Source organism: Lontra canadensis, unplaced genomic scaffold, assembly GCF_010015895.1.
Source record: "Lontra canadensis isolate GAN:19392208 unplaced genomic scaffold, GSC_riverotter_1.0 scaffold138, whole genome shotgun sequence".
Taxonomy (NCBI): domain Eukaryota; kingdom Metazoa; phylum Chordata; class Mammalia; order Carnivora; family Mustelidae; genus Lontra; species Lontra canadensis.
This window is the reverse complement of record NW_022631132.1, coordinates 3,640,660-3,691,435: the sequence shown is the minus strand read 5'-3', so window position 1 is coordinate 3,691,435 and position 50,776 is coordinate 3,640,660. Positions and strand designations below refer to the sequence as shown.

Below are 50,776 nucleotides of genomic sequence, written 5' to 3'. Positions count from 1 at the left end.
CATTAGAGAGAGAGCATGAACGGGGGGAGGGCTCGATCCCAGGACCCTGACCCGAGCCCAAGGCGCACACTTCACTGACTTAAGCCACCCAGGTGCCCGATTTCAAAAGATCATCCAAAAAAGGCAAGCAGACACCAAGAAAAGAGGAGCCTACCCACAGCATGGGGGTAAACGGGAACGGGGCAAGAGCGGGGCAGCAGCCATCCCAGTGCCCCAGCAGAGGGAGAGGGGCGCACGCAGCAGTGAGCAGTTGGGCGCGAGCGCAGTGTGCTTGCCGGCGATGCGGCCCGGGCGCCCAGGGCCCGCAGCAGCGAGCCGGGAACCCTACGTGATCCAGCCTTGGGAGGCCCTGGGCTTTCACTCCCAAATGGGGAGACCCAGGAAGGATCTGAGCCAAATCTCCCCATCTTCCTTTGAATCGCTTCAACAGCTGCACCACTGCACGGAGTCCGCGTGGGCGTCAGTCAGGGGGACGGGCGACAAGACGGGAACTGGAGATGGGACTGAAGTCATCCGGGGAAGAAACAGGGGGCCGATTTGCCCCTGGAGGCCTCCCTACCGCCACCTTGACAACTGAGCCTCCGAGGCGGTCTCTTCTGTGAGACGTGCGTAAAAGTAACACACACAAAGCGCCTGGCGCCCCACGTGACACAGGAGCTGGCTGTGACCCGTGACAGTGCTGGTCTGACTCCTGAAACCCCTGGCTACTTTCCGAACTGCTCTTGGAGGTTCCTGTGCCCTTAAAACTGCAAAGAAATGCTTGATCGCTACTTCCTACTTAAAAGTCCTCAAGGGCCACCTGTTACAGTGTAGACAAACCCTGCTGCCCAGCCTCCGGCCCCACCACGCTACACACACATGCACACACACACACAACCTTCCCTGTCTTCCCCAGTACCTGGCACCCAGAGGGCACTCAGTGTGTTTCTAGAATCTCCAATGCAGGAAAGGACATGAACTGATTTAGAGCAGTAGGCCATTTTGCACATGGAATTCAAATGGGGACCTACCGCTGTTTACAGGCATGACACATACAGGAGTCACACACAAGCATTCACAACAGGGGGAACACGCAGAAGGTTTGGCACACACGAATTTTCCAGATCTTTAAGCACCCACATTGCCTTGGATGGTAAGATCCCATGTTTCCGTATCTCCCGAAATGAAGCAATTGAAATTTCACTTTCCTTCCCTCATGAACATTCCTAGGACATGAGGCTATGATGAAAGCGCAGCCCCGAGGGTTACAGACGTGGGACAACTGTGACCAGCTGCTCCCAGGCTAAATGACTAAAGGGTCCCAGGAGGCTTTAGCACTTTTTTTTTTTTGCTTTTTAGTACTTTTCCTCTCCCCTGACACTGTTATTCCAGAAATTACTGCTGCTCCCGGCGGCGTGCCCCTTCTGTCGTCCCATAGATGGACTACGTTTCACCTGCTGCAAGCTGGTGAAGGAAATAAAATGACTGGAAATGGGCGTCCTGATGGCAGGTGAAGTACGATGTGAGGCGTCTCCTTATGAGGAAAGGGGATGCGCTGTCGCCTCAGGCGAGAGCGGCGAGAATCAGACACATCTCAGTTCACATTCCACCGCTGACTGGCCGCGCACCTCACTTCTCGAAACATCCGTTCCTACCAGGCTCAGCCACTGTATGGCGCACCTGGCAAGTCCCGGGCCCCGGTCCCATCTCACCTGCCCTGTCACAGCTCACGACTCCTTACCATGGGCCTGTGAAGAAACACCACTGTCCCCATTTACCAGCTGAGAAAACAGGCCCCAGAGTTTAGCACCCCAAGGTCACAGAGCTCATAAGCAAAGGACAGTCCAACCCAGACCTCTTCACTACTCATTCATTCAACGACTGTCACTTGAGCTCCTAGTACTTTTGAGACACTGAGTATATGTGTCAGTGAACAAGACAGGTAAAAGTTCTCATCTTCCTTATGGAGCTTACATTCTAGAAGACGTGGACAGGGGAGACAAACAGAAAGCCATATGAATGTAAACCACCCAGCTCGTGTTCAGGTTACGCCGCTCGGAACTGCCACCATCTAAGTTTTTTACCTGCCAGAAGGGTCATTTCACAGGGTTCCACCTAATAGGAGGTGGGAAGGGCGTCTGGAGAGGGGAGGGGAAGGCAGATGGGAAGCGGGAGGCACAGGGTCATGAAGATCAAATGAGGTAGGTAACAACAGTGAAAAGGCTGGATAAAACTAGAATGTTCCGGGACCGTAACAAATTATTACATGGTATTACTTCAAGTTCCCCACTTTGCTGCTGGGAATGGCAGCAAACTTTAAGGCATCCATGTGGCTGGGTGGCTCCCAGGCTTGCTGGTTCACAGCGCACCTGGAGCCAAGAGGCCCCTGAGAGTTTGGGTTTAAAACATGTCTTCCGGGGCGCCTGGGTGGCTCAGTGGTTAAAGCCTCTGCCTTCGGCTCAGGTCATGATCTCAGGGTCTTGGGATTGAGCCCCACATTGGGCCCTCTGCTCGGCAGGGAGCCCACTCCCCCCACTCCTCTGCCTGCCTCTCTGCCTACTTGTGATCTCTGTCAAATAAATAAATAAAATCTTAAAAAAAAACAAACCTGTCTTCCTGCTCCCAAGAAACAAGAGGTTCCGCTGGTGCCGTTCTTCATCTACACAAAGACGAGCCTGCGATCTGAACAATTTCCCAGGATCCCAAGAGAAAGCCCTGTTACTCAAACACAGTGACATGTCATCAAGGCTACTGTATGTTTGAAACTTACTGTGGGTGCGAATGTCACTAGCTTCCCCAATGCGTTCTACCTTATAATCACCATTCGCTGTGCTCGGTAAAGATTACAATTAAAAGAGCTGCTAAAACTTAACAGACAAGGAAAAAGGAACTGACAGAAAATGACACTAGGTTAATCTGTAGAGAAATGAAAGGTGTGCGGAGTTTCTTTTAAAGAGACAGCCTTTATTGTAGGGATGTTTACACTGAAGAATTCAAAACGTGGTAACGGGTTTTTGGTTTGTTTGGATTTTTTTGGAATTTATTTACTGATTTGTATTTAAAAGGAAATGTTGACACAGATTTCCCCAGAAATCATCTGAACAAGCGGGAGAAAACAATTAATCCTGCTGAAACAGTAAAATAATTCCAAGACATATGGTTTACCCAACAGACAATACTGTAGATGCTGTCGCTGATAGGAAAACTGACTGCTCCTTACTCTTTTAAACACACAGTGGTATATAATTAACAATATTCAATCACTTCTGTTCTTTCCTGAATATATAAAAATTAAAATACCAATTAAAAAACTAATATATCTTCTCTTTAAATGTTTCTTACAGATACAATTTCAATATTTTCATTTGATAGTGGTGTAGCTTAAGAGATTTTTTTTATTCACAAGTCAAACAACACTCCACGCCAAGAGAATGGATAGTCTATAGGCTCGTATTGCAAACAAAGACTTCAGGAATGGAGCAACGGGCATTTCTAAAATACAAAATGGATAAAATTCTGAGAGGATACATGCAATAAAGCTCTATGGAGCAGCTGGCCACAGAACTAGAACATTCTACTGATGATTTCAGTGGGGCTCCAGATGCTTCCGAACTCAACATAACTCTCATCTCAGGCTTTGTATTTTGCTTTTCCAGTTTCACTAATGACACAAACATGCTACAAGATAAAAATCCAGAGATTCACATTAGAAAAGCATATCCTGCAATGGAAGGCAAGAATAGCATTTCGCACGGATCGGGGGAACAGCGCTGTGTTGCAGGGGCTCCACCGGACAGACAGACAGAGGCTAGCGGGGCCTTCCTCACTGGGTGCGGAAACGCACGCTCTCGCCTCCTGCCCACGGAGCAGAAGCAGGTGCTTGAAGGAGAGTGAGTGAAAAGACTTACACCAGTTCATTTATTTCTCACTTATGACCACATCTATCATCTGAAATAATAATGGGACAGTAACTGTATGTTAAAGCTGTTCGACTGTTGCAGCCAACAGAAGTGTCCCCCCAGCCTGGCCAAGTTCCAGCTCTAAGGACGTCTGCGCTTGACTACAGCTTTATGTGACTAATGGGAACCATCAGTCTATTCAAATTATGAGGTGCTGGAAAGAGAAAACAATTCCTCTCTTTCGTAAATTTTTATACGGGCTCTGAAAAATGAGAGTGAGAAAAAGAGGCATTACTTACATTCAAATCCCTGAAGTATTCGTTATAGTCAAGGGCATATCCTACAACAAACTTGTCGGGAATTTCAAATCCAACAACTGAAAAGAATCATAAGTCATTATTCAGATACAGAAAACATCATTTTCGATTAAATGCTTATGAATGTGCCTCTCTACAGATTCTAAAATCTTAAGGAAAAAAAACAAAATAAATACCCTCTGAAGTAACTCTCAACCATTTCATATAAAACTTGCTTGGGTTGGGGCGCCTGGGTGGCTCAGTAGGTTAAAGCCTCTGCTTTTGGCTCAGGTCATGATCTCGGGGTCCTGGGATCGAGCTCCGCATCGAGCTCTCTGATTGGTGGGAAGCCTGCTTCCCCCTCTCTCTGCCTGCCTCTCTGCCTACTTGTGATCTCTCTCTGTCACGGTGTCAAATAAATAAATAAAATCTTAAAAAAAAAAAACTTGCTCCGGTTAAGGATGGTTAAATGATTGACAGAAAGTAATTCACTTACAGTCTGGTTTATAGCCAACACTTCTAGGGGTCCTCTTCACCAGCAAGCTGTTAATTACAAAATGTAACATGTGACATAGGGAGACATGACAGGGCATTACAAAAGGCGACATTCATGCTCTGAGACATGGTCTCTCCTGCACCTAGAATATTTTCTATGTAGAAAGACTACGAGACGGGGAGCGAGCTTGCAGGGACTGGGCAGGACAGCAGTGAGCTCCTGCCACAGCCAAGGCCCTTGCCTGATCCCCACTAGGAACACGACTGGTGATTCTGAGATGGTTCTGACCCCGACTACTCATGCACCCATCGGAGGGCAGCGGATCAGAAGGATGAATGGATGGGGAGTGTCAACGGGCGGTTTCAGGATCCCTGGAAGGCCAATGCTACAACTGCAAAGGGGTGCGGGAGATGTGAGCGTCACCGTTTGAGACTCTTAATACATGGTTTACAAAGATCGTGAGGCTAAAAGCAACTAGCATGTTCGAGGAGCTCGTACTGATTTTTGAGAACAAAAACCACAGTTGGGATACACCACCTCTAACATAAGCTCATTTCGTAACCCAAGTGTGTACTGCCTGCTGGAATTTTTCAGCCTAAGAAAACCTATGGGGGCGCCTGGGTGGCTCAGTGGTTAAAGCCTCTGCCTTCGGCTCAGGTCATGGTCTCAGGGTCCTGGGATCGAGCCCCGCATAGGGCTCCCTGCTTGGCAAGGAGCCTGCTCCCCCACCCCCCTGCCTGCCTCTCTGCCTACTTGTGATCTTTTTCTGTCAAATAAATAAATAAAATCTTAAAACAAACAAACAAAAACATACGAAAATCATTTAAAAAAAAAAGAGAAGCTATCAACAGTGTTTTGATAACCTTTATGTATGTTAAGGGCAGTCCCAATAAAACTTATGATTTTATACCTTCTTAGATAAATATATTTAAAAAGCTGGAAAGGACAGGGGCGTCTGGGTGGCTCAGTCGGTTAGCCTCTGCCTTCAGCTCAGCTCATGATCCTGGGGTCCTGGGATCGAGCCCCTCCCTTCCCCGCATCGTAGTCATCAGGCTAACTGCTCAGTGGGGAGCCTGTTTCTCCATCTGTACCCCACCGCCCCCCTGCTTGTGCTCGCTCTCTCCACTCTGGTCTCCTCTCAAATAGTTAAATAAAATCTTCAAAAAAAAAAAAAAAGCTGGGAAGGACACAAAATGATTTGCAACCTTAGTTACACATCAGACTCACCTGGGAACTTTAACAAAACAAAACTCAGATACCCAGACCATACCCATGACCGATTATATCAGAATTGCTGGGGATGGGGCACAAACGTAGGTTTCTTTTTGTTTTGTTTTACAATTTGTATAAGTAAATAAACTACAAGGCATACTTCAGAGATCTTGTGGGTATGGTTTCAGAGACCACAACAAAGCAAATATCACAGTAAAGGGAGTCAAATGAATGTTTTGGTCTCCAAGGGCATAAAAATTATGTTTATGCTACACTGCAGTCTATTAAGTGTGCTACAGCATCACGTCTAAAATAGTACGCATCTTAGAGACATTTTATTGCTAAAAGGCTTTCATCTGAGTTTTCAGAATTCATAATCACTGATCACCACAGCAAATATAAAAATGAAAAAGTTTGAAATATTCCAAGAATTATCAAAATGTGACAGAGAGGGGTGTCTGGCTGGCTCAGCTGGTTTAGCATCAGGCTCCCTGCTCAGTGGAGCCTGCTTCTCCCTCTCCCTCTGCTCCTCCCCCTGCTCATGCTCTCCCTCTCTCTCAAATAAATAAATAATCTTAAAAAAAAAAGTGACAGGGACGTGAAGTGAGCAAATGCTGTTGGACTTGCCTCATGCTGGTTGCCACGAGCCTTCGATCTGTAAAAAACACGGTATCTGGGGCGCCTGGGTGGCATATATTTGCAGGAGGGGTAAAATAAAAAGGTCTAAACTCAATTATATAAGTACAATCCAAAAAAAAAAAAAAAGAGAAGGGGCGCCTGAGTGGCTCAGTCGTTAAGCATCTGCCTTCAGCTCAGGTCATGGTCCCAGGGTTCTGGGATCGAGCCCCGCATCAGCCTCCCTGTTTGGCGGGGAGCCTGCTTCTCCCTCTCCCACTCTCCCTGCTTGTGTTCCCTCTCTCGCTGTCTCTCTCTCTCAAATAAATAAATAAAATCTTAAAAACCCCACAGTATTTGCCAAGTGCAATAAAGCAAAAGCACAATAAACTGAACTATGCCTATGTTAAGAGTTACTAAGCAGATATAAAGTCCACCGTGAACAGCTTATTCAAATTCTTCATTTTGAAATAAATATGTAATTTTTGAAATAATTATAGGTTGCCAGAAGTCACAAAAATGCGCAGGGATGTGCCATGTGCCCCCTGCCCAGCCTCCTCCAATACTAACAGCTCACATTAACTGACAGATCACCACGACCAAGACACGGGCTACGGGGAACTGACCTTATCCAGATCCCACCAGTCTCACACACATGCGTTTGTGTGCGAGTGTGTGTGCTTCTGCACGATTTTATCACACATGCGGGTTCAAGTAACCACCACCACCTCGGGATGACAGGACGTCCCATTGCACGAGGCTCTCTATTTACAGTCACGCATACGTTCACCTCCCTCACCCCCGGTAACCACTCATGTGCTCTCCACTTCTGGCATTTTGTCACTTTAAGAAGGTTGCATAAATGGAATCATATAGGAGGCAACCTTTCGAGATTGGCTTTTTTTTTTTTTTAAAGGAGGCTCCACACCTAGCATGGAGCCTGGCACGGGGCTTGAACCCATGACCCCAAGATCAAGAGTCAGACATTTAACCGACTGAGTCCCCCAGGCACCCCGGACACTGGCTTTGATGAGCACAAGGCCCTTGAGGCTTATCTAGGTTGTCTTGTGTTCCTTCGTACAGCTGAGCAGGACTCCATGGAACGAACACTGCCCTGCGGTCCGTTTCGTCATTTACCCACTGATGGGCACTTTGGTTGATTCCTGTTTGGGCCTATGACAAATGAAGTTGCCACGAGCTTTCGTGTATGATCTCCAGGAGGACCTAAGTTCTCATTTCTCTGGGACAAATGCAAGTGCTGGAGTCGTACGGCAGCTACGTCCTTAGTTTCTCACAAACCCGACAAGCCGTCTGCCAAGGCAGCCATTCCATCTGACGTTCCTACCGATTAATAGTTTTTAAATTTTTAATCGAACTTCTTGGAACACCCGGGTGGCTCAGTCAGTTAGGCAACTGCCTCCTACACGGGTCATGATCCCGGGGGTCCTGGGATTGACTCCTGCATTCGGTTCCCTGCTCCATGGGGAGCCTACCTTTCCCTCTGCCTGCTCTGCCTGCCGCTCCCCATGCTTGGGCTTTCTCTCTCTCTCTGACAAATGAATAAATAAAATCTTTTAAAAATATTAAAAAATAAATAAGTAAATTTTAATTGAACTTTTTTAAAATTTTTATTTATTCGACAGAGATCACAAGTAGGCAGAGAGGCAGGCAGAGAGAGAGGGAGAAGCAGGCTCCCTGCTGAGCAGAGAGCCCGATGCAGGGCTTGATCCCAGGACCTGAGATCATGACCTGAGCCGAAAGCAGAGGTTTTAACCCACTGAGCCTCCCAGGTGCCCCTTAATTGAACTTTTTAAGTTAAAATGATTATCTAGTCCTTCTTAAACCTGCACTGAATAAAAAGAACAAGCTTCCAGGCTTACTCTCTATGTATCAAGCACAGGTTACATACACACCATGAAAAGATATGTATCTGTGATATTAAAACCGAATGGTGAGGGCGGGATTAAGGAAAAAGGGTTAAGAAAACACTGACTCAGGCCAGCTCCATCACTAAGAAATGAATGACCAAAGCACTCTCTGGGTACTCCACACTTCCAGCAACACAAAAGCCCTCTCTCATGAGGCAGTCTACCTCAATTCCACAGCCTACTCCAGGAAGGAGGGACAAAAGACTATCTTGAGGCTACAGAAGTATCCTATGCCACAGGAGACACATAAGCAAGTGCAGGCCTGGCTTACAGGAAGCCACTTAGTGCCCCAGAGTGCAACGTGGATAGAGACCCTCTCGTCACACCTGTCCCCAATCCACTGAAAGGGACCTACCCACACGGGCGCCAGCTATCGGAGAAGCCCGATAGGACAAACTGCTGACAGACGGTTCAGAGAAGGCGCACGCTGATTCAGAGATGCTCGATATGAGATACTTGGACCCTTTAAAAGGGGTTTATCAAAACCAGTTAATCATTTAGGAAAAAAATTAGATTACTATCTGACCCCTACACAAAAATTACAGAGTGGTCAAAGACTTAAAAATAGAAGATGAAATTGCAAAAGCCAACAAACAAACAAACAACAAAAACAATAAACAACCCCCAAAAACCACCTCGGGTGTTACCCTACCAGAATCTTAAGGTGGTAAATAGAGCAGGAACTGTGAGCCGGGTGGCCTGGTTCAAACCTCACCCCACAGTGTGCTGGGGCACTGTGCCTCTGGACAATTCCCTATGCCTTGGTGTCCCTATCTGTAAAGTGGGAGCAACAGTGCTCCTTCAGAGTTGTAAGGGATTAAGCTGTAATTATAATTAAATATAATTAAACTAGAAACAAAGGTAGAGCTAATAAAGCAAACGCCAAACAACAGAGGCAGGGCCCGGAGGGGAGGCTGGCATACGCCGTCACTCAATTCCAGGAGCTCCGGCTCCTCAGGACCCACCCCCTCCCCACTACCTCCACCTAAACCCAGTGTGGGATCCTTGGTCTCAGTTCGTCAAGCAAGCCCCCGTGTTCTACCAGGCTACCCAAGATAAGGTGACATCATTATTAGCATGCTGAAAAACCAAGTGTTAATAATATTAAGCAAAAATATGACTGCAATGAAGGGCTTCATTAACACATGACAAAATTATTTACAAAGCATATTTACTGAGTCTTATTTGAGATCATATTACTTTTTGAAGATAAACAAGTTGAGAACATTTACTCTTATAAGAAGCAATTAATTACTGAAGTCCGTTTCAAATGAAGAAAATAGCCTGTCAAAATGTTATATACATACCTTGCGACCTTGACCATCTTTGGATTATGCTCCTTGACCAAGGAAAGCAAGGTCTGCATTGTTTTGCCAGTGTCAATTATATCCTTTAAAAGAAAAAGACAAGACATTTATTTATTTATTTGTGTGTAAGAGAGAACGAGAGAGAAAGAACATGAGAGGGGAAGGTCAGAGGGAGAAAGAGACTCCCCACCGAGCAGGGAGCCCGATGCGGGACTCGACCCTGGGACTCCAGGATCATGACCTGAGCCGAAGGCAGTCACCCAACCAACTGAGCCACCCAGGTGCCCAAGACAAGACATTTAAAGAGCAAATAAAACTGCATCCTATAAACACGAGACACCGAAACCCCATGGATAAGTAGAAGAATGCTATTGTTTTCAGGGTCGCCAACTCTCAGAAGCAGGTGGTTAAAGACGGCACTCCGAGAAACACTGCTCCACACCATCTTGAAAGTCTCCAAATTAATAAGGCTTTACTACATAAAATGACTTTATATTAAAGTGAATCTTAGCTACTTAGTCAAAAGTAGGAGACTATTCAAAATAAATACATCTCTAATTGGAAAAATACTGCTTAAACCATAACCCTAATGTTCTTCAATAAAAACATGATGGATGGTACAAAGCGGTGCTTCACAAAGTGTAGTCTGGGAGCCATCAGAAACATCAGGGCTGAAGAATTGTGAAAAACGCAGAGTTTCGGGCTGCAGTGGCCAGAACTCGGATGGCCCAAGACTCCCGTCCTCTCATGCACACACCCAGAATAACCTCCCATCCCCAGCGGGAGCACAACCTGGGAAAATGCTGGGACAGTCAGCTGCCATGTGAGAGGGCTGGCCACGTGCAAGGACACTAGGTTGGCCTTTAGCAGCTGTGAGCAACCCCTGGCCGGGAGCCAGAAAGAAAATGGGGCCCTTCATCTTGCAAGCACAAGAACTAAATTCTGCCAACAACTTAAGTGCACTTGGAAGAGGACCGCGAGCCCTGGGCGAGACAGGAGCCCCAGCCTTACTTCAGCCCCAGGAGACTGAGCAGAGGACTCTGCTCACCTGGACATGTACTGTTTTCAGTTGTTAAAACTGTGGTCATGTGTTAGGCAGCATCGCCCCAGACAAAACTGATCTGAAGTGGAATTAATGAATCTACAATGAATGTACATTTAAAAACAAGCAACCAGGGGCGCCTGGGTGGCTCAGTGGGTTAAAGCCTCTGACTTCAGCTTAGGTCATGATCCCAGAGTCCTGGGATCGAGCCCCACACCAGGCTCTCTGCTCTGCAGGGAGCCTGTTTCCTCCTCTCTCTCTCTCTGCACCTGCCTCTCTGCCTACTTGGGATCTCTGCCTGTCAAATATATAAATAAATAAATAATCTTAAAAACAAGCAACCAATGGCACCCGGGTGGCTCCGTCAGTTAGACGTCCAACTGCTGATCTCAGCTCAGGCCTTGATCTCAGGGTCGAGCATTCAAGCCCCACGATGGGCTCACACTGGGCGTGAAGCCTACCTAAAAACAAACCAAAAAATCGCCCAAGCAACTAGTTCCCAGGGATATTCACGTACTCGAATCTTTTGAAGACAGCGCCACCTGTTTAGTGTTTGATCCATAAGCTGAAGTTTCTATTAATAAAAATGAACTGGGGGTTACTGGTGCTCTTAAGCCTTAAGACATTTTATATAAAAGAATGAAAACTCATTCTACTGGTGAGAGTATGAAGCACAAAACCACTCTGTCGAGTAATTTGGCAGGAAGGGTACAACTGAAAAGGGACCCACTCTACGATTCGGTCACTGCCTGCATTTAGAGGGGACTCCCAAGTACACACCGACACTGCAACTTTGCATTTTAAGACAACTGCATGTCTCAAGGTGAACAACCTCGGAACTTAATAGGAGTGAAAATAAGATATAAGAGGATATGTATAGTGCGGCACCATATACGTTCTTAAATCCCCAAATACGCTTTGCATGTGGATACACACATGTAATAGAAGCATAAAAAAACACACATGGGGATGATGTGTATCAACTTTAAAAGAAAGGAAAAACTTTGAAACCCAAAAGACAGGGGAAAGAAATATACCAGCATTTTCCCATTATCCAATAAAAACAAATTACTAAGTATTTCTTACAAAAAAACCAATCTTACTCCCTTATAACAACACAAGCCCACAGTTAAAACTGATGACGAGGAATTTCTTTCCCTGGATTACCTTTAGGACCGTGCATACTAAGTTAGAAAATCATAAACACTATATTGCAAGTACGTAGAACTTACCTCAACAATCAAGACATTCTAGAAGAAAAAGAAATGAAAATCAGTACAGTCAATCAGTGTTTCCAATTATAACTCACAGCATATCATAACAAACTCATTATCTGAATTCTTGTTTTTAAGATACTTTCCTATCTCAAAGCCTGATTTAAACAATGGGCCATCTGCTGGGATTTAGAACTCTTTAATGTGAAATTTTCATTGTAGTGGACTTTTAAAAAAATAAAATTTGATCTATATACGTTCATTCTTTTTTTTTAAATTCTTAGTCCTTTAAACAGAGGTCTAATTTTGGGCAAGACATGAAGTTTCTCTGGGCCTCAGTTTACCATGTGTTAAATAAGGGACGTGAACTAGTATATACCTTCCAACTCTAACATTCAAGAACTATAATTTGTACTAGAACTCCAAAATCATGCCTTTAATTCACCATATGGAATCCAATTCAAAACCTATTTTCTCATTAGGCTGAAACTGATCTGTATTTGCTGGGTATGTTCATATGCCTGGACTCAACTAAAGAAAGGAACCAATGCTTCCTTCCACCATAAACCCTCACCCCAATTTCTACCTCTCAGAATTTTATAGCTGGAAGAACCCTTACAGAAGAAACCATCTAAGAATCACCGCCGAGGTAAAGAAGAGTCCTATCTGTTCTCATGCCGGTTAGAGGAACGAGGCCCCATTTCAAACACTGGTTATAATCACGGTCACAGGAAGAGTCATGCTATATTGTGACCTGCCGTTCTCCCTTCTTGGTCATATAGCAATTGCATGAAAATCTTCATGTTCTATATATTCTTCTAAGTCAGTGGTTACCATGGTAGGGCACACAAGATCCACAGGATTGCAAAAAAGAAATGATAGACCTTTTTTTTTTTTTAAACCTCACCCTGTTTGAGCTGTAATTTTGCATGTATTTTGCAATATGCATAATATTACCACCATAGTTTGTATTACCATTTGTCCCTTTCCTCCTATGACAACTACTTTGTCTCTTTTCAAGATATTGCAATCTCAATCTTTAGTGGAACTGAATTTAATCAATTAATGGGCCAATAATCATTTCACCACCTGCTATGTGATTCTTTCTCAGCATTTTCTCTAGCCTCCCTAGCACATCGGAAGGGTAACATTCTCCCATCCCAACTGTGGCTCACTGCCGCAGCAATGTGTACCAGGGGATGGAGTTATAGTTTGAAAACAGCACTGAGGGGCACCTGGGTGGCTCAGTGGGTTAAAGCCTCTGCCTTCGGCTCAGGTCATGATCTCAGGGTCCTGGGATCGAGCCCCGTATCGGGCTCTCTGCTCAACGGGGAGCCTGCTTCCCCCTCTCCCTCTGCCTCCCTCTCTGCCTATTTGTGATCTCTGTCAAATAAATAAATAAAATCTTAAAAAAAAGAAAACACTGAATTATGAGACAGAGAAACTGGATTCTAGTCTTGACTCTAATACTAAGTAGCTGCACGATCTTAGGTCATAATCATAGACTTCTAGTAATAGGCGAGAGCTTGTACAAATCAATCACAGTCCAGAGAGGTTAAATATTTATCTAATACAAAACTGTAGTATCTAGAGTATGATCTCAATATATGGTTTTAAAAATAAAGAATGAGAATTTCTACCATTATGGAGAGCTTATTTCATGTCAAATAGCTATATCCTTACTTCATAAATGAAAAAAAGGATGAGCCTCTGAAGTCAGATGATTTGCCTAAAGTCATAAAACTAGCCAAGTGGTAAAGAAGTATTTTCAGAGTCCAAGGTCCATATTCTCAACCACTAACCGGAAAAAAATTTATGTACATATGTATCTACATAGAGTGTCCCCCCAAAATTGGCTGAAATAGAAAGTCTAAATAACCCACAATCTCACCACCAAGAAATAACTTCACCCAACTTAGACGCCTTGATTTTTTCCACAATAAATGCGCTCTACTGTGACTATCAGGAAAAGAAAATTATTTTCAAAAGAGACCTTTTAAGATCACAAAGCCACGTAGTAGGACAGAGCCATTAGGTGGGAAAGGCAAGGTCAAATGGAATCCCAGGAGGCTTTGAAGGCTAGGCCCCTTCTAGCACTAAAAACTGACTATAGGAGTAAGGGCTTTAAATGACTTCTAAATATGGGCAAAGTACGCGGAAAGGGAAGACTCGGTCTGGCAGTGGTACATAGGATGGGCAGGAAGGGGAAAGTCAACAGATGATTATAATTTCTCTTTTGAAGTTTTCAAAAGTGTTGAGGAGGGCAAGATTAGTCTGGAAGGACCCCGATACGGGACAAGAGGATCTGACACAAGTGTTGTACGCTGAAGTTTTCTACTACATACTCAGTCAAGTAAGCTGTAAACATTTAAAAGCCAGAGAAAGAAAAGAGCTTTGAGGCCAGAAAGACCTGCATTTAAATTCAAGCTCTACCATTTACTGGCAGCATGGCTTTGGACAAGTCCTTCAAATCTGCTGTCTTAGATTCCTGATCTGTAAAACAGGGGTAACAGTACCTATGCCTCACGGGCTTGTTGTGAAACTTTTATGAGATTATACCTTTATAACTGGTGGTGTTTCTACATAAAAAACTAACTGGCAGCTGAAAAAAAAAACACAGCAATCTATCATTTGTCACTGGTTACTTGGAAATCATTGCACTGCATCACAAGGATAACACTGAAATATCTTAACGTCTCTATTATTTCTGCCAATTGCCTATACTGGAACAATCTTGATGTATTTGGAAAACTCTTTTTGAGATGTCTTAAAATAGTAGTATGTTTAAATTTACTGAGTATTCGAACTACCAGAAAAACTATTGTAAGAGGCCTACATGCATTATCTCACTTAACGTTCTGAATTCTGTGAGGGGACTGCCATTATGGTCCCCACCTTACAGAGAGGAGACAGAGGGGTTAAATAATTTGCCCAAGGTCACACAGACGAAGTTGTGAGCCAGGCTCTAAAACAAAGCCGCCCGTCGTGGGGCGCCTGGCTGACTCAGTTGGTAGAGCATGCAACTCTTGATTTGGGGTCATGAGTTTGAGCCCCACATTGGGGGTAGAGTTTACCTAAGGAAAAAAAAAAAGCTGCCCATCTCTAGAAACCACACTTTCACAACTATCACGTGATACCACACTACATGTTTTGCTGTGAGTCTACTTTTATAAAGAAGACAGACTGTCTCCCCACTCCCCACCAAAATATATATACTTCTGAAGAATTCCAAATTAGATCACCACAGAGGAAGACAAGGGTACTTTGTAATACAGACTTGAAGTTTAATGTTGGAGTCTGCTGCCTCTTTGCTGTATGACCTGGAGAAAGACAGCTAACTGAGGTTGATTCCAAGGGTTAAACAGCCCTTGTTTAAATGCATAAACAACTTGTGAGCTGCCTCTTAGTGATAAAACAGAGTGTTACTAATTGACTCCTGGCATGAAGTCAAGAGAACTCTTTTCTTCCCCTTCAAGACACATACCTTTCCAGTCAAAGTTGAGAGATCATCTCCACCAATGACTTTGATGTCCCCTGTTGACTGGTCATTCTAGTTAAAAAAATAAAAGATATGTAAGTATCCATGTATATCCTTTTGTGTACACACACACACACACACACACACAACTCAAATTATCAAATGGGAACTAGAAGATTTAGGAAGTTAGCGATCTAATGTCATCGCATTATGGTATTCTAAATGATACAAACTGTAAGATATGTTTAAAGCAATGAACTAGGTAACTTTCAACTAGAGATTAGTAAAAACTTTAAAGTACTAATTGGCCATTACTGATCTGATGCTCCTCAGAGCCCTAAAAATAGGGCACACAACATTTTCCAGTGGGCACTATCGTAAGAGCCACCCATCTTCTGTCACGGTCATTTCTGAACCATGAAGTTAGTAGCCTGACAGATGTCTGGTTCTGGCCCTGGACCATTCCCATGAATCAAGCAAGTTGTAGGTTCTGGTCTGTATCACACTCAAGCCCAAAAATACTGCCCTCAAAAGTCTGGCCCAGGTCCATGTCATCTTCAGCACAGTCTGGAAAACCAGGTCTGATTAGCAGTCTTTCAAGGCCTACATCTCAGGCTCCCAGGTTTCTGCTATCACAGACTCCAGGAGAAACCCGCACAGGAATTTCAAAGGGAAAATACTCCATATCCACCAGAGTGGGTGGTGGTGACAATCACAATTTGGAGCCAACATTGTGCCAGCACAGTAACAGACAAAGAGACCAAGGAACAGAAGAGAGCCCGGAAACACACTCAGAAATAGATGAGGATTTAGTATATGATAAAGATGGTATTTGAAGGCAGTAAGGAAAAGATGAATTATTCAACGAAGCAATTATCCATTTTGGGCAAAAAATAAAGTATGATCCCTACCTCACAGCAGACACAGAAATAAATTCCAGATGGATTAAAATCTAAATGTAAAAAATAAAGCTATAAGCAGACTGGAAGAAAATGTAGAAGTAATATTTTCACATTCTTAGAAAGGGTAAAAACCTAGGCATATCATGAACCCAGACTGAAGGAAAAGATCCGTAACAAATATTCCTTTGTATACCGGGTTCCGAGACTTAAGAAGCCAATAGGAAAATGAAAAATGAACGCAAGTAGGCAATTCACGGAAAAGAACATGGAAATGATATCGATCTGAGAAGCAAACACCAAAACCATGTGGTTCACCCATTCACCCCCGCGAAACTTAAGCCTGATGATGTATGTTGACAAAAGTGAGGGGAAACAAGCACTCTTGGTGAGAGAATAATTGGTACAACCTCTTTTTTTTTTTTAAAGATTTTATTTATTTAACTGAGAGAGAAAGAGAGAGACCATGAGAGAGGGAACACAAGCAGGGGGAGTGGGAGAGGGAGAAGCAAGCCTCCCGCCGAGCAGGGAGCCTGATGCGGGGCTCGATGGGGGGCTGGATCTCAGGACCCCAGGATCATGACCCGAGCCGAAGGCAGACGCCTAACGACTGAGCCACCCAGGCACCCCAAACTGGTACAACCTCTTTTGAAAATGGCACAGCAATAAGCTATTAAAATTGTAAGCATGTGTGCCATTCGCCCCAGCGATCCCACTTCCAGGAGCCAATGCTACAAAAACTCACAAATATGCGAAGGTACATACAAGGAGGTTCACTGTGTCAACTAGTTATTAAAAAGGAAAACGGGGGACAAGCAACAAGTCTATTAACGGAACCTATTTTAAGTCTGGTTCACCTGCACAAGGCAATATACCACACAGCTATTAAAAAGAATCTGAAATCTTTACACACGGACGTGGGCGACAGGAATTAAAAACACCAATTAGCAGAGTAATGTGTTGCCTAAGAAACCACTTTTGCTCAGGATTTTAAACAGCTTTATACCATCAATTACCTCTGAGTGCTGAAAATGGGGATTACAGGATTTTTTACTTTTCTGTATTTCCATTCTCGTCATACGCTTCGATATACATGTCCATTTTTTATGGAGTGTCATCTTTGAAAAACACAATCGGGCCCAAACTATTCAGTGTTGCAACCTAAACAGATCTAAGTGTGACTTCTGATATGAAAAAAAATCTAGCATGTTACTCCTCATCTTAAGGAAATTACAGATACCCTTTATTCTAACTAACTTAAAATCCAGGGTTTCAAACACAGGGAAGTGATTAATAGCAATAACAAAAACAACAAAAAAACCCCAAACCCAAATACAAAACCTGGAGCTTTTCCATGATCGTGAGTCATAGTAAATGACATACACTGTGTATCAAAGTATATAGTGACATCTTCTGTAGAAGTTTGGTATTACAGTCCAATTCCCAATGACCTCTTTTTTTTTTTTTTTTTAAAGAGAAAAAACTAAAAAGTATGGAGTCACAGAAAAAGCCCTGTGATCCAGAGACTATGGTGACAGGGTAAGAAAAAAGAACTTCAAGCATGCAAGCCTGCCGCTCCACTAGCATCCAGATCTCCATACTCCTGTTTGCCTCTAAGGTTTTTAGCTTAAATCTCTTCTGAGGCCTTTTTTAAAATGATTTTACTTATTTATTTACTAGAGAGAGAGAGAGAGAGAGAGCGAGCGAGCGCGAGCGCGCACAGCAAGGGGAAAAGCAGAGGGAGAGGGAGAAGCAGGCTCCCCACTGAGCAGGGAGTCTGACCTGACACAGGGCTCGATCCCAGGACCTTGGGATCATGACCTGAGCGAAAGGCAGGCACTTAACTGCTAACCGACTTAGCCACCCAGGTGTCCCCAGGCGTCCATCTTCTGAGGCTTCCTTCCACGAGGACCAGTGGAGGCTAATAAAGAAGATTCGCTGAAGAAGACTGCTACAGCCCACTGTGCTAGAATACAGGTCTAAGTGCCCTTCACCAGAGGACACCCTCCCTCCGTCCCCAGTGCCCCCTCCCTCCTCTCCTGGGTGGGACAAGCTTCCCAGTGTCCTCCTGCTTATTACTGAGTGACTCCTGTATGCCCCATCTTGAAGGAGACAGTGGGGCTGGCCCAGGAGAGGGGAGAGTTCCTGCCGCCCCCACTGTTCTCCCCTCTTCTCTACCGCCCCATCACCCCATTCTTCGCAGCCAGAGAGCCCTACCTGTCCTTAACTCAGAGTGTCATTGTCAACTATGTAAAATTCCCAAAGAAGCTCTCTGAGCCTACAGCTCTACCCTTAGCATCTCTGTTTCCATTTGGTCTACCTTTTTTTTTTTTCTCGTTTAAGTGTTAAGACTGGCAGTAATGATTTCCAGGTTTTTAAATTCAAGTATGATTAATATACAATGTTGTATTAGTTTCATATGCACACTTACCTTTCTTTTTTGCTTTTGAATATTTTATTTATTTATCTGAGAGAGAGAGACAGAGAGACAGAGGACAAGCGGGGCCGGGAGAGGCAGAGGGTAGAGGCAGAAGCAGGCCTACTGCTGGCTGGGGAGCCTGATGCAGGGCTCGATTCCAGGACCCCGGGATCAGGACCCCACCCAAAGTCAGAAGCTCCACTGACTGAGCCACCCACGTGCCCCCAATTACCTTTCTTGAGTCTGGGAGAAAAGATGAGAATGGGAAGGAACTTCGCTTATTCCTATTTGTCTATTCCTAGGGGTTCTGTGACCCTCCAGGCAACAGGGACCGCAACGTGGTTTTGGAAGAGGAGAGAGCGCTGTGGGAAAAGACACCAGGCGAGGGTTGCGAAAGACGGGCCTGGGACAAAGCAATCTCCTGCTGAAGAGGATACAGAGGCCCATCCCCACAACTGAGCTCCCACAAGGGCTAGGCTAGGACTTGTACTGAGGTAGAAGACTGGGCTTAGCGCCTCGAAGCTTGCTTGATGCAGGTTAACCTGAGGCTGTTCCTCCGGAGCTCCAGGACGGAGGGACCGGCAGGAGGAATGACTTCCCCGGTCCGCCACATCCCAAGCATGCTTTCTCTGCACACCCTCATCGCGACTGCCCTCTGTCCTTTTGCTGTTTTCCTGTAGACCCTGATCAAGTGTCAACAGCAGTGAGAGTATTACGAGCACATGCTTTTACAGGTAGAAGGCACCTCAGATGAGAAGCGGCAGATACCCAATTTTCTAAAAACAGATGCAGAAAAAAAGAAGTCTGGAAGGATATACACCCAGGGAGTAATCTATTGACCTGTATTTTTGAGTGTTTTGAAAAGAACATCTTGCTTAAAAAAATTATTTTTATCTATTTATTTTATTTATTATTTTATCTATTTATTATATTTTATCTATTTATTGTATTTATCTAACTATTATCACCAGTTAAAAAAATGATGCTAATAGCGGAGGGGCGCCTGGCTGGCTCAGTGGGGAGAATGTATGAGTCCTGATCTTGGGATGCTGAGTGCAAGCCCTACTTTGGGCCTAGAGCTTACTTAAAAAAATACAAGTAGTAAAGAGAAGGGGCATATGCACCCCCATGTTCACAGCAGCAGTGTCGACAACAGCCAAACTGTGGAAGGAGCCGAGATGCCCTTCAACGGGCTGATGGATAAAGAAGATGTGGTCCATATACACCATGGAGTATTACGCAGCCGTCAGAAAGGATGAATACCCAATTTTTGCATCGACATGGACGGGACTGGAGGAGATTATGCTGAGAGAAGTAAGTCAAGCAGAGAAAGTCAACTACCATATGGTTTCACTCATATGTGGAACATAAGGAATAACATGGAGGACATTAGAAGGAAGGGAAAAATGAATGGGGGGAATCAGAGGAGGAGATGAACCATGAGACTCGGGACTCCAGGAACCAAACTGAGAGTCTCAGAAGGGAGGGGGGTACAGGGATGGGGTAACCGGGTGATGGGTACCAGGGGGGGCACATGTGGTGATGAGCACAGGGTGTTAAACACACTTAATGAATCGCTAAACACTACATCAAAAACTAAAGATGTACTATATGCTGGCTAACTGAACATAATAAAAAATAAATAAACATAATTTTTAAAATGATGCTCATGAAGCAGGGCCCTCAGGTCACCTACCCCATGCACTGTCCACTACAGTGGCCCATTAAGCACATGTGCAAATTACAGCTGACCCTTGAACGTCACGGGTCTCAACTGCACAGGCCACTTACACATGGATTTTTTTGGATAAATACGAATAGCACAGTCAATGTGTTTTCTCTTCCTTATGGTTTCCTTAATAATATTTTCTTTTCTCAAGCTTCCTTTATTGTAAAAATACAGTATATGACGCAAATATAAAATACATGTTCACTGTTTCTATTATCAGTGAGGCTTCTGGCGAACAGCAGGCTATCAGCAGTTAAGTTGTGGGGGAGTCAAAAGTTACACAAGACTTTTCAACTGTGCAGGGGGTTGGTGCCCCAACCCCTGTACTGTTCATCACCACAGAAAGTTCTATTGGTCAGCGCTGCTCTAATCACATCGAAGACACCGTTTAGCACAACATATTAGAAAGAATTGAGTCCGTGACGGTATTTAATACCTAGAGGTTCGCTTCAGAAGTTACTGCATCCAATCTTCATGCTTTTCATTCCAGGACTGGTTTGGGACTAGGAACTGATAAAATAAACATGTTCAACAGAACTACTTGGCATGGCTTTGTATACAGCAGAGGATCAATATGTGCTTCCTGAGTGAATTACTCAATGTCCTTAAATTTCCTAATACAAAATTTCTGGTTCCCAAGACCAAACTTGAACATTACCTTTATGTTCTAAGAAACAGGGTGTTTATATAATACCTCGGCCGACATCAAAGTGAAAACCCACCGGAAATAGCTACAGAGCATACTTCTGACACCAGTTCTGTTAAAGTTTCCTTATATTAGAGATGGTGCGCATCCCTGCTCCCTCCCATTTAAACTGAACAAATTCTTTCCCCCATACCTGTCTATGGTCTTAATTCAATAAGCAGGAAAGAGACATAAATCATTCCACTTGATATATATATATATATATATAGCAATATATATATATATATATAGCACACACACACATATGGGAGGGGGAGGGAGATTAGTTTTACAGAAGATAAGCTTTACTAGTAGCCAACATCCAAGTGACACATTTATATTTAACTTCAACCGTTTCTAGAGGAAAAAGCAGACCTTAAAGCAAGGACTAAATCACACGAAGGAAAGGTCAGACTGAAAGCTACTGGCCTCTCTTCTTGAAAGAGATACTTTAAGAAACTACTCCAGTATTTTCTGTATTTTTCTTTAACCAAGTTCACTCAAATAGCTACCTTCTTACAAATTACTATAAGGTAATTTACATCTTTGATATATTGGACAGTTCAATCAAGCTACTAACCATCCAACCTCCAAGATCAAGACTGAATCATAGCTCTATGCACCCTGGGACCACAACTGAGGAGGAAAAAAAAAATCCCACAACAGGCCAGATGAATTGTTTGCAGAGAGAACTTCTGACTAGGAGGGGCACTGTGTGACTCTTGTTTTTGGCTCAGGTTCACGATCTCCAGGTCATGAGACCAAGTCCCACCATGTGGGGCTCCATGCTGGGCGTGAAGCCTGCTTGATTCTCTCTCTGGACTCTGCCCCTCTCCACCCTTCCCTCTCAAAAACAAAAACAAGAACAAACAACCACTCTTGACTAGTAGAAAATGAAGAAATAAAGGAAAGCACCTATTAGAGGGCTCAAGTCAGTTCTAAGTTTTCCCAAATAAGACTCTGAGTTCTGCAGAGTGAAAGGCGTGGGTTCCAATCAAAGACCTGTATGATCTTTGGCGAGTCACTTCACCCCTCTAAGCCTCCCTGTTCTCAAATATATGTGGAGATAATAATTCAGCACACAAAAAAGTTTTCTGCAAGTTTTCAAATTCTAAGATCAATTTCATTTTCATGTAAGCTGCTCTGCCTGGACACACAGTAAATCAGGCTCATTTTCCCTTTGCTTAAGGCCCCCACGGAAGTATTGCCACAAAACATTTACTTGTCTGGTAATTTTTCCTCCTGAGGCTTCATCTTTTTAAGATGAAATAAAATTGGTAAGAAAAAATTTCCTACAAAACTGAACTCACAAGAAAGAAAATACATTTGCATATTTATCAATTATTTCATTTTTCCAAATGTCACAGAGCCTTAGAGACAGAACATCTCATTGTTTAAGATGCACACTCATATTTTAATACCCCTGAAGTCAATATATCACAACCGACGGCAACTTACAATGTAACCAACAGCGTCGTCTTTCTTAGCAGTACAAAAAACAGAGTTAAGTCTTAACATCAGTGATATCTTAAGAGTTTGAATGAAATACAGTATTTGGAATGCCTGGCAACTTCCCATTGAGGCACTGAGCAAATAAACTCCGACCCAGCTACTCTGATCAGGAGTATGTAAACTATGTGGGGGGCCTGGGTGGCTCAGTGGGTTAAGCGCCCGCCTTTGGCTCAGGTCATGATCTCAGGGTCTGGGACCAAGTCACACATTGGGCTCCCTCCTCAGCAAAGTCTGCTTCTCCGCCTTCCTCTGCCACGCCTCCCCTATTCCTTCTCTCTCTCTCTCTCAAATAAATAAAATCTTAAAAAAAAAAGTATGTAAACTATGACATGTATGTGAAAATTCTTTAAAATATTAGAAATAAAAGTGGTAGTAGAATTTAGGGTGACTTTAATTCCTTCATGTCTTTATTTCCCGTGGTGGTATGCTTTTCTCATTAATAAACATGTATTCTTGGGGTGCCTGGGTGGCTCAGTGGGTTAAAGCCTCTGCCTTCGGCTCAGGTCATGATCCGAGGGTCCTGGGATCGAGCCCCATATCAGGCTCTCTGCTCAGCTTCCTCCCTCTCTCTCTCTGCCTGCCTCTCTGCCTACTTGTAATCTCTGTCAAATAAAATACATAAAATCTAAAAAAAAAAAAACCATGTATTCTTTAATCAAAAAATGCAATTTTTATTTTGAAGGAAAACTAGATGGGGTGTGTTGATACTATTAGGGCTCTTTATATATTCCAGAAACATTTAATAGTTCATGGAGCATTTCTCTAGGATTTAGTACAGATCAGTTAATGTTTAATTCACTATTCCAAACTGGGGATAATCAGCACGTGAAACTATACTGACATCCATGTTATTAATGCTGCCACAATTTTAAATTTCCATCTTATGATTTTATCCAATTAGGTTGCCTGGTTTTTTATATGTACATGAATATCTTCCATGACGAGCTGATGAATTATTAAACAGGGCAGAAATGTTACTTCAAATCAACAGTAAGCATACGAATTTAATTTCTACTGTTTAGTGGTAAATCCACACAGAATTTCACATAAACAGACAGATAATATTTTTCTCTATGTAAAAACTAACTAAAAACTTGCTTGGCTTATGTTTAAGATTTCACTCTTTTTATCAGCTGAGGAGTGCAGCTTAATAATCCTCTAAGATCTAAAACTCATAGGAAAAAACCTAACAGTAGAAAATGGCATTACAGGGTCAAACTATTTCTACAGCTTCAATTTGTTCTTATAAGAATAAAATATTTTTTTAAAGATTTTTTTTAATTTATTTGACAGACAGAAATCACAAGTAGGCAGAGAAGCAGACAGAGAGAGAGGGGAGGAAGAAGGCTCCCCGCTGAGCAGAGAGCCCAATGTGGGGCTCGATTCCAGGACCCTGGGATCATGACCTGAGCTGAAGGCAGAGGCTTAACCCACTGAGCCACCCAGGTGCCCCTAAAATACTTTTAAAAAGAAAATACTAACATTAAACTCCCCTCATTTTTTTTACAAGTTTTCTTTTCAAAGAAAACACATTCTATACATATCCCAGAAGAAAGGAAATCTAAGACATAAAGTAACAAAACTGATTTTCATGTGTGTATGGTGTGGAGGGGGGCACTTATGGAGATCAAAAAAAGAAGTCATACCACAGTCTGAAAGTACATGTTTTGACTCCAAGCCAACAAGACACGAAGGCTGGGTACCTACACCAGCCAGCAGCTACTACTGACTCGAATTAAATCTTAGTGTAAACCAGCTAACTCACTCGCTCACTAACTTCTGGTGAGAGGAAATCCAAACCCTGTATTTAAACAATTCTCTAATTCATTTTAGACCCCAACAAGTTACACGGAGCTTGTGAGTAAGAAGCAATGTCATGGTATATGAGCACGGTGGGGTTCAAGGGGAAAGGGAAAATGTCTTCAGTGGTTCTCCAGTCACCCGTAGGACTGACGAAAATGTGGAAAAGGTCAAACACTTGGGTCAAACAGATGATTAACTGGGAGAATGAGGGTGAAAGTTAATGTAGATAAGTGGTCTAATTCTCAGGGAAAACATAAACAGAAGGCCAGTTTCTACAGGAATGCAGGACATAGATTCATGAAACCGCGAAGAGCAGACATTTATTCTGATCTTTGAAGAAGGCAAGAGAAACCCCACTTTGAAGGAAAACAGTAACTCACGCAACCAGAAGCAAACCACAGCACAACTCACAAAAATCAAACATCCACGTGACCAAAGAAAACTACGGATGATGAAATCCACGTGTACAGATCACGGATTCTGGCTCATCCCAGGGCCAATACCGCTCATTGTGTCAGTATCGTGAAGCATCTGAGCCGGAGGGACACAGGCAGGGGGACCCGAACGCCCTCCTGCCGCCTTTCTAGGAAACAAATGCGGACCCACCTTCTTCATCAGACTCGGCTGCAAATGACTTACTGCTCCCCACCAAACCAATCCAGCTCCACAGAAGCTATCTGCCAATGGTTAAGTATAATTGCACTGCTGGGTATTTACCCCAAAGATACAGAGGTAGGGAAAAGAAGGCCATCTGTACCCCAATGTTCATAGCAGCAGTGGCCACAGTCGCCAAACTGTGGAAAGAACCAAGATGCCCTTCAACGGACGAATGGATAAGGAAGATGTGGTCCATATACACTATGGAGTATTATGCCTCCATCAGAAAGGATGAGAACCCAACTTTTGTAGCAACATGGACGGGACTGGAGGAGATTATGCTGAGTGAAATAAGTCAAGCAGAGAGAGCCAATTATCATATGGTTTCACTTACTTGTGGAGCATAAGGAGTAACACGGAGGACATTGGGAGAAGGACCGGAGAAGGGAGTTGGGGGAAATCGGAGGGGGAGACAAACCACGAGAGAAACAAACTGAGGGTTTTGGAGGGGAGGGGGGTGGGAGGTTGGGTGAGCCTGGTGGTGGGTATTAAGGAGGGCACGTATTGCATGGAGCACTGGGTGTGGTGCATAAACAATGAATCTTGGAACACTGAAAAAAAATAAAAGAAAAAAGAAAAAAAAATATCTCCCAGGTCCCAAGGGCAACTCCTAAAAAGGCTTTTTTTCCCTGTAGATACAAATAATCTCATTTATTGTGATATTTTTGTCTTTAACTTTTTTTGTCTTTATCATTTATTTATTTATTTTTATTTTAACTTATTTTTTAAAAATCCAAGAAATAAAACCAAACCAAAAACTCTTTAAAATAAGTGGATAGCCTCCAGGGTGACTAGTTTGAAAAAGATAATATTCACCTGGATATAAAGTAGTAGAGAAGATACTAGAAAATCTCACTGTAACCAAGAGAAATGAACATGTAAGTTTAGTTTGTAGAGCTTCAAAAACATACAGTAAAACTTACTGTTGCCATGCTTTTCAAAAAACATGTATACATTTATGTATATGTACATGTATGTATATAAACATGTATATGTACATATATGTATATAAAATGTATAGGTTTATACTACACATATATACACATACACATTTTTAAAATTTTTTATTTAAATTTTAGTTAACATACAATACGACATTGGTTTCAGGAGGAGATATACTTACACAGTAGCTCTTCAGTCTGATGAAATCTACAGTCATGGGAATAGATCCATCACTATTTCTGTTCAGTGCTTTGATATAATCCAGCAGGTCAGCAAAGAATTTGTAACCTCCCTTGAGCACACAGAGGGCTACGATGTGATGCCCTCCCATCTCCTTCATCACATCTCGAGCAAGCCGCTCGGTCCTACGGAAATAAAATCAGGGATTTAAGAGAAATTAACTTTTTAAAAAATTTTTTTTATTTTTTTAATTAACATATACTGTATTATTAGCCCCAGGGGTACAGGTCTGTGAATCACCAGGTTTACACACTTCATAGCGCTCACCATAGCACATACCCTCCCCAATGTCCATAACCCCACCCCCCTCTCCACCGGCAACCCTCAGTTTGTTTTGTGAGATTAAGAGTCCCTTATGGTTTGTCTCCCTCCCGATCCATCTTGTTTCATATTTCTTTCCTACCCACCAAACGCCCCACATTGCCTCTCAACTTGCTCATATCAGGGAGATCATATGGTAATTGTCTTTCTCTGATTAACTTAAGAGAAATTAACTTTAAAAAATATATTTAGCTTTATAATAAACATCCCCCTTAGGCATTAAACCTCCACAAAACACATCCTTTGCCCCTCATGAGTTATACTCTTGCTTCAAAAAAGTGGAAAAAAAAACTTAAAAATCTTCAAAAAACATATATACTGTAACACCTAACATAAATGTTTAAAATGCAAATTAAAATACCATTTCCACCTATCAGACTGACAAATTCTGACTAAATGAAATTTCCCTGATAATAGAGAATATTGTAAGAGATTGTAAAAGAAAAAAAGTGAGCACTCTCATATAACACTGGGAGTAAAAATTACAGTAACTTTTTGGGATAACCTGGCAGTATGAAAATATTCAATAAATACCTTCCCCCTAACCCAGAATTTCCCCATGGATCAAGCTGAAGCCAAGTGCCCAAACATGTGTAAGAGGACGTTTCCTTCTAGTGTGGTCTGTAAAAGCAAAATAATGGAGACATCTTGCATGCCCATCAATAAAGGACTGCTTAAATCAATCACGGTACAGTCAGAAAATGGACTGTTATGCAACTTCCAAAATACATGAGATAGCTCTAAATATACTAATATGAAAAAATGTCCAATAAATTTCAGACCCGTATGATAGCCCATTCCTGTGTGTTAAAATGAAACACAGCTGATGCCTGAACAACACAGGTTTGAACTGCCCAAGTCCCCTTATACAGGGATTTTAAAAAAATAAATACAGTACTATCAGTGTATTTTCTCTTCCTTATTATTTTCTTAAAAACATATTTTTGGGGCACCTGGGTGGCTCAGTGGGTTAAAGCCTCTGCCTTCAGCTCGGGTCATGATCCCGGGGTCCTGGGATCGAGCCACACACTGGGCTCTCTGCTCCACGGGGAGCCTGCTTCCTCCTCTCTCTCTACCTACTTGAGATCTCTGTCAAATAAATAAATAAAGTATTTAATAAAAAATATTCTTTTCTCTAGCTTACTTGACTGTAAGAACACAGTACAGAATATATATAGAACATACAAAGTATGTGTTAATCGGCTTTATGTTATCAGTGAGCCTTCTGGTCCACAGGTGGCTACTACTAGTTAAGTTTTGGGGCGAGTCAAGAGTTTACTGCACATACATTCGCATACAGTGTATGTGCATAACCTGTGTGTGGGGAAGGACTGTGCATGGGGCGCTGAGGAGAGAACCCTGTTCTTCTCATTCATAGCCTCAATCCTTAGAATATTTTGCAACACACATGTATTGATACTGTGATCTGAAAATCAAAAACAAACTAGCCAGACACACAAGGCAAGCATTTAAATACCAAGTTAGGTATTTCACTGCAATTCAGTTAAGGAGCAATTTGCAAGCTAGATGCACATACAAATCAAACTAGGACCTTCCCTTCATGTGATTTAGCCCCAACCCATCACCCTGCTCAAGGATGAGTAATCAAAGACTGGAGTTCATTCCTCCAATCTCCCTTCGCTGTTTACTTTGTTCTACTCTGTACAGACTCCCAGTATACCATGACTTATGCTGGGTAATGAGTAAGCTCTCCTCGGACCTTGTTTGTAAAGAGGGCTCTAAAACAGAAAACATCTCTTACTTGACATGCTGGCCTAGTTTATGATCAAATATCAACTACTTAAAACAGTTGCTGACACTTGAAATTACTCTAAGAAAAAAAAACCCAAAATTGAAGATCTTACTAACCTGTCCATAATTAGTCCATGAGGAATAAACACCTTTTCCAAATCCTCAGCGTAATGATGAGGTATACAGAATAAATCTAGGTCATAACCTGGTTCATCATCACTAATCTGAAAAAGAAACAGGACTATTTCAGTGGCAGCATTACAGGATTGACCTCAGATATTAAAAAACCATAGTTTGTAAGAGAAATTCAGGCATGACAAATCGAGAACTTTCTGTAACTTTGTAGGTATGATTATGAATTAGAGTTATACATAAGAAACGAACTGTATGCTTTAGAGATGAATAGTTAAGACTGGAGACACAAAATGACAGGATATGAACTTTACTTCAGTTCAGCAATGAGAAAACAAAACACTTTAAAGAGTGAAGACAAATGTGGCAAAATACTGGTAACATTTTAAACTGGGGTGATGAGCATATGGGGATTCATTATACTATTCTCTCCACTTTTGAGTATGTTTGAAATTTTAGTAAAAAAAAAAAAACTTAAATACACTGTAGAAAAAAAATTTTTAACACACTGTAGTCTAACAAGCTAAAATGTCACACTGAACAAAAATTGCTGTTCCCCACCCCAATTCCAAACAGCCTCTCTCACCTCACAGCAGGGGAAAAAAATTACCTAAAAAGCTAAGTGATTTCTTAAGCATCCAAACTCTTAGAAGTCTGAGACTGTTAAAATCAATTTATGACATGCCTTCACAGCAGACACTCCAAGGTTGAGGAGAACCATATAGTGGCTTTCTTTGTACGCCGAGTACCCAGCACACAAAATATTTAATAATCCTGATGTTGTGGTACCTGTGGTGGTAAAGTGTCCTGTGATTATAGTTTTATAAATATTATATATACCTATGCATACAGAAAAAATATAATAACATCATAAAAATGATCTCAGGGAAAAGAGTTATAATGATTTTACTTCTTTATACTGTATATTCCAAATTTTCTTCACTGAGTATATATTGCTTTTTAAAAAATTCAGTAGTCTTTCTTAGAAATTATTTGTGGAGGCGCTTGGCGGGCTCAGTCAGTTAATCATCTGCCTTCGGCTCAGGTCATGTTCCCAGGGTCCTGGGATCAGGCCCCACATGGGGCTCTCTGCTCAGCGGGGAGCCTGCTTTTCCCTCTCCTACTGCCTGCTGCTCCCCCTGCTTGTGCTCCCTCTCTCGCCAGTAAATGAATAAAATCTTTAAAAAAAAAGGTTCCCTCTGTATCCCTCTGCCCTCCCCTGCTCACACTCTCTTTCCTCTCTTTCTCTAGAAAGAAAAAAGAAAAAGAAATTATTTGTGGTATTAAGTGCGCTTTTTACATGCATATAAAAAGCATGGGAAAATTTTTAAAGATTAAAACAAAATCTATAGGGACGCCTGGGTGGCTCAATTGGTTAAGCAGCTGCCTTTGGCTCAGGTCATGATCCCAGAGTCCTGGGATCGAGTCCCATATCAGGCTCCTTGCTCGGCAGGGAGCCTGCTTCTCCCTCTGCCTCTGCCTGCCTCTCTGCCTACTTGTGATCTCTGTCTGTCAAATAAATAAATAAAATCTTAAAAAAAATCTATAAACAAAAGTTGTAATACAACAAAATAAAGAAGTGAGGAGGGGAAGGGGGAAGGAAGGAGAGGAGGAGGAAAGGAAGGTGTGAAAGAAGAAAGGGTGGTTATGGAGGAGTGTATACCCAACAGTGGCCAACTATAAGGGGATACTTGCTGCACGACACACTATTTTTTGTAAGATTTTATTTATTTATTTGAGAGAGAAAGCGAGAGAGCACAAGCAGGGGGAGGGGCAGCGGGAAAGGGAGAAGCAAGACACCCCGCTGAGCAGGGAGCCTGACACAGGACTCGATCCCAGGCCCGCGGGATCATGACCTGAGCGGAAGGCAGACGCTTCACGGACTGAGCCCCCCACCCCACCGAGGCGCCCCATGCACTGCACACTTTAATACTGACCTGGCCTTTTTTTCTCACTGTCAATTTCACTTTTCTTTTTTTATCATCGCTGATCTGTAATTCCCCCTTGCCATGATGGTTAAAATTTATTCAAAGAAATAAACTAGAATATTAATACTCTCCCTCACATGGTATTCAGGACTAAATAGCTTCCAAATCACATTCAAGAAGCTGATGACAGGACTGTTTGGGCAGTTTTCAGGAAATATTGGTCAAACCACAATTATATCTCATGCGTCAGCTGGTATGTACTGAGTACCATTCAGTCAGCACTGTTAGGTGCTTATGGACCGGTGACTTGGCTTTCGATATTTTTAAAGTATGTCTTTAAGATTTATAGTGTTATTCACAGAATGCCTAATTGTGTTCTGACAAATGTGAGGTTCACGCTGTCTCTTTTTCAGTCCCGAAAGCTGTTTTGGGTTCTGCAGGTGTGCGCGGAGCTGTAGGTATTGTCTGGTCCTCTGTGGGTCGTCCCTTCCGCCTGCACATGTGGCCGGGACGCTGGCAGGGACGCAGGGAGGTACATGACCCCACCGCAGGGTAGGGCAAGGGCACTCACTTGGCTGCCTGTCTGAGAGCGGCTGGAAGTCATTATTGATTTTTCAACAAACATGTATAACTTTGATACGCAGAAAGAAAAATTCTATTTTGGTGGGGGGAAGTAAAGATTATGCCAGAGAGCCTCTAAGCTAAGTGCTAACCTGTCTGCTAAATGTTCACGTCATGCATATCTCAGAACACAGTCGTTACAAAAAGAATGGAAACGGGACATTGGTCACCTCCAGGAGTTTTCCAAGAACACTCTCTTTAACAAGCAGTATTGCTTTTATACATTTTATAAACTGAAATTTAGTTCAGGTTTTGGGAAAAGACAGACCTTGCTAGATCATGTAGGATAAGAGGATAAATATTCAAGTCTGGCTCATCAGGATATATCTGCTATTACCTGACAAAAATGAAAATGTACCAACCATTTCACTAAAAAGATCCAGAGCACCAAAAAAAAAAAAAAAAAAAAAAAACCTTCCCTGAGGCTTACTCACCACCTCCTCCCAGTTGCTCACTGCTTCTGCACAAGCATAACAGAGGACCCACCCAGGACTCTTCGAAATTATGTAACACTCGGAAGGACTACAGCTTCTGCAAAAGTGGCTCAGGCCCTGGCTACAGGTTTTGCACGCAGCCCAAGAACTTCAAGAGTCTGGTTTGTCTCAATCAAAGCCAAGGTGACTTTTGCCCAGAGTTCATCCCAGACGTGCGGTCGGCTATACACAGAACAGCTGGAATGTATGCCAAAATATGAATTCTATCTCTGTCAAAACACCAAATTAATCTCTAATTCAAGAGTTTTTATTTTCAGTCAATACTATTAGATTCATATATCACATTTAATGTCAAAGAGCTGACTTGCGGGGCACATGGGTGACTCAGAAGTGTCCAACCCTTTTAAAAAAAAAACAACTGTTTATTTTTTAAGATTTTATTTGTTTGACAGAGAGAGAAAGAGAGAGAGAACACACACAAGCAGGGGGAGCAGCAGTCAGAGGCAGAAGCAGACTCCCCGCTGAGCAGGGAGCCTGACAAGGGAATGATCCCAGGACCCTGAGATTGTGACCTGAGCCAAAGGCAGAATCACATCGGTAGGGGAAAGGATAAAACCCATATGATAATTTCAACAGACGCAGAAAAAGCATCTGACAAAATATCACATCCATTCACGATAAAATTCCTCAACAAAACAGGCTTAGGGGGAACATACATCAACATAACAGCAAAGGCCATAGATGAAAAACCCACAGCCAACACCACACTCAATGGTGGAAAACTGAGAACTTTTCCCCTGAGATCATAAACAAGACAAAATGTCCTCTCTCACCACTAGAAGTCTGAGCCTCAGCAACCAGACAAGAAAAAGGAATAAAAGGATCCAAACTGGTAAGGAAGTAGTAAAACCTTCACTATTTGCAAATGACATGATACTATATATAGAAAACCCTAAAGATTCCACCAAAAAACAACTAAAACTGACCTTACCTTTAGTAAGGTTGCAGGATACAAAATTGATGTGCAGAAATCCATTACATTTTTATATACAAATAATGAAGCAACAGAAAGAGAAATTAAGAAAGCAATCCCATTTACAAGTGCACCAAAAGTAATAAAATACCTAGGAATAACCCTAACCAAGGAGGTGAAAAGGTCTGCACTCTGAAAACCACAAAACACTGATGAAAGAAATTGAAGACAATACAAACAAATGGAAAGATGGTCCATGCTCATGGATTGGAAGAACACTTACTGTTAAAATGTCCGTAACTACCCAAAGCAACCTACATACTTAATGTAATCCCTATTGAAATACCAACAGCATTTTTCACAGAACTAGAACAAATTATCCTAAAATTGACATGGAACCACTAAAGACCCTGAAGAGCCAAAACAATCTTGAAAAAACAAACAAACAAACAAACAAACAGGGACACCTGGGTGGCTCAGTCAGTTAAGGTTTTGCCTCTTGATTTTGGCTCAGGTCACGGATTTCCGATTTCCGGGTTGTGAGATCGAGCCCCACATGGCGCTCAGTGCTGGGTGTGGAGCCTACTTAAGAGCTCTCTGTCCCTCTGCCCCTCCCCCATTCTCTCTCTCTCTCAAACAAGAGGAGAAAAAGGAAGCTGGAGGTATCACAATTCCAGATTTCAAATTACATTACGAAGCTGTAGTAATCGAAACAGTATGGTACTGGCACAAAAACAGAACAGGATGGAAAACCCAGAAACAAACCCACAGTTATATGGTCAACCTTCAGCACAGCAGGAAAGAAAATACCCAGTGGGAAAAAGATAGTCTCTTCAATAAATAGCATTGGGAAAACTAGACAGCAACATGCAAAGGAATTAAACTGGACCACCTGACTATACCATTCACAAAAATAAAATCAAAATGGATTAAAGACCTAAATGTGAGACCTGAAACCATAAAAATCCTAGACGAGAACACAGACATTAACGTAGGCCATAGCAGCATTTTTCTAGATATGTGTCCTGAGGCAAAGGAAGGAAAAGCAAAAATAAACTATTGGGACTGCATCAAAATAAAAAGCTCCCGCTCAGCAAAGGAAACAATCAACAAAACTAAAAGACAACCAAGAGAATGGGAGAAGATATTTGCGAATGACATATCCAATAAAGGATAGTATCCAAAATATATAAAGAATGTATCCAACTCAACACCCAAAATACAAAGGATCCAATTTAAAAATGGGCCAAAGACATGAACAGACATTTCTCCAAAGACGATATCCAGATGGCCAACAGATGCACGAAAAGATGTTCAACATCACTCATCATCAGGGAAATGCAAGTCAAAATTATAATGAGATACCACCTCACGCCCATCAGGACGGCGAAACTCAAAACAACACAAGAAACAACAGGGGATGGCGAGGATGTAGAGGAAGGAGAACCCTCTTGCACTGTGGGTGGGAACGCAAGCTGTTGCAGTCACTGTGGAAGACAGTATGGCAGGTCCTCAGAAAAGTTAAGAACAGAGCTACCCTGCGATGCAGCAACCACACTACTGGGTATATACCCAAAAAATACAAAAACACTAATTCAAAGGAATATATGCACCCCCATGTTTATGGAAGCATGATTTACAACAGCCAAATTATGGAAACAGCCCAACTGTCCAGACTAATGAACAGATAAAGAAGGTATGTTGTACATATACACGGTGGAATATTATTCAGCCATAAAAAAAGAATGAAATCTTGCCATGTGCAACAACATGGATGGAGTCATACAGGATATGCTAAGTGAAATAAGTCAGAGAAAGGCAAATATCATTATGATTTCACTCATATGTGGAATTTAAGAAAAGAAAGAAAATAGCAAGAGACAAACCAAGAAACAGACTGTTTACTATAGAGAACAAATTGATGGTTACCAGAGGGGAGGTGAGTGGGGGGAGCATAGGGGAAATAGGTGATAAAGATTAAGAGTACACCTAAGTGATGAGCACTGAGTTACATATAGAATGATTGTTAAATCACTATATTGTACACCTGAAACTAACATAACACTGTATGTTAACTATACTGAATTAACATTTTACAGATTTTTATTTATGAGAGAGAGAGCGTGCCAGTGAGAGAGCATGAGTGGGAGGAGGGGCAGAGAGAGAAGTAGGCTGCCCACTGATCAGGGAGCCCAATGTGGGGCAGGATCCCGGGACTCCAGGAACACGACCTGAGCCAAAGGCAGATACTTAACCGACTGAGCCACCCAGGTGCACTATACTGGAATTAAAATTAAAAAACAATAAAAATTTTAAAAAACGGTTGATTTGTTCTTTCAAGCATAAAAAAACATGTTAATGTAACTCTTCCCAGAAAAGGCAAAAAGAAATTCTTAAAACTTGCATTGCTCGAAGGTGTCCCAATTAATACGGGGCATTTGTGATCAATTGAATAAGATCAAGATATCCACTGATCTATTTGACAAAATTGGTAACTGGGGATCTTATCTAAGAGATGTGATCATAATTTTGGGCCTAATACTTTTTCTTTGGTTGTCAAATGAACCTTTACTGAAATTTTCCTCTACAGTTTTTTTTTTAATTAACATGTAATGTATTATTAGTTTCAGGGGTACAGGTTATCAGTCTTACACAATTCACAGTGCTCCCCATAGCACATATCCTCCCCAGTGTCTGTCACCCAGCTCCCCCTCATCTTCCCACTCCCCTCCCCTCCAGCAACTCTCAATTTGTTTCCTGAGATTAAGAGTCTCTTATGGTTTGTCTGCCTCTCTGGTTTCATTATGTTTCATTTTTTCCTCTCTTCCCTTATGATCCTCTGCCTTGTTTCTTCACTTGATCTTAGCCAAAAGGCCGAGAAGCGATCTCTGCCTTGTTTCTTAAATTCCACACATCAGCGAGGTCATATAACTATCTTTCTCTGATTGACTTATTTTGCTTAGCATAATACCCTCTGGGTTCCATCCACTCTTTGCAAAAGGCAAGCTTTCATTTTTGATGGCTGCATAATATTCCACCATATTTTTTTTTTATACCCCCCCCCCCCCCACATCTTTATCCGTTCATTTGTCAACGGACATCTGGGTTCTTTCCATAGTTTGGCTATCGTGGATATTGCTGCTATAAACATTGGGGGAATGTGCCCCTTCAGATCACTACATTTATGTCTTTGGGGTAAATACCAGTAGTACAATTGCGGGGTCATAGGACGCTCTATTTTCAACTTTTTGAGGAACTACTTTTCCATCTGCTGATGCATGGACCATTTGCTGTCCATCATGATCCCCTGGGGCAATACCACAAGCCCCCATACCAACCCCTGGATAGATTCTAACTGCCGCACAGCCCGCTGCCACATTCCAGCAGGAAGCACCCCGAGCAGTCATCGTCCCAATTCCCTAACGGCAGTTGAGGTTACTATCCCAGGGGGAATGAGAGAAGGACAGGCGGGGCTAGGTAGGGAGATGGTAGGTGGCTAAGTAATCAGGCGCACAGAAATCCCCCCAAAATGTGGAGGTGTGAGAAAACCAGAGATAAGGGGACAAATAGGGCCACCATGCCCTAGGTGTGCCACCATGCCCTAGGGTGCCAGGTGAGTGGGGTGGGTGGGTCTTTATGGTAATCACCTGCGACCAACAAAGAATAACTAGCCCCTCATAGAAGGTGTTATCCACAGAGATGTTAAAAGGATTTAAGTTCCCTGGTTAGCTTTCCATAAAAGACCAAACCTTAAGGCAACCCTGTGGACCCGCTCACTCTTAAGAGCTTTTTCCGTTATCCTCACTTAATAAACTTCCATCACTTTACTCACAAAACAAACCAAACAAAAAAACCAAAAAACTTGCATTGTTTAAGGTACTCAAGGCATGAATTTACAACTTTGTTCTAATTGACTACAAATAAATGGGGGTATATTTATGGGGTTCATGATTTAAGAAATATGTGATTGGCCATAGTAGTTGTCAGAACTGAGCGACGGGTATATGGGGGTTATGCTATTATGTCTACTTGTAGATATTTCAAATATGAAGTTAAATGCAGACCAATATGTAAATGATGACAAGGCACCAACGTCACTTTTCCCAGTTTTACATTTTTTTAATAAAGATTTTATTTATTTATCTGACAGACAGAGACCACAAGTAGGCAGAGAGGCAGAGAGAGAGGGGGAAGCAGGTTCCCCGCTGAGGGAACTGAGAGAGCCTGATGTGGGGCTCGATCCCAGGACCCTGCGATCATGACCTGAGCCGAAGGCAGAGGCTTAACCCACTGAGCCACCCAGGCGCCCCTCCCAGTTTTACATTTAATGAAAGTCCAAGTCTTTTAAATCCATATAAAATGACCAAATATTAGAATACTAATTTTAAAATGGTGATGACCTTATCCAGAACCTGAATTCTTATTACTAATACTCAAATCTTTATTGAGAACCTACTATGTTGTACATACTGTAGAGCATTAGATAAATCTTCGGCTTCCTTCAGAGAGTTGACATGTACGTGAATAACCACGAGACGGTGGTAAGGTGCTATGGAAAAGAAACAGGGGATGTGTGGCGGGGGTTTAGGAGACCACCCAACCTCTCAGAGGCCTCATTTGCACCTGGATCACTGAGAAGAAATAAACTAAGACACAATTCAATGAACAGGAACTTGTTTTTAATCATCCCAAACACCCAAGCTTCACATTCAACTCGCCCAACAACCTCAATCTCCACAACACCTAGACAGAAATGTACTTGGTGGCCTTTAATCTTATTAGCCCTTATCAGTCCCATCTGATATTGCTTAATATCTATTAACCTCATCTGATACGGATTACTTAACAATCCAGTGGCTGCTTTGATAGGAAGGGATTGCAATATATGAAATTCCATCAAAATGCATTTAGCATCCACTTTGAGAAAGGTACTGTGCAATAGATTTTGTAGGGGGGAGCGGAAGAGGATTTTAAATTTAGAGCCCTAAATTTAAATTTAGTTATAACTTTTATATTATAAATTAATAATTTATAATAATTTATCATTATAATTTGTAATTATATCATAATTATAATTTATAATTATAAATTTAGAGTTTATAATCTAGGTGAAAAGACATACATACACACACCCAACTATGTCACAATAAAGCTTGTCATTTCTATCTGAATCTAATCTGACAAGCCAATAGCCATTGATTATCAAAAGCATTTACACATGCGCTAAAGGCAAACCGGGAACCCAGCACAATGACTCCCCCTAAAGCACGAACGGGCTTAGTCATTATGTTCCATTGCCTCGGTTGTAAACTGGGTAGACTGGCATGTCTCTGATACTTAATTAGCACAGCCTTCTAAACCAACCAGGCAATAGTTGATTATGAATGTGTAACACTTCTGTATGAATGGAAATCCCATCTGTTTCATTTTTGATAACTTGGTGTTGCATGTCCAAGCACGAGGTGGTAACCGACACCTTCTACAACAGCTGTATTAGTTGGTTGGAGCTGCTGTAACAAAATACCACCACCTGGGTGGCTTAAACAGCAGGAATTTATTTCCTACAGTTCTGGAGGCTTCCTTCTGGAAGTCCAAGATCAAGATGCTGGCAAAGCAGGTTTCATTCTGAGGCCTCTCCTCTTGGCTTTTAAGCAGCTGCTTTCTCCTAACTATGTGCACAGTGGAGGGTGGGGGAGGGAGCTCTTTGGTGTCTTTTCTTAAAAGAACAGGGTCGCAACCTCATGACCTCCTCTACTCCTAATGACCATCCAAACGCCCCATCACCAAATACCACACACTGGCAGTTAGGGCTTCAACAGAGGAATTTGGGCAGGAGTGGCTCTTCTTCAGTCCATCACAAGAACCTAACATAAATGGCTAAAGAAGATCACGAAGAAGTAGAACCTTCTTCGTGATCTTCTTTAGCCATTTATGTGACTTGTGATCTCTCTCTGTCAAAATAGATAAATAAAAACCTTTAAAAAAATAACTTTTTAAAAAAGATTTAATTTATTTATCTCACAGACAGAGATCATAAGTCAGACAGAGATTACAAGTAGGCAGAGAGGCAGGCAGAGAGAGAGGGGGAAGCAGGCTCCCCGCTGTGCAGAGAGCCCGATGCAGGGCTCGATCCCAGGACCCCGAGATCACAACCTGAGCCAAAGGCAGACGCTTAACCCACTGAGGTACCCAGGCACCCCAAAAGTATTAAAATTCTTAAAAAAACACCACTGGGGAGGGTATGTGCTATGTTAAGTGCTGTTAAATGGGTAAGTCTGATGACTCACAGACCTGTACCCCTGGGGAAAATAATACATTATATGTTATTAAAAATAATAAGTTAAAACCAAAACCAAAAACACCAAAGCAGAGAATATGTCATCCCCTTGGGATGAAAATGAAATTATGGATCACTGATGCACTTAATTCTTTTTTTTTTTTTTTTTAAAGATTTTATTTATTTATTTGACAGACAGAGATCACAAGCAGGCAGAGAGGCAGGCAGAGAGAGAGAGAGAGGAGGAAGCAGGCTCCCTGCAGAGCAGAGAGCCCAATGCGGGGCTCGATCCCAGGACCCCGGGATCATGACCTGAGCCGAAGGCAGAGGCTTAAACCACTGAGCCACCCAGGCACCCCTGATGCACTTAATTCTTAATGTGAAAATAATTTAAGCTAGCAGTATGTTCATCTTCCAATTTTATATCAGTCTTACAAATAAACTACATATATAAATTGTTTGCCTTCCCTTCCAGGGGTTAAAGAATTAAAAGGTTTCTAAGAATTGAAGGATTTTAAGAATTAAAATCAGGGGTGCCTGGGTGGCTCAGTGGGTTAAAGCTTCTGCCTTCGGGTCAGGTCGTGATCTCGGGGTCCTGGGATCGAGCCCTGCATCGGGCTCTCTGCACAGCGGGGAGCCTGCTTCCCCGTCTCTCTCTGCCTGCCTCTCTGCCTACTTGTGATCTCTCTCTGTCAAATAAATAAAAATAAAAATCTTTTTAAAAAGAATTAAAATCAGCATTCTTTTTAAGATTTTTAAAATTTATTTCAGGAGAGGGCAAAGAGGGAGAATCCCCAGACTCCCCACTGAGTGGAGAGCCCAATGTAGGGCTCAATTCCAGGACCCTGAGATCACGACCTGAGTGGAAATCAAGAGCTGGATGCTCATTGGACTGAGCTACCCAAATGCCCCTAAAATCAGCTTTCTTACTATTCAACCCAGGGGTAAATTATTAGCTGCTTCTAGGTAAGTTGGTCCATAACTGCTCTATGTTCAAGTACATGAATTTATCCTACACTATGATCTTTCCTTTTATTAGTGTGTACCGTGGAGTAATAGCCATGTTCATTCTGGACAAAAAAATATATATACCTGTCAATTACCAGACGCCACTGTGGAGAGTAGAGAGTAGTTCCATAGCAATCAGAAGTGTGTATGAATTCTTATTAGTAGCAAGTTATTCTAAATGTTAGTAATTTGGCGGCAAAGGAACAATGCGGTCTCACTGTGGATATTAAACAAAGGTGGTTAACACTCTTAGAGCAAGTGAGTCTTACTGAATCCGCACAGGATAAAATTAATAAAATTATACAAGAAAGAAAGCTACACTAGTGCATCTTCAGCCTCTCCCCACAAGACATGGCCCAGGGACTACCTGATGAATTACAAGAAAACGAAAGGAAAACTCCAAGACCCCTCTTTTCTGCTGATCTGGTTGGTCCTTCTGTCTTTTTTTTAAGCAAAGAAACCAGCACATAGTAACCATTGTGTGTTTGTTACTACTAACATCCAGACCATTTCTGGGAAGGAAATTAAAAAAAAAGGAACGGGAATTGGCAAACATTGCAAACACAATGAAGATCTTAATGTTCAAACAAAACTAACAGCCAGTTATAGCAATAATAACTCACTATGTGCTGGGGCGGGGTATCACAGCTAAAAGTGTCTAACTTCCTCAGCAACTGAATAAAAACAGCCCCCACCATTTTTTTGAGTACCTACTATTAGTGTCCCATTTTAAGTGCCTGGGCTCTGGAGAAGAGACCAAGGTTTGAGTTTGAGTTCCTCTTAGTAACTGTGTCATGTGGGTATGGTTAAATTACTTAACCTTTCAGAGGCTTCAAAGATTCCTCATCTGTAAAATGGTCATCATCTAACTGATATTGGGGTCCTGGGATGGAGGTCCACGTCAGGCTCCGTGCCCAGCAGGGAGTCCTGCTTGAGGATTCTCTCTCTCTTTCTCTCAGTCCCCACTCTCTCTCAAAAAAATAAATCTTTTACAAAATAATCATGCTGTTACACGGTTGTTTTGAGGACTAAGTAGGACTATATAGGTAAACACAATGATAGCTATTATATTACTATTCCCAGTCAAGGACCATAGAAAGGTTGTTTCGTCAGTTAAGACTGTAGACAGTTTTACAATCTTTTCAACAGCACCTCAGTAATTCATCAAGAACACTTAAGCCCAGAAAAGTGAAGTCAGTTACCCAAAGCCACACAGCTTGGAAACAACCCAAAGAAGCAGATTCCAGGCCAGACTCCATTAAGAACATTGGTCTTTACCTTAATGAAGCCACAGTGCCGAATATCAACAGAATCCTTCCCTTTTTAGGGCTCACGTGGCTAATTATTTTTTAATTCAGCAAACCATTATTGGTAATTCCTTATATGCGAAGCACTGTCCTATATGCTGGGGTTATGGTGGTGATCCCTGACCTTTTATAAAGTTTATGGTTTAGTGGGAAAGACAATCAACAGGTAATCGGGTGACTGTGAGTATAACAACGACGATGATGATGACGACGACGAAAATGCAGACTAAGGCGTTTAACTGTCTGGGAGAGGCGTTGGCCATTTTAGCAAGAATGCTCCGAAAAGGTGGGAGGGGAATGCAGCTTAGCTTGTTCTGGAAACAAAAAGAACCAATGAGGTTGGAGACAGGATACAGAGGCTGATGATGGCAGGAATGTCCTTGAAGGTAAGGAGCGGACTGGCATATTTTGTCCCTGCAGGATCGAAGAGCACAGGATCCAGGTTGAGGCACATCCCAATTCTAGGCCTGGTTACCTCTGGGCCGTGGGAAAATTACCTAATATCGTCTATTTTCCTCGTGTGTGAAAAGGCAGGCATGGTTACCGCTACCAAGGCTGCCGTGAGGATTCAATCAGGCAATGCGCATTCGCACAGTCATTATGGTATTTGCGGAACTAGGTACAAATGCCAGTCCGCGCGCGCCCTCCCATGTGGTCGTTCCCGTGCCTGGGCCCTCTACACCAGCACCCTGAGGACCTGGGCAGCACACCCCCAGTTTAGAGAAGGGCCTCCCGGGAGAAAGCCACCCCCCCCCGAACTCCCCACCAGTAAACGGCCCAAACCCGCGGCGCGCCAGATCATTCCCGAACCGGCCCGCGCGGCCCCTCCCCGCAGCACGCTCCCCAGCGGCACGAGTGAACCAAAACGCCATTTCCACCCTCTCCTCCCACACGCGGCCCTCCTTGCCAGGGCCGTCCAGAGGCACCCACCCCGCACCTCGCCCTCCGTCCCACACGCCGCCCCGCGTGACGTAAAGCCCCAGCCGGGACGCGGCGGCCGCCCCCCGCCCCTCCGGGCTTCCCCCGGCCACCCGGGCGGCCGCACTGCGGGCCGCGCGCCTCAGGGGCCGCCCGCCGCCGCCGCCGCCGCCACGGCCACGGCTCGGCGGGGTAGGCTGCTCACCACGACGCTGGGGCTGCGGGTCGCCATTACGGAGCCGGCGGGCGTGCGAGTCGACGGCAGCCTGAAGAGGAGGAAGCCGGCGGCGCAGCAGAGGAGGCGGAGGTTCCGCTGAAGGTGGCGACACGCGGGAGAGCTGAGCGAGGCGCTCGTCGCAGCGCTCTAGGCCGCCGGGGGAGCGGAGGCAAAGCACGCCCCGCCCCGCCCCGCCCCGCCTCGACTCCGCCCCCCAGACTGCCCCCGAGCCTCGGCGGGCGCCCGCCGGGGTCCACGCTCCCGAAGGGGGGACTTTCCTCCCGAAAAAGCGGAGACTCCTCGGGTGCAGCCTCTGTCACGCTTTCCCCGCGTCCCCCAGCCGGGGGGCTCCCGAATTCCCAAACCTGCCGCCGCCTCGCTTCTTCCTTGGCCCGAAACTGGGCTCCGGCTCTTCCGCTTGCAGTCACCGCGTGCTTCTCTCGCCCGGCGTCCCCTTCCCAAGACCTTGGACCACATTGCGGATTCCGTTTTCCAGACTGGTGGCCCAGTTCTACCAAAAAACTTTAACTGTGGACGCCTGGGTGGCTCAGTGGGTTAAGCCTCTGCCTTCGGCTCAGGTCATGATCTCAGGGTCCTGGGATCGAGCCCCGCATCGGGCTCTCTGCTCCGCAGGGAGCCTGCTTCCCCCTCTCTCTCTGCCTGCCTCTCTGCCTACTTGTGATCTCTCTCTGTGTTAAATAAAGAAATAAAAAACCTTTTGAAAAAAACCTTTAACTGGGTGTGCGAGTTCAGACCTAGAGCTGTAGAGTCAGCAGGTCAGGGTTCAGATCCGCTGGAGAACACCCAACTGCTGTGTGGCCTTGTGTGAATCAGACTCAATGAGCCTCTTTTCATCTCTGTTAAGTGAGGATATTAACAGGATCGTTGTGAGGATTAGACATGGTATCTGTGTGTGCATATGTATATAGATCGCACAGTACCTGAGACATTGCATAATCAGCAAATGGGAAATGTGGCTGTTACCGATCTTTATTTTTGCCTCCAAAAATCCCTGTATGGAACTGGGCGGGGGATCTTCCCCTAGTCTCACATAGGTCAGGTAAGCAAATAATCGGTTGTGCCAATTCCTGACGTTCCTACTGCTCCTACCCCCACCACAGTGCCCAGCACATAGTAGGTGTCTTCTATTAGGGCCACTGAGGGATAGGTGATGGTAAGAGATTTGTGACACTGGACAAGTCACTGAACTCCTCTGAGCCTTCATCAAAAAAAAAAAAAAGAATTCCTGCTGTGAAGGGTTGTTATGAGAATTGTAAAAAACATTTTTGTAGAACACCCAGCATACTACTTGCCTCCTAGTAGGTGCTCAAGAAATAGTAGCAGTTATAATTGTAGACATATGAGTATGTGAGCACCACAGCGTCCAAGTTTCTCTGCCCCCCGCCCCCACCTATCATGGAACGATTAACAGACTGTAGTGGAAAAGGTACATGTAGGCTTTGGACTGAGAAAGATCTGAGTAGAAATCCTGAGTTCACCACTAACTAGTGTTAGACCTTGAGCAGGATCCTTGACCTCCATGTGCCTCAGTTTCCTTATGTGTCAAATGAAGATAATATCTCCATCACAGAGCATGGCGAAGTTTAAACAAAATAATGCCAGAGCGCCTAGTATAGTCCTTGCTTCAAAAAAATGTTAATACCAATGCTGTGGGTTCCATATTTTTGCCTTAAACAAGTCTTCACTCTATTTATCCTTCTAGCATCTGAAACCTCTTCTCCATTCTCCTACTGATGGACATTTCGGCAGTTTGCAGGTTTCGTTTACTGCAAATAGTGCTGCTATGAACATTTTATACATATTTTGTACATAAACACGTGAATGCATTTCTCTTGGATAGAGACTTTGAGATTCATTACCAGCACATTTTTATTACTTATCCTTTTAACAAACACTGTGTTCCACCAGGAATTAATTCATAGCACTTCCGGTTTATACATTGGACCCCCTGCACAGGTGGACTGAGTGCCTTTCTTTCTCCCTTCCTTTCTCCCTCCCTCACTTCCTTCTTCCTTCCTTCCTTCCTCCTTCCTTCCTCTCTCCCCCCTCTCTCCCTTTTCTTTGCTTTTCCTTTCTTTCTTTTTCTCTCTTTCTCTCTTTCTTTCTTTTGTCTGATAAGCCCATCCCCAGCAATCGAGACCTGAGCCAAGATCAAGGAGTCAGGCCAACTGAGCCAGCCAGGTGCCGCTCCCTGCCCACCCCCGCCGCCATTTGTTTCTAAATAAGATATCCAACACTTCCAGAGCTCTTCTGGCTTGTTTGTGGCTTGCAATATCTTTCTCTGAGCCCTGTGGTAGCACATAAAATACTCTTGTATTCTCACGGAGGTTTGAAATAAACAGTGATAGCCTGGTGATTGTCAGGACAGACAGTACTATTATTTCAGTCCTGTCATTCTATGACAACTTGGAGCCTTTGTTTGTGTTTAAAATTTAAAACAGCAGATAGTTCAAGTTGCGAGATGCAATACTTTTGTTTGGGAAGTGGAAATCTGGCTCACATATGAAATATTTTCCTGAATTTGGACAATATATTTAAAATCAAAGTGTGTTATTTTAAAATTATAACAGTTGGGGCATCTGGCTGGCTCAATCAGTGAAACATGCGACTCTTGGATCTCAGAGACATGAGTTCAAGCCCCACATTGGGTGTGAAGCCTACTTAAAAAATATTGGAAAATTAAAATTACAATTGTCTTAAACCCAAAAAAGAAATCAAGAAAATAATTATTACTCATTATCACAGAAAATAAAATTTTCATGTAGAGAGATAATTGTCATTTTTTTTTGAGAGAGAAAGCATGTAGGCTCACCCCAGCAGGGTTGGGGGGCAGAGGGGTAGGGAGAGAGAATCTCAAGCAGGCTCTGCACCCTGCACAGAGCCTAACTCAGGGCACTCTCAACCCTGAAATCATGACCTGAGCCAGAACCAAGATTCAGATGCTTAACTGATTGAGCCACCCAGGTGCCCCAATTTTGTCATTTTTTAAAAAATATTTTATTTATTTATTTGACAGAGAGAGATCACAAGTAGGCAGAGAGGCAGGCAGAGAGAGAGGAAGGGAAGCAAGCTCCCTGCCGAGCAGAGAGCCCGATTCGGGGCTCGATCCCAGGACCCCGGGATCACGACCCGAGCCGAAGGCAAAGGCCCAACCCACCGAGCCAGCCAGGAGCCCCTTGTCATTTTTTTTTTTTAATAAAAATTATCGGGCACTTGGGTGGTTCAGTGGGTAAGGCTCTGCCTTCGGCTCAGGTCATGATCTCAGGGTCCTGGGATCAAGTCCCACATCAGGCTTTCTGCTCAGCGGGGAGCCTGCTTCCTCCTCTCTCTCTGCCTGGCCTCTCTGCCTACTTGTGATCTCTGTCAAATAAATAAATAAAATCTTTAAAAAAGTAAATAAAAATAATAATTATTTAATTTGGGGCACCTGGGTGGCTGAGTCAGTTAAGCATCTGCCTTCAGCTCAGGTCATGATCTCAGAGTCCTGGGATCGTATCCCCGCTGGGTTCGAGGGGAGCCTGCTTCTTCCTTTCCCTTTGCTGCTTCCCCTGTTTGTACTCACTCTCTTTCTGTCAAATGAGTAAATAAAATCTTTGATTAAAAAAATTATCTACTTTGGGTGTCAAATATGCTAGGTATGCCAGTTTTACTAGAATATTTGCATGCAGGAAGAGATAAGGAAAGCTTGGGTGTAACCCAACATTCCCCTTCTTTAATCCTGCCTTTCCAAAAACAATTTTGTAGTCTACTTGTTTGGACAGAATGAGGAATTATTTATGTTCCACAACCAATTTCGAGTATATTTTGGCTCCACACGTTTCTTCGCTTAGTAAGTAAGCTGTATTTCTATAAAAAAAAAAATCACCACAAAAGTACGTATCCTAAATGTTGGATTTTTAAATTGAATTTAGAGGAGCTTTCCCAATAATCTTGGATTATTTCCACCTTCATCAGAATAAATTTCCATAAACTTTGCTTTGACTCCGGGAACTGGATGAACACTAAACTAGTATTGGAATTAACTAATGGGATGGTTCATTTATGTGTCCCTTTGGCTGGGCCACAGCGCCCAAGTAATTTGGACAAACATTCTGGATGTTTCTGCGAAGGTGTTTTTTGGATGGGATTAACATTTAAATCAGTGGACTTTGACTAAAGCAGATTACCTTTCCCCAATGTGGGTGGGCCTCATCCAATCATTTGAAGGCCTGGAAAGAGCAAAGGCTGACCTCCCCTGAGCGAGAAGGAATTTGGGCCCCCAACTGCCTTTGGACTGGAACCGCAGCTCGTCCCTGAGTATCCAGCCTGCCGGCTTCTCCCATCAGATTTTGGACTCGTCAAGCCTCCGCAATCGTGAGCCAGTTCCTTAAAATAAACCTCTCTTGCTCTCTTTCGTGCTCCCCCTTCTCTCTTCTCCCCATCTTCCCTCCCATACACACATCCATTAGTTCCCTTTCTCTGGGGAACCCTAATACAACTGGTTTCCTATTGGAAGCCTCTAATGATCTAGATGGCTACTTCTTTAAAGCTATCACTTCACTTTTCCTCGTGAACGGGACACACAGTCATGATCAATTTTCCTAGGTAGCAAATACGGTATTTACTTTTCCACAAATTTCGCACTGTTAGTGTTTGAACTCCCATGTCGAAAGGGGGGATTGCAAATTCTTAAAAAGGCATGGGTCGTAGATTTGCGCCATATAATGAATGACATAACCATGGTACTGAGAGCATTGAGGTTCCTTACTGTGTTCTACGGCAGGACACCTCAGCCTCCTTTTCTTAAAGATATTTTATGTCCATGGAAAGAGGTAATTTACTACGCCCACTGGGCTACCCACTCGTGGCTGGGCAGCTTCCTGCGATCTCCAGGGCTCTGGCATGGGTGCAGCTGGACGGCACGTCCTGCCTGGACGCCTGTGCGTCCAGCAAGGGGCACAATCTTGAATCTTCCCTCTCATCCCCGCCCGGGATGAGAATGAGTCAGTTGTCTCCAATGGCTAACGCCTGAGTGCGCCGGCTCTGTTATCTGTGAACACCTAGCTCACCGTCCTTGAGAGGGTTGCATCGTATTTGGAAAAGATTAGAAATAGGGAGAAGGGTTATCATTGGTTTAACTCTGTGGTGAAGGGAGAATGTGCTTGTTTTTGTATGCACCACGCAAGCTAGCAGACAAGACCAAGGCAGAAGCTGGAATTAAAAAGTGGTGGCCCCCCAGACGCATCCTGGCTTAGGGCGATTCAGTGATTTCGACTTACACCTGCTGGGGAAATGAAAACGCTGGGACAAATGCTGACTTGGACAAGTTGCTGGGATAACTGTCCCTCCCAGGCAAACTGGAAATTATAGAGTCCCCCCTGCAGTGGCAGAGGGCCTGGGTGGGGACGCCTTTCAATACTGTGGATGGCCGTTCTTGGCTGCGGTCTCCTGATCTCTGATCTCTGACCACAATTTTCTTCCTCTCCAGTTGTCCCTGGCCACCCTGCCTAGCAGAATTGTGCTTCAGGCTCATGGGCGACCTCCAGTTCCCCGGTCTACCACGGAGCCCCCGGCTTCCTTCCCACATCAGGTTGGATCCCACCTGAACCACTCTCTTGCCAACTGCTAGAAGTCCTTTGTAGCCTTTTTTTTTTCTATTAGGGTTTATTTGTCAGAGAGAGAGGGAGAGAGAGCGCGAGTGCCCAAGCAGGGGGTGGGCAGTAGGCAGAGAGAGAAGCAGGGTCCCCGCTGAGCAGAGAGCCCGATGTGGGACTCCATCCCAGGACCCTGGGATCATGACCTAAGCCGAAGGCAGACGCTTAACCCACTGAGGCACCCAAGCACCTGCCTTTGTACCTTTCTTAATTCTGCTTTGCCAAGATGGCAAAGCCACGCCATGGTTCAGCCTCACAGCCTGTTTTATCTACCCCTACCAGGCAGCAGAGAAAAATCCCACAACCATGGAGATGGGTTCACGGGCTCAGGTCTCTTCTGGGCCCTAAACAGCCCTCCACAGTCCTTTGCAAGTCCTTGGTCAGCAACCCCTCTTGTTCCCCTCAGTAATGTTGTGAACATCTGCCCCCATTCAACATCATCCTCACTCTGGAAGGTAGACTGGACCCCATTAACTTACGAAGAGAGCAAAGGAAACGAGGGAAGAAGCGCGTCAGTCCCTCCCACCCACATCTACACTGTCTTATCTCTCCAAGCCCAGAGTTGAGGAGCCCCTCTGACCAGCAGATCCATCCCCTCTGGTGCCTGTCTCTTTTACTATCTCACAGCTCTGTCCTTCCTTCTAATCTTTCCCCTCAGGCCTGTACAGACTCAAGTTTCTCTTCTCCTAAAAATAAGTCAGTAAATAATGGAGTGAATGAATGAATGCGCATTTTGAAAGTCCTCTCCTGATGTCATACCTCATGTTCTCAGAAAAATTTCCATGACATCCTGAGGAAAATCTGATGTCGTGAAACAGTTTACGACAGGAATGTCTACAGCAAGTTAACTGCTGTTATAAGTCACGCGTGCTGGCTTTAGCTCGAACAAAGAAACGAGTTTATAACAAGTAAGGCCAGGTGCTGTATCATAGGACTATGTATTCTTATTGGATTCTTTTCAAATTCTGTATCTCTTCTTCTGAAAATTGTCAGCCACCCATCACCCAGAGTTTCCCTCACTCAATCTCTAGGCTAACGTTCCCTGTCTAGATCAGGGTCTTCTTAATGTCTGCTAAACTCTTACTGGCAGGGCTTAATTTTCTCCCAGCTGCCTACTGTCGTCGTCTTACGTCTTTCATAGCTTTCTGATATTATTACAGGGAGTCTTTTATATAGACTGATTTCTAGAACTTTCAAAATCGCACATGGCTCACAGAAGTTGTTTTCTGCTTAGGATTTTTTTTTAAAGATTTTGTGTATTTATTTGACAGAGAGATCACAGGTAGGCAGAGAGGCAGGCAGAGATGGGGAGGGGGATCAGGCTCCCTGCAGAGCAGAGAACCCAATGCGGGGCTCGATCCCAGGACCCTGAGATCGTGACCTGAGCCAAAGGTAGAGGCTTAACCCTCAGAGCCACCCACGCACCCCGGGATTTTTTTATTTAAAATAAACTGTTTAGTAAAAAAAAGAAATTCTTTTTCGGGGAGACGCCTGGGTGGCTCAGTCGGTTAAGCATCAGACTCTTGGTTTTGGCTCGGGTCATGATCTCGTGGGTCGTGGGGTTGAGCCCCGCTTCGGACTCCCCAGTCGACACAGAGTCTGCTGAGATTCTCTCCCCCTCTTCTCCTCCCCCTGCTCACTCGCCAGCTCTCTCAACTAAATAAATACAATCTTTAAAAAAAAATCTTTTTCAGTCACAGCATCAGCTTCTTGAGTTGTTCAGACTTGCTCCCTTGCCGTTAGCCTCCTCACTCACCGCGCTCTGTCTTCCGCACCCACAACGGTGCCAGAACACCTTGGCTTGGACGACACCATGGACTGTTCTCTGGCCAGATCCAATGGACGCTATTTTTGGCCTAGAACCGTCCTCCCTGTTGTATTTGACATGATTCGTCATGGGGTTCTTTTGCCTCTATTCCTTTGGCTTCTGGGACACCACCCTCCTGACTGTCCTGCCTCCCGAGTCTGGTTTTCTCTCTCCACCTTCTCAGTACAGATGGTTCCTGACTTACCTACACTTTTTCGACTTTATGGTGGTACAACAGCGGTACACCTTCGGTAGAACATGTACCTGGAATTTAGGATTTTGGTCTTTTCCCAGGCTGGCAGCATACCTTACGGTCCTCTCTCGTGATGCTAGGCGGCGGCAGCAAGCCACAGCTCCCAGTCGGCCACACGGTCACGGGGGCGAACAACCCATACGTTGACAACCATTCTGGTTTTTTGCTTTCGGTACAGTATTGAATACATTCCATGAGATGGTCAACACTTGACTATAAAATAGGCTTTGCGTTAGATGATTTTGCCCAACTGTAGGCTCATGTAAGTGTTCTGAGCATGTTTAAGGTGGCTAGGCTAAGCTGTAATATTTGATAGGTTAGGTGTAGTAAATGTTTTTTGATTTATGATATTTTCAACTTACAGTGGGTTTATCAGGGTCTCCCCCCACTGTAAGCGGGGCAAGGTGTGTATACCCTTCCCCAGCGTTAACATTTAATATAACCACACCCAGTACAATGATCAAAATCAGGAAATTAACATTGATGTAACATTATTAACTGATCTAGAATCCTTATCTAAATTTCATCAGTCGTCCCATCAGTGTACTTTTTCTGGACCAAGATCTGATCTGGGAGCACATGTTGCCTTTCCTTAAATCTCCTTAACCTCCTTTACTCTGGAACAGCTCCCGTGTTTGTCTATTACGACCTTCACGTTTCTCGAAGGGCACTGGCCAGTTACTCTGTAGAATATCCCTCGGTTCGGGTTTGTCTGATCTTACCACATGATGGAATTTCAGGTGTTCTATTTTGGACCAGAAACACAACAGTCACAATGGTGTGTTTCTCTATTAGGAGGCACAGGCTTGTCAATTTGTCCCT

General features: G+C 43.6%; 1 protein-coding gene across 1 annotated transcript; it reads right to left on the bottom strand.

Annotated features, from left to right (window-relative positions):
• Positions 1 to 2,922: 2,922 nt before the first annotated feature.
• HPRT1 (hypoxanthine phosphoribosyltransferase 1) lies at positions 2,923 to 42,411 on the bottom strand. The gene is made up of 9 exons (XM_032843345.1): positions 42,229 to 42,411; positions 28,543 to 28,649; positions 26,294 to 26,477; positions 15,473 to 15,538; positions 12,007 to 12,024; positions 9,733 to 9,815; positions 4,671 to 4,717; positions 4,178 to 4,254; positions 2,923 to 3,657 (listed from the first exon to the last, which is right to left on the bottom strand). The coding sequence occupies exons 1-9, from the start codon at positions 42,253 to 42,255 to the stop codon at positions 3,610 to 3,612; spliced, it is 657 nt and encodes a 218-aa protein (XP_032699236.1). The 5' UTR covers positions 42,256 to 42,411; the 3' UTR covers positions 2,923 to 3,609.
• Between the last annotated feature and the right edge of the window lie 8,365 nt (positions 42,412 to 50,776).

What these genes read in the sequence shown, in the direction of transcription:
- HPRT1 (XM_032843345.1), bottom strand. Translation starts at nt 42,255, where the DNA reads ATGGCGACCCGCAGCCCCAGCGTCGTG. An exon ending in TCAGACTGAAGAGCTACTGT is followed by an intron (nt 15,539 to 26,293) that starts GTAAGTATATCT and finishes TTTTTTAACTAG; the next exon opens with AATGACCAGTCAACAGGGGA. An exon ending in AAGATGGTCAAGGTCGCAAG is followed by an intron (nt 4,718 to 9,732) that starts GTATGTATATAA and finishes TGTAATTAACAG; the next exon opens with CTTGCTGGTGAAGAGGACCC.